Source organism: Nicotiana tomentosiformis, chromosome 1, assembly GCF_000390325.3.
Source record: "Nicotiana tomentosiformis chromosome 1, ASM39032v3, whole genome shotgun sequence".
NCBI classification, from domain to species: domain Eukaryota; kingdom Viridiplantae; phylum Streptophyta; class Magnoliopsida; order Solanales; family Solanaceae; genus Nicotiana; species Nicotiana tomentosiformis.
Window position 1 is genome coordinate 156870995 of NC_090812.1, and position 72089 is coordinate 156943083.

General features: G+C 34.6%; 5 protein-coding genes and 1 long non-coding RNA gene across 9 annotated transcripts; 4 read left to right on the forward strand and 2 right to left on the reverse strand.

Annotated features, from left to right (window-relative positions):
- The first annotated feature begins 2479 nt into the window (after positions 1–2479).
- LOC104115189 (uncharacterized) lies at positions 2480–5520 on the forward strand. Its single transcript, XM_009625774.4, has 4 exons — positions 2480–2823; positions 3352–3563; positions 4414–4675; positions 4759–5520. Exons 1-4 carry the CDS (start codon positions 2656–2658, stop codon positions 5083–5085), a joined length of 969 nt encoding a protein of 322 aa, XP_009624069.1. The 5' UTR covers positions 2480–2655; the 3' UTR covers positions 5086–5520.
- Positions 4951–8730, reverse strand: LOC117281180 (uncharacterized). Its single transcript, XR_004511799.2, has 2 exons — positions 7792–8730; positions 4951–7047 (listed from the first exon to the last, which is right to left on the reverse strand). It is a non-coding gene; the product is annotated as an uncharacterized lncRNA (long non-coding RNA).
- Positions 8731–28004: 19274 nt separating this feature from the next.
- LOC104115188 (protein ADP-ribosyltransferase PARP3-like) lies at positions 28005–35171 on the forward strand. Of its 2 annotated transcripts, XM_009625771.4 has the most exons (18): positions 28005–28202; positions 29456–29739; positions 30453–30648; positions 30732–30848; positions 30926–30983; positions 31064–31133; positions 31669–31843; positions 31918–32051; positions 32137–32374; positions 32481–32608; positions 32696–32772; positions 32847–33007; positions 33101–33310; positions 33398–33500; positions 33596–33678; positions 33767–33910; positions 33995–34177; positions 34849–35171. In XM_009625771.4, exons 1-18 carry the CDS (start codon positions 28197–28199, stop codon positions 34918–34920), a joined length of 2439 nt encoding a protein of 812 aa, XP_009624066.1. In that variant the 5' UTR covers positions 28005–28196; the 3' UTR covers positions 34921–35171. The 2 variants fall into 2 exon arrangements, with proteins under 2 accessions (XP_009624066.1, XP_070048736.1); XM_070192635.1 differs by lacking the exons at positions 28005–28202; positions 30453–30648 and having other exon boundaries at positions 29599–29739.
- Positions 35172–36037: 866 nt separating this feature from the next.
- Positions 36038–38597, forward strand: LOC104115187 (large ribosomal subunit protein P2A-like). The gene is made up of 4 exons (XM_009625770.4): positions 36038–36168; positions 36258–36370; positions 38037–38257; positions 38370–38597. Exons 2-4 carry the CDS (start codon positions 36283–36285, stop codon positions 38394–38396), a joined length of 336 nt encoding a protein of 111 aa, XP_009624065.1. The 5' UTR covers positions 36038–36168; positions 36258–36282; the 3' UTR covers positions 38397–38597.
- Positions 38598–41513: 2916 nt separating this feature from the next.
- On the forward strand, positions 41514–51452 carry LOC104115185 (mitochondrial inner membrane protease ATP23). Of its 3 annotated transcripts, none has more exons than XM_009625768.4 (6): positions 41514–41679; positions 43426–43529; positions 43843–43964; positions 44886–45023; positions 45118–45201; positions 50949–51452. In XM_009625768.4, exons 2-6 carry the CDS (start codon positions 43454–43456, stop codon positions 51081–51083), a joined length of 555 nt encoding a protein of 184 aa, XP_009624063.1. In that variant the 5' UTR covers positions 41514–41679; positions 43426–43453; the 3' UTR covers positions 51084–51452. The 3 variants fall into 3 exon arrangements, with proteins under 3 accessions (XP_009624063.1, XP_009624064.1, XP_009624062.1); XM_009625769.4 differs by having other exon boundaries at positions 41519–41684; XM_009625767.4 differs by having other exon boundaries at positions 41519–41679; positions 43353–43529.
- A 3209-nt stretch (positions 51453–54661) lies between these two features.
- LOC104115184 (dehydration-responsive element-binding protein 1F-like) lies at positions 54662–55773 on the reverse strand. Its single transcript, XM_009625766.4, has one exon. It carries the CDS (start codon positions 55713–55715, stop codon positions 55008–55010), a length of 708 nt encoding a protein of 235 aa, XP_009624061.1. The 5' UTR covers positions 55716–55773; the 3' UTR covers positions 54662–55007.
- Between the last annotated feature and the right edge of the window lie 16316 nt (positions 55774–72089).

Below are 72089 nucleotides of genomic sequence, written 5' to 3' on the forward strand. Positions count from 1 at the left end.
AATGTTCTCGGGTCATCCAAAATCCGATCCGAACATACGCCCAAGTCCGAAATTATCATACGAACCTATTGAAACCATCAAATCCGGATTCTGAGGCCGTTTACTTAAAACGTTGAGTGAAGTCAAACTTAGCCTTTTAAGGCCAACCTAAGGAACCAAGTGTTCCGATTTCAACCTAAACCCTTCCAAATCCCGAACTAACCATCCCCGTAAGTCATAAAATAGTAAGAGAACATACAGGGAGTCTTATTTAGGAGAACGGGATTCTAGAAAGAAAAATAACCGATCGGGTCGTTACAACTTATTCACACCAAATTTACACCAAATCAAATAATTTAAATTTTATAGTTAAAAGTTAATGTAAGAATGCATATCATTTCACTATAATTAAATGATAAATATAAATATAAAGATACATATTGTTTACCTGCAAAACGGTACAGTTGAATTATACGTGGTTTATAGACAAGTGAATCAATTTGATTCTAAAATGATAAATAAATTAGTCAAGAATGTAAGACTTAGCCTTGAAATCGAGATAAAACAGAAGAAATCTTGGTTCCGGGAGCAAAATATCCGGAGGCAATAAGAACAATATTAATGAGCAAGAGGATAAAATAGTATTTTTAGCAGAGTATAGTATTAACTTGTCAGAAAATTCCTCCTCACTATTTATAGTTGCATCTAGGGAACAAGGTCCTAGGATCAAGCCACTCTTTAATGACAATTATGAGGGTCATTGAAGAATGTGTAACGGTGGGCAGTGAATGTCATATACTCTATAACGGACCATGTACTTAATGCTATAGAATATTCTCCATTAAATGCTATCGGGTGAAAGGCATTTATTTCGCCTTTATGAATATTATTCTCTCCGGTAACAAACGAGATCGTTGCCTTCGGACCTGATTGTCTTCTGTCTTTGGCTTCACGTGTCGCTTTATCATGCGATTATTTAATATGAACATATTTTACCATATACACATATCTTATATTTATTAGCTTGATATAAACGCTAAATACAAATAAGTTTTTACCTAAGATCTGCGGGGTTAAAGTAGATTCTGAAAAGTCAACTTAATATCTTCCTTGAAGATTGAGATTCAAGTATGTACAAACTAATATCTTATTAATCGAATTATTAACTTTGATGTTAGGAAAAAACAGAAAAGAAGAATCAGAGCATCTGTTTTCATTCGTTGACCTAAAAATAATTTAATGTGCACAATCAATTGGAATATTCTTTTCCTCTCATCTACCACATTCATGTACACAAGCTCGATAGTAATGAAAGCAGATTGCTCTTGAACGTGGTCATAAAATATTTCATAGTTACAACCATAAAAGTTGTAATATGGCCATTATTTTGTCAAATATAGTCCATCTCACATAAACATAAACATCTTTGCAGAGTGTAGACTTTGTTGGCAATATTCTTTGGGACCCAAAAATATTGTATTGTGTGTTGGATATCATTTGCACAAGTTGTATCTCTTCTTTTACACCTAAGAGGTCAAGACTTTTTTGCCTATAAAAGAAAAGGCCATTAGTTCATTTTAGACACACCAACAAGACTTGTCTTCAATTCTTGTTTCTTCCTTTCTTCCTTTATTAAGAGTGTTTTGTACGAGAGTTAAGTGTTGGGAAGCATTTGTGTGAACCCTTTCTTTGGAGTGATCTTGTGAGGTTATTCTCTTAGGGTATTTGGGATTAATTAGAGTGTTTACTCTAATTTTGTACTCTCTTTTGTACTCTTATTGTTATAGTAAATTGCTCATCTGCGCTTGTGAACGTAGGTCACTTTGATCGAACCATGTTAAATTTGTGTCTTCTTTATCTACTTTAATTATCGTTGTTATCAACTTGCATTGTCTTTGTTATTGTCATTATACCGTTATTTGGCTATATTCCGCACCACCCGGGTTCCCGATCCTAACAAAAGTTTTTTTTAATTACTTAGGTTTCCGTTAGAAATGAATAACCGCTTCATTGTCACAACAAAAAAGATAGAAGAAAGAAGAGAAAGCATTTTACATGACAGCCCTGATATAATAATTTTAAAGAAAAAAAGAGAAGCATATTGCATGACACTTCTTTTTCTTTTTTAATTTTCAAAAAAGAAAAAGTTTTAAAAAGACAGAGAACTTTGGGCAAAGATCATTTTAGCTCGAGGACGAAGCTATTTATGTTCGATAGCAAAGTGTATAAAAAAAATTTTTCTTTTGTATATAACATAAAGAAGTGTTTATATAAGAAAATAATATACAAAAAAATATTTTTTCTATTATTATCTCGGAAAAAACATCTTTCCGCAAAACTAGTGGAGACCCACAAAATCCTTTTACCTGCCTTACTAAAAAAAACAAATAATATGAAAACTTCTTTTCAACGAATCCACCCCAACCCTTCAACCACAAAAATAATATTTTTAGAAAAACGACAACTACAAAAACTTTTCCAGCAGATTTTAATGCCGTCCAAAGAAAATCTTTATCTTTTTGATTTTCACAAAACTACAAAAGGGTGATGACTTTCTTGTTCTACGCAAATGGTTGACCAAAATGAGATCTTTTCATGTATAAAATGTGATCAGATCTCAAGAAAAACAAATCTCACAAATATTTTTATTTTTTATCATAAAAAGTTCATTTCAGAATGGTTTCTGCAGAAACTGATCCTAATAGTTCAGCAAAGATCAAATTAATTGATGGAAGAAACTTGGCTTACAAAGAAAGAGGTGTTCCTAAAGACAAATCAAATTACAGAATTATTATGGTTCATGGCTTTGACAGCTCCAAAGAAAGAGACTTTCTTGCACCTAAGGTAACTATCTAACCATAATTCATTGCCCCTTTGATATATTATGAAAAAATGTGGCAAAAAAAAACGGGTTGGATCAAGACGTGTCAAATAACGAGTCATAACTCTGCCCAACATGACGTGACCCCTCATTTTTCATTTTGCTTTTCGGAAACAGTGTTCCAAAGTCCACTTGTGGGATTACACTGCATTTATTGTCGTCGTTGTTATTGTTGAAACAGCGTCAAAGCTATTATATTTTTCTTAAATTATTAGTTTAAGTTATTGCAATTTTTTTACATTAATCCTAATTTTCAAGTTTGATTTTATATGCTTTGATTTTGATTGCATCTTGACTCGTTGGGTTACACTATTTGATGGGTCATTTCGGGTTCAACCCTTTGGGCCGAGTCATAATCTAATCCGTTTAAACTTGGAGGGGTTGGACGGATTACTAAAAAAAATAGGTTGATTTTGAGACCGCCATATATGTTCTTGAAAGAGCAGTTAGATATATATATAGCTTGTTAAGTTTTTGAGATTTTGTAACAGGAACTTATGAACAAAATGGGAATATATATTGTTCAATTTGATAGAGCTGGATATGGAGAAAGTGATCCAAATCCAAAAAGATCACTAAGAAGTGAAGCATCTGACATTGAGGAATTAGCTGATCACTTGGAATTAGGATCCAAATTCTACATAATTGGTTTTTCAATGGGATCTTACCCAACTTGGAGTTGCATCAAACACATCTCACATAGGTAAAGATCAAACTTCTTGCTCTTATTTCATCGTACCGTCCTTTGTTCCGATCAATATTAGCAATGCAGTTCATTCAACAATAAAAAAGGGGCAGTCTGGTGTAGTAAACTCCCGCTATGTGTGGGGTCTGAGGAAGGACCGGACCGCAAGGGTCTATTGTACGCAGTTTTACCCTGCATTTTTACAAGTGACTATGTCCACATCTCGAACAATTAACTTAATCTAAATTATAGAGCTAAGAGATGCAATGAAACGGGAACAAACAAAATGTCAAATTGAATTGTGTTAGTCTTTATTCTAATCAATATCAGGAATGTTGTTCAATCAACGATAAACTTAATATATATTATATAGCTATGAGATACAAAGAAACCTGAATGAACAAACTTGTCAAAGTGAATTGTACATGTCTCTATTGTGGTCAATGTGTATCCGCGGTGTACTTCACGTTTCTCTTTTTCCCATATCCTTTCTTAAACTTGGTAGAAGGGGAGCCTTAACGTAACTGATAAAGTTAGTGTCATGTGACCAGGAGGTCACGGGTTCAAGCCGTGGAAACAGTCTCTTGCAGAAATATAGGGTAAGGCTGCGTACAATAGACCCTTGTGACCCTTCCCGAACCCCGCGCATAGCGGGAACTTAGTGCAATGGGCTGCCCTTTCTTCAACTTGGTAGATAGCGAGTGTGGCATTTGTTCTTCCCAGTTATATAGCTAAGTGATACCATGAGACCCGAATGAACAAAATGTCAAATTGAATAGAACAACTCTCTGTTGTGGTCAATATTTATATCCAGAATGTGTATTGAGGTCTTCTATTTTTTTCCCTATCGTTTTCTTGAACTTGGTAGGTTAGCAGGGGTAGCATTTGTGGTTCCCATAGTCAATTACCAATGGCCCTCTTTACCAGATTCTCTAACAAAGGACGATGAACGGAAGAGGTGGTACAAAAGGATGACGTTGGTTGCAAGATATGCTCCTAGATTATTGCATTGGTGGTTGATTCGAAAATCATCGCTCTCATCCTCAGCTGATAATTCAAAACCTACATACTTCACTGCCAAGGACTTAGAACTTTTAAAGAACGCACCTGGATTTCAATTTCTTACCTCGGTAAGGTCAATTCGACTTCACCATTTCTGCAACATCCTCTTCCCATGCTAACAAGCTAATACTACATCATATTATTTTGACAGGAAAAGCTAAAGAGCAGAAGTGTTTTCAACAACCTTTGCAGCGACTTCCTTGTGGCTTTTAGTAAATGGGATTTTGATCCTTTGACGCTTAGCAATCCTTTTCCTGAAAAAGATCAAAATTTTGTTCACATATGGCATGGCTGTGAAGACAAATTTATTAATTTGAAACTACAAAGACATGTCTCAGAAAGATTACCTTGGATTCAATATCATGAAGTTCCTGACGGCGGACATTTGTTGATCTATGATACTATAGTCTGTGAAGCCATCTTAAAGTCTCTTTTGCTTGGAGAGGACACACCACTCTATACACCTAATTTTACTTAGCAAGTGTCACACCCCTTTTTCACCAAGCTTTTCTGGTCTTTGAAAAATGGGCAACAGAAAGAGCTTCGCGATAATGTTAGGTGCAAATTCATTGTTAAAAAAAAACTCTTTTCTTACACTTAACCATTCCTGTTTTCCATTTTTCAAAGACCCAACGGAGTTTAGTGAAAAAGAGGTGTGACACTAAGACATTAAGTTCTAGTTCTCAATGACTTTCTGTTATGTCAAGTTCTCCTCACTCGAAAAATCTTTTACCCCATCAGCCTTAAGACGTCGCAGCTGGACATTTTCTTTTTAGAACTTGCAGCTGTAATACATAACTTTCTAGATAGCCTTGTGGCTAGTAATTCATTTGTGTGATCTGTAGAAAATCTGCAGACACCATTCATGTCAAAATACTGAGCTGCCATCAAAGAAAACCAAGTTTCACATGAACTTAATGTTGTTTATTGCATACCTACAACTGCAACAATAAGTAGCAGACCTGCAGTTTGTATGTGGTCTGAGCACGTTTGATGTAGTGCGAAAAGTGAAGAAGGAAGAAATATATGCCAGGCACAATATCGCCTTTTTGGATTGGTTAAGCCATAATACATAAGTGGGGCTATTGGAGAGTGCGTCGATTATTCTGCATTCTGTATAGAAAGGCAGTCTGGTGCATTAAGCTCCCGCTATGCGCGGAGTCCAGGGAAGGGACGGACCACAAGGGTCTATTGTACACAGGCCACAGCCTTACTATACATTTCTGCAAGAGGTTGTTTCTACGATTCGAACTCGTAACCTACTGGTCACGTGGCAGCAACTTTATCAATACGCCAAGGCTCCCCTTATAAACCGGCACTCAGATATAATGCCCACCAAACAGTTATTGATTATTGCATATTAATCATTCCGATTATAATCTTGATCTATAACTATTACTAGCTGTTATATGTTGCATAAAAACTCACCATGTTCTAACTTCTGCAATTTCACAACATAAAGAAACACATTTTTCTAATAACTTCTACAATTACAGGAGTGACTGATCCTTTTTTTATTATCTTAACTAATAAAATAGAGTAAATTCCACAATACTTGTGGACAAAAACTTCATCACAAGTCAAGAATTTAGTGCCGAAAAGTAGGCATTTAAATGTTAGTTTAAAATGGCCATCAAAGGTTGGCCACCTAACATAGAATATTCTGCCAATTAAATGCAACTACTCTAATTTCCTCAACTTTAAGGTCAAGACTAGATCAGGAAAATTTGGCACAAGTTTGAATCAGTTTCTAGGTGATAGAATCAGATTCTCAAAAATCTTTACACTTGCAAAATTAGGGTGTAAGGGAACTTTTTTCTGAGATCAATCATACATACATATCTTGCATCCAGGAGCGAAGCTACAGCCGCCAAAGAGCGGTCAGTTGAACACCTTTTGCCATAAAATTATATTGTATATATAGGTCAAATATTATTTTTCCAAACATATATATTAATTCTTGAACAACAATAACAACATACCCACTGTATACCCATATTTACAGATCGAGGTGCATCCAAATCTAAGACTCCTTCCTCAAGCAGCAACAGTGTTGCATCAGTCAACAACAATCAGGGGAGAAAGCCCCATTCAGAATGCCGTCATTGCGGCGTGGAACATTGGAACAATCAATGCCCCAATACACAAATCAATGCTCAACAAACTGTTGAAGATGAGTCAGACCCTGACGAATCAGACGGCGCAGAGCAAGTAGGTGCCTTCAATGCATTTGTTGGCTCCATTCATAATACCTTGGCGGGAACCAATACTGGTAACCCCAAGAAGAACGCATGCTCAATCGTCAAGAAAGGGAAAGGAAAGGCGGATGAGAGGCCTCCCACAACACAAAAGAGGACCTTAATGTTCGTCGACATGAAAGTAAACGGCAGACCTATTCGGGCACTGCTAGACTAATTTTTGGGCTTTGCCACTGTTACACCTGTATGAAAAGTTCAAACGTGAAAGTAGTTTTATGCCATTGGCAATAGAAGGGAAAAGCAAGATTAAAGAATGAAGTAGAGGTGGCAAAATGGTTAAATGAAAACAGTTATCCACCCATATTATCCATTAAAAAATGAGTTGGATAATGAACTTTTTAAAAACGGGTCGAATATGGATAAGAACCATATTATCCACTTAGAAAGTGGATAACTAATGGGTTTAACTTTTATATTTGTAAAGCCTCAAATTGGAAGTTACTCAAGTTTAGGAGAATAGAAATTCTCTCAAAAGTGATCATATTCAAGAAGTCATGGATAATATGGATATCCATATTATCCGCCGGGTAACCCGTTTTTTATCCTTATTAAATATGAGTCGGGTCGGATAATTTGACAGAATGTTATCTTATTTTTATTTCTCAAGCAGTAAAGCAGGCAACCAAAGATTCAATTTGATATGAGACCAAACGAAAGAGGCATTTTGATCTGACCACAGATTGGAAAAGTTAATTATATGGAGTTTAAGAAAGAAAGACTTTTGGAACATACCAAAAATACTCTTAGAATTGGTGCTCTTAAACATGCCATAGCATTTCTATGATCATAAGAGCACGTCACTAAGGATAAACAAGAAGTTTAAAATTAAAGAGTTCCAAAAAAGGAAAGATTTGTGCAACATAAAATGGAACATAGGTTGTAGTTCTTTTGGATGAATTAAGAAAGAATTTGAGAAAATTGTTTACCTGACCAGGACCGAGGAATTTGACAACTATTTCACAACTTCCAAATCTGAGCTGCTGAAAATGGCCATATTTCCTTCTGTAATACTTACAAGATGAAATCACTTTCTGATTCATCAACCAGTTAACCATTTGCGACATTAGCTGATCTTGCAAAACATTGTCTCCAAAGCTTCTTTTGATATTGAGAAATGGAACCATGGGCGAAGCCACACGCGCAATTGACCACCCTTCGTCGAAATATTTTACTGTGTATATAGGTAAAATATTACTTTTTAGAGGTATATAACACATATTGAACGCCCTTTGTCGGGAATTTTTTTTATTTCTTTCAAATTTGAACACCCTTGGGGAAATTCCTAGTTTCGCCACTGAATGGAACTACGATATTCAGAAATGGAACTACAACTTCAACTCCAGTCGACCTATATAAATACTCAGTGCATCAACACAAGTACATGATAATACAGAACTTATCGGGGTTCATTTTCTATTTTACCAACATGAAAAATGGATAAGGTCATTTCTCTCGTAAGGGAGAAAAGAATCATAAATACACTTGTGTGGTATGTAATTTAGGCAACCCCATAAACGCTAGCTCTCATGGATAAGCCATTCAAGCCAACCACATAAGCTTTAGATTCAGTGGCGAAGCCAGAAATTTCCTTAAGGGTGTTCGGACTTGGCAGAAGTAAAAAGAAAATTCCCGCAAGGGTGTTCAAGATGTTCAATATATGTTATATATATTTAAAATCTAATATTTTACTTATCTACACAGTATAATTTTTCGTAATATCTCGACAAAGGTGGCTTCGCCCATGCTTAGGTTATAGTTGCAAGTTGTTGCTAGCTCTTTAATATCCAATGCTTCACATACGGCTGTGGCAATTCGAAACTCTAGAGTAGTGCAAAACACTAGAAATTGTCCTGAGACAGAATAGTAATACCATATCAAGAGTATGGATAAACAGGAAAAAATGACCTGCTAATTAGAGCATAGCTACAGACTCATTGTAGGAAGTTAATAAGAACAAAAAGAGAAGTCCATAGCAGGTCATGTTTTCCATCGTATGGCATAAAACCAAAGGACAGCCCGGTGCACTAAGCTCCCGCTATGCGCGGGGATCGTATGGCATAAAACATCAACATAATGCTAATCAGAGCATAGCTACAGACTGTGGCAATTCGAAACTCTAGAATAGTGCAACACACTAGAAATTGTCCTGAGATGGAATAGTAATACCATATCAAGAATATGGACAAACAGGAAGAATAATATGCTAATCAGAGCATAGCTACAGACTCATTGTAGGAAGGTACACAACAAGAAGAAAGAGAGAAGTCTATAACAGGTCGTGTTTGCAATCGTATGGCATCAAAGGTCCACATAGTCATATTCAATTTCGGTGACTAATATCATAATATATGCTAATCATGCTTCATGATACAAATGATGTAAATGTATATTGCAGAAAATTCAACATTCTCTGAAATGAGCAGTAATAGGAAGTTGGACTATCAACGAGCTCGAGTTCTAGTAAAAGAACTCTTTATTGAAAAAGAAAGAAGGTTTATATAACAGAAAAAAGTAGTTTCAGAAGTAATTAAAGAGCTGAGAATTCCAAATAAACTTAAAAGCACAACTACATAGGTGACATATCATCGACAAATTTATCACTATTTGAAATAACATATTTGTAACAGGAAGCATTAAGCTGTTCTTGCCTGTTATCTTAAACTTTTAACAGAGAGTAGTGACATATTTTCTAGTTTGTGGATTCAAAGGAGTGAGAAAGTTATTTTTGGGTATAATATATGGCCCAAAACAACAACACAACAACAAACCCAGTGTAATCCCACAAATAGGGGTCTGAGGAGAGTAGTATGTACACAGGCTTATCCCCACCCTATCCAGGTAGAGAGGTTGTTTCCGATAGATCCTCGGTTCCAAGCAAGCATGCAAATTACAACAGTATAGAGAAGAAATATTGTAGTGTAAAAATCAGTAAAAGCATTAACAACAGCAAGGAAGTAAAGCAACCAAAACACAGGCAATACCAAGTAGTAATAGAATTTTAAGCATATGGGCCCAAAACAACTCCATTCTTAATATAACAACCTTCCATGAAGTTAACCCTAATTAAGAAAGTTCCACTGATTTTTTTCCAATAATTGTTTCTAGCATGCCTGTGCATGTTATACCATTAGAACTATGTCAAACACTATTGTCTAGAACGTTGAAACTAAATCTACAACATGGAAGCCCCGTGCACTAAGCTTCCTCTATGCGCGGGTTCCGGGGAAGGGTCGAACCACAAAGGTCTATTATATGCAGTCTTACCCTGCATTTCGGCTGTTTGCACAGCTTGAACCCGTGACATCCTGGTCACGTGACAGCAACTTTACCAGTTACGCCAAATCTGCGACAAATATGCAAAAGGAATAACTTGAGAACTGAATGATGCACGCAAGAAAATGTATGTCATCGATGAAGCATGACAGAAACTTGAGACTAGTATTATGGTTCTCTTGAAAAAATATCAATTAATCTACCCGTTTAATGACTGTAAGACCTGGTTGATTGTTCTCCCACTATTTCAAGAATGCAAGCAATGGAATGCCAATCACAAGCCTTAAATTGTAAGAATAGCAGGAGAACGACGACTTTATCTTACCCAACCAAGGCACTCCCCTCATATGCTCAACATTTACACTAACGCGGACCTTTGAAACTTAGCTATAACTGGATCATCTAAGTTAATTCTACTACCAATTTGATAGCAGGAATCTGCAAAACTTAACACATTTAGAACTGCTACAGCTCACATTGGGATAAATAGGATAGAAATAAACCTAATTACCAAGGAGCATTTAACCACATTAATCTTCTTTATTTTTACTGTTTCTCTTACCACACCACCGAGACATCAACAGTGTTCCTACTTACTGACACAGCCCAAACCTCCACCCAATCAGTTAGCGATGAACGTGCTCTACCACCACAGCATAGAGGCAGATGCAATTTATAAACACTGGGTTTAATTGAACCAGTATTGTTGACACAGAACATATATAATTTATGTTAAAAATTCATAAAACTTTCAATGCATATCAAAATTTGAACCAATGAATTCAAAATTACAATATGTTCAGTGTTAAACACCTTAAATGTTGCACCCGTCAAATTTAAATCATGAATCCGTCTCTGTGTTTTGGTGGTATTTTAGATGCAATCTAGAAACACTAGGTTCAACTGAATCAGTTTTTTTGACACAGAACATAGATAATCTATGCGAAAAAACACTAAAATTTCAAGAAATAACAAATTTTGAACTCATGAAATAAAAAGTGCAAACTCAGTGTTAAACACCTTGAAGGTTTGTATACATCAAGTTTAAATCATGAATCCATCTCTACGTAAACAAGCCTCGGTCGTCCAAATTAACCTTCAATAAAGCATATTCACCATTATTATTTCCTCTAAACAAACTAAGAAATAGATTTATAACATTTCAGCAGAAGTCAGAAATAATGAACAGCATTTTATCACATAGAAACAATTACAATTCATCATATATTATACAGTGCAATTAGACAGTAAACTAGTAGAAGAAAGACTAAAAAAAAGTGATAAGGCGCTATTAGAATGTAACAACGAGCAATCCTATTTATAGTTAGTTTAAGAAAACAACATAAACTGAAAGAATAAGTAGGGAAAAACGACTAACCCTCAAGTACAATATGGTCTTTCTGAAGTTCCGTTTCTGATGTTTACCGTTAATTGCCGAGTTTGTTTGTTTGTTTGTTTATTTCATTTTTCCAGTAAAAATTTAGAAGAAAAATGACTTTTTACCACAAATATTAGTCTCTCTATTTTAATTTATTTATCCTAATTTGACTCGGCACGAAATCTAAAGGAAAAAAAATAAAAGAAATTAAAACTTGTGGACTTAAGCTCGCCAGCATATGTGTGATTGTAATTTTTTTTAAATTAAGATATTAAACATTTTAATAGTACTAGTTTTAGAGTACGCGCATTACACGTATATTTCATACTAATAAGTATAAATTAAAAAATTACACAAAAAATTAAGCTATATAATTGAGTTACAACAACAACAACGACCCAGTAAAATTTCGTTAGTAGGTTTGGGAAGGGTAGTGTGTACGCAGACCTTAAAATATTTTTATTTGCTTAGGTACCTAATATGGATTTCATCTTATTCCTATTATTAACTCAAAGAAAAAAATACAAAAAAATAGAAATATGAAAAACTAAAAATAGACTCCATATTATTAGGTTTAGTCATCACGCAAAAAATTAATTGGATGAGTAGTATTTGAAGTCAACTAAATGCATTTCTAGAGATAAATAAAATGATGGTCATAAAAACCATGGTAGAAATTAATGCTTATTGTTATTTTATCCTACACGAAGTATATTTTAGTCTAAAATGGTTCTCAAAAGTATAAAACTCTAAAATAATGTTGAGGTAATATTTTACTATTAATAACTTAATATACAAAGAAAACACGAAATTGTCATTTGTTGGCCATACATGCTAGTATTCTCTTCGCTCTCCTAGTAATCTTGTCATTAGGACCGTGCATTTACGTCAGATATCCGAGAATTTGAACTGATCCACTCTATTAAGATATTTGGATTTCGAATCTTGGATAGAAGAATTAACCCTAATACCCGTCCGCCCTAGAACTTAAATTAAAAATAGTCAGCAAATGTATATATTATATGTATAATTTATGTATTAAATATGTATAATATGTGTATATGGTTAGAAAAAGTAAACAATTAATATGGCCGACTATTTGTATAAAAATTCCTTTTGGGTATGTGTTAGGTTTTTTAAAAGTTTGGATATTTGGATCGGATTTGGATTGGTATAATTTAATCCAATCAGGCCCGAAATCCGAATTACATGGACATGTATAAATATTATGGTTAATTTCATTAATGGTCATTGAACTATCTTTCAACTTCACTAAAATTATATAATTATTTTTTGTCACTTAAAAGTAATTAAACTTTATCATTGTCACTTAAAAGTCATTTTGCCTCAAACCCCTACCATAAATATGACATGGCATTAAATTTTATGATAAAAATCCCAAAATAAATGCCACATAATTAAGCTAATATGGGTCATACCCATTTTAGATCCATTTATCCTTTAATGTGATTTGATCCATAATCCAAATGAGTTTCGATAAAAAAAATATTAATTTTACATTAGTTTAAAATGATTATCTTAAACTATAAAATTTTGTCTTTTCTGTCACAACACATTCATAATTATTCTATACTAAAATAATCTATGCTAGAAAATTCTTATCTTGTTTGTATGCCCCATTTGAGTCATTTTATAACTCTACTGAAGCTAAAATACTATTGTATAAAATAGTATTTTAAAATGACTCGGATGGGGCATACAAACAAAATAAGAATTTTCTAGCATAGATTATTTTAGTATAGAATAATTATAAATGACTTGGATGAGGCATACAAACAAAATAAGAATTTTCTAGCATAGATTATTTTAGTATAGAATAATTATGAATGTGCTGTGACAGAAAAGGCAAAACTTTGTAGTATAGGATAATCATTTTAAACTAATGTGGAATTAATATTTTTTTTATCGAAACTCATTTGGATTATGGATCAAATCGCATTAAAGGATAAATGGATCTAAAATGGGTATGACCCATATTAGCTTATGTGGCATTTATTTTTGGATTTTTATCATAAAAATTAATGCCATGTCATATTTATGGTAAGGGTTTGAGGCAAAATGACTTTTAAGTGACAATGATAAAGTTTAGTTACTTTTAAGTGATAAAAAATAGCTATATGACTTTAGTAAAATTGAAAGATAATTCAATGACCATCAGTGAAATTAACCCATAAATATTAGACTTGCATTTTAGGTTAAGTCTTCTCATTTCATCTACCGCTCTTTAGACTTATCTTTTCTTAGTTTATCTCGAAGTCTTTCTCTCTAATCTATCTTTAGATTATTCCGTTCGCTTATTTTAAGTCTTATTTTCGTGTCTCTCATTCTCAATATCTCCTTCCTATCGACGGACAACGGCATCTTTCCCTTATTGGATATTTTTTTGGAATTTCAGTTTATTTTATATTACTATAAAACTTTATTTTGTCTATTGCTTTGAAAGATATTTGTTGCCTTTCAATTTAATAGAATGATGAATAGCAGTAGCCTTAAAAAGTATAGTAGCCGATTAGATTGTTAGTAGTCTTAATAAGGCATACAATCCAATCCGAAAATTCGAAATATTTATCCAATTCAAACTTTAAAATCTTATCCGATCCAATTTAATTTGGACTGGATTCGAATTGTATTTTATAAAATCTAATTTTACAATTCAAAATATGCTAAATCCGATCCGATCCAACCAATGCAGAATCTTACTTGTCACTAGCTCCTTGTATTCATTTTAACCCATCCATATGTACTTCAAGATGCCTTCGAGAGGCAGTTTTTTTTTTTTTTTAAGTGGTACCTTCAAGAGGCAGAATCAATGAAAAGAGCTTGACGGGGTTTATCATGTAGGTATAATTCAATGGTCATGAACAAAGGTTTCATCCTGAAAATAAAAGAGAGCATTCACGGAAAAATTGTTGGAACAAGATCTCTCATACAAAAAGACCTGAATGCATACCAAACCAAGACCTTTCTTACAAGGAAAGAATGAACCAACGGCTCCTCTTTTTGAATATCCCTCTCACTCCCTCCGGAGTGAGTTATTTTCCACATAATTTAGAGATTTCGCTCGAGAAGGTCCCTCATTTCCTCGGCATCACCTCGATTGATGTACATCCTAACATATTTGAAAGATTTTAGCATTTATTTTACTAGCTTAAGTAATTATCTTATTTTTGTCATTAGTTAAGATCGTATCAAACATTTACCATCATTTTTTGTTGGATTTGATTTCTTATCTTATTTTTTATTTTACCATGTTCTTAATTAGAGATCATGAAGTTATTTTGTTGTAATTCCAATTTGTGCAACGGTTCCTTTTTATGAATAGTACTCTTCTTGCACTTTTGGGCCAAAAGTAGTTCTTTTTCAAAATTAAAGGTGTTTGACCAAACTTTTAGAAGGGAGAAAGTGTTTTTGAATATTTGCAGATGTAGTTTTGAAAAATAGAAAAAAGTTTTTTTCTAAAAATTATTTTTTTTAAAAGCACTTTTGAGAAAAATACATGAGTTATTTGGATTGACTTAAAAAGTGATTTTTTACCGAAAACAACTTTTAAGCTTAAAAGCAATAAGTTGGGGTTACCCAACTTATTATTTTTGACTTATTTTAAATATTTTTTAACTTTGCTAAACACTGAAAAAAACTAAAAAGAGTTTGGAAGCTGATTTGACCAGCTTAAAAGCCAATCCAAACGCCCTCATAGCTATTTGGCCAAGTTTCTCCAAGACCAAAAACATATTATTATTTTTTCAAAAAAGTGATTTTTTTTAAACGTTGAAGTATTTAGCCAAACTTTTAAAAGAAAAAAGTGCTTTTGAATAGAAGCAGAAGCAATTTTAGAGAAACAGAAAAAATAGTTTTTCTCCAAAAGGACTTTTGAGAAAAATACACTTAAAAATACTTTTTAAAAACTTGGTCAAATACTAATACCTGCTCAGAATTATTTTTTAAATTAATTAGTCAAACAAAAATTGTTTCTCAACAATTTTTTTTTTTAAAAAAAAAACCTCTCCCAAAGTACTTTTGAAAAACACTTTTGAGAAAAAGTATTTTTCAAAATAAGTTGATTTTACAAGTTTGGGCAAACAGACTATTAGAATCATTTTTTAAAAGTTGGGTCAAACACTAATTACTACTCTTCAAAAATATTTTTTAAATTAATTAGTCAAATACAAATTATTTCTTACCAAAAATATCTTTTTTAAAATTATTTTTAAAATAAACTGATTTAAGAAGGTCGGCCAAATACTATTAATGTGGTAGCAAAAAGATAAAAGAAACTAAAATAAGATGAAGCCCTGTCTGCTAAGACGTGCCAAATGTGTAATTCGAGACTGTCCTATCGGAAAGAGCTACAATATGCAAACCAACAATTGATTGATATCTTGGAAACAGAAACAATAGACATTCTCACTAGAAAAAAAAAACTGAAGACGTGGAAACAACAAATAAATAATTACATGTCTTTTGGAACTTCCAAAGCAATGAGTATATGCACAAGTGACCATACTACAAATTGCACGACACGTAATCGGAAATAACTTCTCTATTTCGCATAGCTAGGGATAAATTATATTTACATATTATCCTTCTCATATTTCTTACTTTTGAAATTTTACTGGGTTGTTATTGTTGCATAACACGTAAACAAATATTATGATATTGTAGCAGTAAAGTGTTAACAACAACAACAATCCAATATAATCCCACTAGTGGGGTCTAGGGAGGGTAGTGTGTACGCAGACCTTACCCCAAACCCCTTACTTTTGAAATTTTACTGGGTTGTTATTGTTGCATAACACGTAAATAAATGTTATGATGTTGTAGCAGTGAAGTGTTAACAACAACACAACAACAACAACCCAATATAATTTCACTAGTGGGGTCTGGGGAGGGTAGTGTACGCAGACCTTACCCCTACCCTGGGATAGATATGTTATTTCCGATAGACCCTCAGCTCCCTCCCTCTAAGAACTCTCACCTTGCTTTTGAGGTGACTCGAACTCATAACATGTTCGTTGAAAGTGAAAGATGCTTGCCGACAGAGCAACTCACTCTTGTCAAGCAAAGAAGTGTTAACACGAACAATATATACTTCTTGGAAAGTATGCTGAAGCTCTTCTTGGATAGGGCATCTAGTCAATTTTGGACATTCCAGATTTTAAGTCAGCAAATTTGGACGGTGTCATTTGGTTTAAATTAGAATATTTCAGAATTATAGTTCTGAAATTTTAAATTTTGAAATTACAATCAGAATTATAATTCAAATAATAATGTCACTTTCTAGGTGAGATAAATTATACTATTACATTTTTAGTACAAAAATAATATTTAATTTTAGTCAACCAAGCACGAGATATGTTAATTTTCAAAATTTGTTATGGGATAATCTGCCTAATTTATTGAATGAGTTATTCAGGTATATAATTTAGGGATTAAATTTATCCAGTGTTTAGTTGAGGGCTTCACTTAAAACCATGAGTTTAGAAAATCTTGATTATAATCTCATAATTATAATATTGTTATGATCTCTGAATTATAATCCTAATTATTTCGATAACTTGGTATTGAACCAAATTACCCCTACTATACTCCTTTTGATTCTCATATTGTCACGACCCAAAGTCCAACTAGTCGTGATGTCACCTAAGCTAACCCATTTGATAAGCCAATTAGCAACAATAACTCAATTCATTGAGATTTACTGAGAAATGTAATGATAATATAACTGAACTTCTATACACATAATTCCCAAGAACTGGTAGTACAAATCATGAGCTCCTAAGATTTAGAGTTTACAAAACTAGTATGAAATAAATAATCATCTGTTTGAAATATACAAGAACATGTTAATAATTCTAAAGCTACCAAGAACAAAGAGGCAGATATGACTGGAACGCATGTACATCTTTAATATCAGCTCTCGCCATACACAACAACATCAGCATCCAAAAAACTGCACGCAAGGTGCAAAAGTGTAGTATGAGTACAACCGACCCCATATACTTAATAAGTAATAACCCTAACCTTAGATTGAGAGTAGTGACGAGCTAGGACAAAGGTCAGAATCCAACACCAACAGCGAGTAACAACTCATAACAATATAACTAAAGTAATAACTCGAAATATAATGCTCAACTCGCTCACAGTTCCAAAAATAGGCATGATTTTCAAATATAACAGTAAAATTCAATTATTTTTACCAAACCACCAAACACATATGAGTAAGTCTGAAAACTATGATTGTTTTTCAAAACTTTCAACATGTAAATGTTTCATTATCATATTAATTGAGGAGAGTACATCTCTATGCCTACGTGTCAATGTGTATGTGAAGTCATAAATGACGTAATATCGTACAACGCGATAAAAATACATTTCTATGCATGTATGTCATGTGGGCGTGTCAAATGCAGTGCAACACACTGATAAAACCATATGCATACTCTCAGAGTATCAATTCACTCAGTCCTCACGGTCACTCACAATCACTTAGTCCGCACAGTCACTCAGTCCTCCCAATCACTCGGCACTCGTACTTAGTAGGTATATGCGCTCACTGTGGGTGTGCAAACTCTGGAAAGGCGGATCCAGTCCAAGTGCTATAATCAGCCAATAATGGCATGAATCAATAAAACATGTTGCGGCGTGCAGCCTGATCCCATAAAAATCCTCACAACCAGACCCTCAGTGTCACTCAGTCATCGATCTCTCCAATCTCCATGCCTCACAAATCTCATGCCAATCGACCCAAATAGTGGTAATATGATGTGAGACAAATGATATCAGAGACTGAGATATGATATGCAATGAATGAGTATGTAATTTTAATTTAAACATATAATTCAAGAACATAAATGACTTCAGTGGCTCCCGATAGTACTAACATATGCCTAAGCATGATTTTTAATATTAGTCACAACTCAGTTTCACTAGCACATGGAAAATACAAGGAAAAATAACAAGTATTGATTGCACAGTTCCACATAATCGATTGAGTCACAATTTCTACGATGCACGCCTGTCACCGAGCATGCGCATCACCTTAACACCAAACACATAACACGTATATTTAGGGTTTCTTTACTACTATTTCTCTCTCTTATGTTGCTTCTTGAGTCAATAAAGTTTTGTATTGTCTTTCCTTGCTACTTTTAATCAATCGGAAAAGGAGGATTGAGCAGTGGCTTGGGAAATAAGACAATACTTGATGGGAATTGAGGAGTAGTAAGGAATGATAAAGAGTGAAATTCAGTCACCCTCTCCGCTTTCTTTTCTTTAGAAGAATGCTCTGGTCTAGCATAAATGCCATACCCTCAACACCAAGTTTTGAAGTGTTACTTACCTTGAAAAAGCCGAATCCAATGTTGAGCAAGCTAAACAATACTTAAAAAATTCCATTTCGCGCGTATGAACCTCAGAACGCCTTCTTATCTTCGCAATTCAAATTCAAACGATTCGAAACTAGTCAAAACAACGTGCCAATTAATCAAAATATACTCTAATACTTATAAGTTAACAATTTATAAACAAAATCCAACTTCGTGCAAAAAGTCAACGTGGGACTCATGCCTCGAAATTCGATAAAGTTACAAAATATGAACGCACATTCAACTACGAGTCCAACCTTACTAAATTTACCAAACTTTGACATAAACTCGACCTCCAAATCTTCAATTTAAATTCTAGAAAACTTCTACCATTTTCAACTTAATTCACTAATTTATGGATAAAAACAATAATAGATACGTGTAATTTAACCAAGATCGAGTTAGGAATTCTTACCTTAGTGTTTTTCTTGAAAATCTCCTGAGAAATCGCCTTACACCGAGATCAAAATTCCAAAAATGAAAAAATGAGACATAACTTAAGTTCTGCTACCTAGGGATTTACCTTTCGCAATTGCATAAAATGCTTCGCAATTGCGAAGTACAAAAAATTCCCAGCAAATTTTACTCTATGCGATCGCGGCCATTCCCCCGCGATCGTGATGAACAATTTCTAACAAGCTTGTCCAGCTCTTCCGGATAGCCTTTAGTATAATGGTCATAATTTTTTGTACAAAACTCTAAATGAAATATTGTTTGATTTTCTTAAAACTAGACGCCAAGGGCTACAACTTTTATTTTTAGATCATATTCAAAATATTTATAGATTGCAAGATATGAGCTTTCAAAGTCGGGTTAGTGACATTAGGATTTTCTTCTATGCAATTGCGAAAAGCCTTCCGCGATCGCAATTCACTGGCCCATTTTCCCATTTTTCTCTTCGCGACCATGGACAATTCTACGCGATCGCAATGCACACTGTTATCGCCAAAAACCAGCAACTAAAAATGGCTTAGAAATGGTCTGAAACCGCTCCGAAACTCACCTGAGCCACTCGGGACCCTGTCAGAATATACCAACAAGCCCCATAAAATAATACGGACTTACTCGAGGCCTCAAATAACACATAATAACATCGAATCGATAAATCGCACCTCAATTCAAACTTAGAAAATTTTCGATCTTTCGATTTTCAAAACTCGTGCCGAACCATATCAATTAAACTCGAATGAATTCAAATTTTGCGTACAAGTCCCAAATGACATAACGAAACTACTGAATTTTTCGAAACCACAAACTGAATCTGATATCATAAAAGTTATCTCCCGGTCAAACTTGTGATCACTTCAAACCTCCAAATTTCCAATTTTCACCAATTAGTATCGAGGCCTTCTAGAATTATCCAAATGAAATTCAGGTCATACGCCCTAGTCTAAAATCACCATCCATACCTAACATAATCATCAAAACTCCGTTCCAAAGTCGAATGCTAAAAAGTAAAATTTGCTCAACTCTTCCAACTTAAAGTTTCATGCATGAAATTCATTCTTTTGAACTGTTTCCGAAACACCTGAAAATAAAAACTGACGATTCAAACAAGTCATAATACATTATACGAAGATATTCAACACTTCAAATAGCTAAAAGAAGCGTAAATGCTCAAAACGACCGGTCGTATCTTTATACATATATATTCTCTTTGTGTCCATTTATATGGCACACTTTAGTATATTCAAAAATAATGTTATCTTTTTATATTTAGAAACAATTAGACTTATAAAATTTTAATTTAATCCTTATTTACCACTTATTTTAACCCATAAATTAGGCTTCAAAAATTAACTTAGCCCACTAACTTAAAGCAGCATCCCATTTTTCGTATCGAGATAAGCAATATCTCCATGACTAGCACGATTAGGAGCATTATTATTAAGCTATAACTAGACTGATTAGCTTGTGAAAAACTAGCCACTTACTACCGCCACTAGCTTATTCAGAAAATTTAACGTAAACTCAATATTTCACAAATTGTATAAGGCTAGAACCGAGCTCTATGCTTGATCGAGGCATCTGGAATAATAGGTCAAGGCTCGGCACCTATGTAAGAGATCGAAATTATAGATATAACTGAGCTCGATATCGAGGATCAAAGTTCGAACAAGACAATCAGATTTACCCTCTAGTTTATCGGGGGCACGACCGACCCCGCTTCTAACGACCTCGAAGAAAAGCTTTGCCAACTCACACGACAAGTATCCGAGATTCTCGCCATTGATCAATCATTGTAGCGGAAATTACGGGATTAAGTAAAAAAGGGAGTCAACGGTCTACCTAATTTCCTATAAATTATTGTCTTAAAGGTTTCATCTCGTTGTATATATAAAGGGAATGGAGTAATTCATTGGACACATGGTAACATATTGAAGAGAACAAGATACTATTTTTTCCATCTTTGTTCATATTATTCTGGCTTCAATAATATCACATCTAAATTCGAAAGAAATCAACCTTGTGAGGCTTAAGTTGTTCAATCTGCATGGTTTGCACCCTTTTATCATCTTCATTTCGGGTCGTAATGACTTCTAACTTAGCATCCTCAAACTCCTTGGCCAGATTCTCTTGGCCAGAAACAGCTAAACTGAGTTGAGATTGGAATTCCTCAACCATTTTGGTCTGTGTTGAGTTCTTCTCCTTTGCAGCTCGAAGCTGAACCTCAGCAGAAGCCAATTGTGCCCGGATAGTTTATTTTCCAAGGCCAGACGGTCCATATTTTTCTTTTATTTTTCGGCCTCGGCCTTTACCGCGTCCACCTCTGCCTGAAGTTGCCCGAACTGGTCAAGTCTCTTTTGAGCCTGTAGTTTCGAGTCGTTAGCCAAAGTATCTGAATCATCATCGTTAAGATTGAATTTCATATTACTTACTCGAGCAAATCAGCATGCTCCTTCCGAGCCGCTTCTAACTCGTCCTGAAGCTTCTTACTAAGAAGCTTATAAGTATCTTTCTTCTCGGGAAGCTCCTGAGTCTCGACCTCGTAACGCTTGAACTCCTCCCGGTATCGGATAAAGGCCTAATGATGAAGAACCGAGACCTGCAAACACAAAATGATGATGTTAGGGTTATTCATTATTAACAAAGGGATATGCGAAATTACCCAATTCAGCGCATATTGAGCTTCGTTGAAAAGGCAGGGCGCCTCTACCTCGTTCATTTTGATTTGATCATATTCGGTCACCAAACACCGAAGGTAACTAGAAATTCCTACTGGGACGAATAGAACTCGGGCTTCCTCTCGGATGTATATATAAATAGCTCGCCTCCGAGTAGGATCAACACTCGAAGCAGGAAAGGTATTCACTAATTTGGGGCTCGAAGAGGACCCGCCAGCTCTAGGGGACGGTATCTTCCTTGGTATCGGTAGGTTGCCCAAACCGGTAACATCCTCCGAAGCAATGGAATCTAAGCCGTCGAAAAAATTATGAAAACAATTGGCTACTCCTTGGGCCCCATCGCCGAGGTTACCTTTCAACGCTTGGGCCTCATTTATCATAGAAGTTGTAAACAAAGCTGACCCATAAAGGTCAATCACCTCAAGTGCCTATTTGGATACGTTATCTTCTGACTGGGATGTACCGATCACAATTTCTTTCTCAACCTCACTAACTCAGACCAAATCGGTCTCGACCCTCTCGTAGACTTCAGCCGTTGTTTCTTCTACGACCTCTATGGCTCGAGGCATTTCAAAGATGCTTCTCACGTGGGCCACTAACTCAGTCGTTTTCTCGACCTTTTACTTTCAGGGGCCGAGGGACTCAGAGCTTTTCTTTTCCTTTTCTCTTTGCCCTGTTTCAAAGCAGGGGGATCAATGTGTATATCATCGTGAGCTGATGGAGGCCTCGTTTAGACGTCCTTTCCTAAACCTACAAAATTAAAATATAACGGTTCAGAGATCGATGATGAAAAAATGAGATCAAATGTATTATTAGGGAAAACTCGTACCATTATTACGGGACTCCCATTGGCCCTTCGAGAGCTCACGCCTTAAGCGTTCGAAATAAGGTCTATGTGTTGCAATGACTCCGACCCATTATTTAAGTTCGGGAACAAGGTTCAGCATCTGGGCAACGACTGTATCACATAACATCGATGAGAAACCAAACGGAGCGAAAAATAATAAAAGGAATACCGAATGCAAAGTTAAACTTTCGTTTCGTGTTCCATTTCTCAGGGAACGACATGTCCGCAGCCGGGATTAAGTCCAAGGTTCTCACTCGAACAAATCTACCTAACCAGGCCCGGTCTCGATCCTTGTCGATACTCGAGAACAAGGTCTTGGTGACTCGTCGTGCAAGCTTAATTAACCCTCCTCGGTAAAGTTAAGGTTTGTACAAGCGCATGAGATGGTCGATGATGAATGGACATCCCTCAACCTTGATCACAAAGAATCGAAGAAGAATAAAGATCCTCCAAGATAAATGATGTATCTTCTCGAGCGCCATATCATACCTTTTGCAAAAGGTTATGATAACCGGGTTTAGAGGACGCAACGTGAAAGGGTAAGTGTAAACCTTTAAGAAACTTTCCACGTAGGTGGTAATTAATTCTTCAGGGGTAGGGACCACTACGTTTTTGCCTACCCAGTTGCAATCCTCTTTAACATTATCGATGATGTTGTCCGTGATCGTATATATGTACCTCGAGACCGGTTCGCATCGACCTTGTACCATGGGCGTATTCTCAACCTTGAAATCAGCCACATTATGGCACCTAGTAGGGATGTATCATCTCATAGGGTGTTCCTCAGTAGCAGCGTGAGAAGCGTTTTCAGAAGGTTTTGAAGAAGAATGTGTTTCTTTTTTAGGAACAGACTTTGAAGTTTTTGCCATTTTTATAAAAAAAATTAAGGAAAATGATTATTGATAAGGAGAAGCTTTGAGGTTGGCAATGAGAAAACCACAAGATGAATAATATGAAGTTCTTAAAATGCAAGAATGATATAAGCATAAAAGTTCTAACAAACAGATTAAATGGTATTTATAGGTTCCTCAAGTGATGGTTCATCTCCCGAGGTAGTCGATCATCAACTGATATACATTTAATGCCTTGAAGACCGGACTGACGGGACGTTTCCACTATTCTTATCACCTACGTCATGTACCCATCGTCATGATTTATCGAAGTAAGGACCAAGGGTTCATATCATTTTTAATTGCTTACTATCCGAAAAACGAAGGGACTATATGTATACGAGTGGAACCGAGCTCTATGCTTAATCGAGGCATCTGGAACAATAGGTCAAGGCTCGACACCTACGTAAGAGATCGAAGTTACAGATGTAACTGAGCTCAATATCGAGGATCGAAGTTCGAACAAAACCATCAGATTTGCCCTCGAGTTTATCGGGGGCACGACCGACCATGCTTCTAACGACCTCGAAGAAAAGCTTTGCCAAATTACATGACAAGTATCCGATATTCTCGCCATTGACCAATCATTATGGCAAAAATTACAGGATTAAGTCAAAAAGGAAGCCAACGGTCTACATAATTTCCTATAAAATAATGTCTTAAAGGTTTCATCTCCCTGTATATATAAAAGGGAATAGAGTAATTCACTGGACACATGGTAACATACATTAGAGAACAAGATACTATTTTTTCTAACTTTGTTCATATTATTCTGGCTTCAATAATATCACATATAAATTCGAAGGAAATCAACCTTGTGAGACTTAAGTTGTTCAATCTGCATGGTTTGCATTTATTTTTCTACTTTTTCTTCCATATTAAATCTGATTTCTCACTTTGTATCAAATTAGATCACAAATTCTTAAAAATACGTATAAATTCAATTGTTATCTGATTGTGGGGGTAAACATAAATTATATATCATTATTGGTGATAACAATTAAAGTTAAAATGTGTATCAAATTATTAATTCCGCAAAGGACCAATCCATAGACCTGACAAATTTTATTTAGTTCCCCCTTAAATTTCACGTGGTTTTTAATACCCCTTGAACTTAAAAAATTGATCGTCTTGTCCCCCACAGATGTTATGACAAAGAGCATGAATACACTCCTTTCTAAAAATTAAAAAAATTAGCTTTCAAGTGGGGTATTTTCCAAATATTAATTGTCACATAATCAAATATAATAATATATTTATTCCAACTGTATTTCTCGTTGTTTCTTCTTAATATGCATTGCATATTTTTTCCCAAGTGTAATTTTTTAGATACAATTAATATATGTTTCAATTATGTATATTTTATCTCTTTTTTTTCGGTCCAAATCTACAAGAGTTAGTTGAAACTCCATTTATTTTAGTCAAATAAAAAAAGATTTAGCCAAAGTAATGAAGTTCAAATGGTATATTTTCTAAAAAGGAAAAAATTATTGTGTGTTTTTATTTTTATTTTCATGCAATGACTATTTATTTAAACTATGTTTTTAATCTTTTCGAGTCAAATTCGTAAATATTTGGTCGGAGTTTTATTATTTTAGCTAAAATATTTGTTTAGCCAATATATGGAGTTTCAACAATGCATTTATTTATTTTTTAGATGCAATAATAATATGTTAATTGTGTATTCTTTCTTTTACTATCCGAATATGTAAAAGTAACTTGATCAAAATATCATTATCTTTAGCTAAACAAAAAATTATAATCAAAATATCGTTGTTTCAAGAGTATAAATTTTGGCACGAAAAAAATAATTTCAATAGTAGGTGGACTTAAAAAGATAAAAATATATATTTTATTATAAAAAAATATCACATGAACAAAAATATTCATGTGGCAGCGCATGTGTTACACTCCCACGAATTGTTAGCATTCAGGGGGGTCGAGGCTGAAATTACTAAGTTTAGGAATATTAAAACACACGTAAAATTTAAGAAAAATTAAATAATAATTGTCAATTTAGGAGATCACGAGCTATTCTGCCTATTAGTTTCATAGTAACAATTTATATGAAGCACGGGTTACAATACTATGTTTATTAAGTTGGTATAAACATCATGTATGACTAAGGTTTTCCCTAGCTCATTTGGTGAACCTAATAACTTACTAATTTAAAATAAAATAAAAAAACTTGTACTACATTATATTTTCTCTTCGGGCACGCGCACATAACTAGGGACTAGGGAGTAGTATATATATATATATAATAATATTTTTCACAAGTACACAATTTTGCTAAGTCAAATTTTGACCACCGCTCAACACAAACACAGATAGTCATAGCTGCATCATTCATGGATTAAAGCCAAATTTTTAATAAGGGATCTTTTTTATAAAAAATATTATTTGTAGTGTAGTATCTTATAAAACATACAATATTAATATTTACATTTGTTTTTCTTTCTTTTTGTTTGTAGTGTAGTTATCTTACAACATATAATATGAAGCATTAATATTTATATTGATAAGAAAATTCAAGTTAATAAGATGATACCATATATTTCTAATGTGTTACCTTGGATCTTATTTAAAAAAATATTATTTACCTATATGAAGATTTAAGTAGATTAATTTAAAGTTCTAAAATATTTGTATTATTGAAAAATAGATAGCTTCTTTCAACCTTCATAAGGAGTTTGTATTTCTTTTTCTATAAACTTTAATATTGTATAAAGCGAAAATAAGATAGAAAATTCACAACTAAAAATATTTTTGGGACCCCAAAATTTAGCAGGCCTAAAGCAAAGGCTTTACTAGCCTCCCCCGTGAGTCACCCTTGTTGGAGAGTTGTTATATATCACTTCATAATATATGTATAATATTATATTATATTGTATTGATTAATATAATTTTTTGATAGATTGTATTATACGTCATTGTTTTAAATTGTCAACCACTAACAATATAAAAAATAAACTAACAATAGTACAAAGTAAAAATATAGTACAATGTAAAATTAATATATAAAAAGATAGAATTAAAAAATAAGATTATTGAATAACAAAGAAGGGCAAAATGAGAAAATAAGGTTATAATGACGTGACTACACCAAAATAGTCGTTACATAAGTAATATTTCGTTATTACATAATGATAGATTTAATAATACAATGTAATAAAATTAAAATAATAATTAAAATAAATATTATATTTAAAGTAACAATATAATACAATAGGTAACAAGTTAAACAACCATCCAAACAAGCTATAATAAATATCTTATAAAATTAGTTAAGACATATGTAACCTGAACCGAACACTAAGTTTATTTAAAAAAAATTGCTCCCTAAAGTAAACACCAGGGTGTTCATAAAACTCGAAAAATCGAACCAAACCAAATCGACCAAAAATCGATATTTTTTAGGGTTGGTTTGGTTTATGTTTTAAATTTTAAAAATCGATCAAATTTGGTTTGGTTTTGATTTTAATAAAAAATAACCGAAAAAACCAAATCAAACCTACTATAAAATTAGCTATTTAAATTTATTATTTCACCTATATATATGTATATTTTTATATAAAGTTTCTAAAATTTTATGATACATATTAGTCATTTGTATTTTTAGTCTAGTTCTTTGCTATTATAATAATCTAATTCTTTGCCTTTTAGTTTGATTGGTACTTTTCTTTTGCTAAGTACAAAAATTTATTTCATGTTAAAAATAATTAATTTTTAATTGAGTACTTAAATTATTCATCACTATTTGAGTCAATTATTATCAATATATTTCGATAAATGATAGATTTTTTTAAAGAGCAATTGATTTGATAGTATTATGTTAAAAATATAACTGCCGAAATATGAGTTTGATAATGTATGTCTCATATTTAAGAAAAAATTAATAAATAAGTAAAAAAATAAAAAAAAACTAAAAAAAAAACAAAATCAATAAAAAATTGACTTAATTAATTTAATTTGATTCTAATATTTGAAAAATCAACTTGATTTGATTTCTATATAGCGAAAAACCCAACAAGGAACACCCCTACCTCAAATCGACTTACTTAGATTTGATTTCTATGTTAAAGCATGTCCTTGCATGAAACAGTTATAACATAATGGAGCAAAAACTCTATTGCTCGAGTCGTGTCAAAGCAGTGACTATTTGCTAGTACACTTGTCACCTTATACTAATGACACACAAAACCACGATCCAAAACCCAACACTAGCACGTCTACCCTTTTGTTGGTAATTGTAAAATGAGTTAAAACTTCGAGAGTACCACTCCACTTCTGTTCTGATTCTGTATATCAAGTGGAGTAGTATAAAGAATTTCGAGAAATCTTTGGAATATATATTTCTCTACCCAATTTAGTAGTATTCGTGTTGTTTTGACTCTTTCTTTTTCTAGTGGTGACCAAAGGAAAACACTAAAATGAAGGTTTGTTGTTGTTCTTCTTCTTCTTATATTTGCCTTTTCGAAGTATTTTCTTGGTAATATACTAAATGGTCACTGTAATTTTTAGCTCAATCTTGAAAATGGAAGTTTGCTCTACCTTTGTTTTTAATTAGTTACCAAGTTAATCTTTCGTTGGTTTTTACAAATTCTAATTTGTAGTACAACTAAGAAGTATTCTTGAAATAGAAATAATATGCTTGCACTAAGAACTGTTCTTGAAATTCCTAGTTCTTTTCTTAAATCCTGATAAATATTTAAAGGGTCCTTCGTTTTCACTAAATATTGAGGATTCTCAAAATTGTTGAAGCAAAATGTCATGCATGTGTTTTATATCGTAAGTTTGTGGATGTAGTAATCTTGTTAATTAGTGCATTTTTAGTGGATAGTGAGTTGGTAAAGCTTCTGGTTCAAGTAAAATTTGATGCTCATTAATCATGCAAGTGTTGGTGTTGTGGGTTGAATTAGATAATTTTGAAACCACTAAATGTATGAACATTTTGTAGTATTTGGTTAATGTGTGAGAAAATTGAAACAAACGTTTCTTTTTTAATTTTCTCTATTGGTATATATAAATTTTACAAGAACTATGCAACATTATCTTGAAGTCTTAACTCATACCCTATGTAAAAAGTTGTTACTCTAGCCATGTAGTTTAACCTGTTATAATAGATTGTTATTGGGGAAAATGACATTGTATAGTCGCCGAAAAATGTGTACTTACTCCGTTCCAGTTTATATGAACCTATTTATTTTTTGATCTTTCTAAAAGAGTGACCCCTTTCTAAATTTAGAAACAATTTAGCTTAAACTTAAACTTCCAATTTCACCCTTAATGATAAACTTTTATAACCATACAAATACTCTGAACCATTTATGACTTGTTTACGACCACAAATTCCAAAAGTCTTTCTTTTTTTCTTAAACTACGCGGCCAATCAAACAAGATCATATGAATTGGAACACACTGAGTATTTTTTTTTGTTTACATATACACACATTTCTATATGTTATATACAGAAAATATACAGATTTTATACACTTTTGTGGTTAGCAACTGGAAATACTTCCTGCTGCATGGTTAGAAGTGATCTTTGCCCTTGTTATAGTAGATTGTAGTTGGTAGTTCCACTTATAATGGCTAGGTACGAGTAGGAATTCTTTTACACAGTCAGTATATAGAAGTTGAACTCGAAAATGTGTTAACAAAAGTAGTATTGTACGTTATGCATGTGAAGGTTCACGAGACCCGATCTCAAGCGCACACAGCAAGTGAAGAGAGGAAGATGACAAGGAAGCGGAAGGCAGAAACTAAGAGCCAAGATTCTGCCTCACCAAAGAAGGCAAAAACAGAGGAAGATAATGGCCAAGGAGGTGAAGAATCGATGGTCGATATCAGAGCTGAGTTTGAGAACTTTTGTAAGGCTATAGCTGAGCATCTTTCCATCAAGCAAATGCGCGAAATTCTTGAAGCGAATGGCCAATATTCTTCGTGTGACGATGATGCTGTTGTTCCTAGATGGTAAGTAAATCCAGTTTGTCCAAAATAATTCTTTTAACTTTTCATCCTATCATAATGACCGCATAGGCCACACCAGTTTAGTTGGAACCTGACTAATTCTTAGTCATGTTAGTACATTCACTTTAGGTCTAGTCTGTTAGACTTATTATAAATTCATATATATGCTAGTAGAAAATGTTAGTATTGCTTTTTTGACTTTTTCACTATTGCGTTTCTTTACCTATTCTGTTGTGATTGGTTATGCATGCTTGCTTTGACCAACTCCGAGCAATCTTAGTTATTGGTGGATTTCGACCAAGGGTCTATCGGAAATAGTCTCTTGACCTGCTAAGGTAGGGGTAATGGTGCGTACACACTACCCTCCACAGGCTCCACTTGTGTGATTATACTGGGGTCGTCGTCGTTGTTGTTGTAGAGTCTTCGAGTGCTTCTCTAATTTTATATGATATTGGACGAAGATGGGCTTAAATGGAACAATGTGACTAGTGAGGATTCATATGGCCGGCCCCGACTTGCTTGGATTAAGGTGTAGTGGTAGTAGTAGTAGTAGCTGTTGTTGTATCTAATTATAGTATAAGTGAAGGAAGATTCTGTACTAAAAGCAGACTGATGGATGTAATTTCCATTATATACTGAAATTTTTCTTTAGTAGATGAATATGTGGTTTATTGTGATACTTGTATATGCTCATCCTCTCCCCTTCTCCTGTACAGTCAAGACATAATGTTCTACGGGCCACTGGACAACTGTCCCATTTGTGGTGGCATGTTGGAATGCTCTGGCGACCGTTATCACTGTGTTGGAGATTATAGTGAGTGGTCGAGTTGTATTTACAGCACGAGGGAACCACTTCGAAGAGAAGACTCGCTTAGATTCCCTAAATCTGTTGAAAGTACTCCAGTCTCTGATGTAATGTGCTACTTATCTTTTCTTTTCTTGTTGTAAGACCGGAAAATCGGGCAAAAAATTGACCATCTCTTATATTGTAATAGCTGATCAAGAAATATGGAGACCCGAAGAAGAACCGCCCGCCAAAGAAATATTCTGCCCCAGAGAAACCATTTGATGGGATGATGATATCTCTAGCCGGTCGTCTTACACGAACCCATGTATGTACTTCTGTTCGAATGAATTCAGCCTCATATAGTGTGGTTATTGTGTTGCTAAGAGTTTGTTTTCTGCACAGCAATACTGGAAATCGAAAATTGAGAAATATGGTGGAAAAGTGAACAACTCTGTCATTGGTAACTCTCCAGTGTAATTAATTTTTTTGTGAAATTTACTTATGCAGTTGCTTTGAAACTAAAATTGTTCCTTCTGACAGGGGTGACTTGCTTGGTAGTTTCTCCAGCCGAGCGAGATCGTGGGGGCTCATCTAAAGTAGCTGAAGCTGTGTATGTATATTTGATTGACACTGCATGAATTAGTCTTGGACTAAATTATAGTGCCTTTCTATTTCGTAACGTTAGGTAGAGGTGGATCCAGGATTTTAAGCGGCTTCAACTTTTATGTTTTCGCTGTTGACCCATCACATTATTGCATTTATGGGTTCAAAACTTAATACTCCCTTCATTTTGAAATGAAGGAACCTATTTCTTTTTTAGTTTTTTACAAAAAGAATGATCCTTATATAAATTTGGAAATAATGTAACTTTAAACTTCCCATTTAGAGGATTTATAGTCACACAAATATCTATGGATTGTTTTAGACCACAAGTTTCGAAAGTTTTCCATTGTTTCTTAGAACCCCGTGCAAAGTCAAATAGGCGGTTCATTCGTTTTGAAATTGAGGGAGTAGTACTTATTTGTTAAGTTTTCAGTGATCTGTTTACATATAGTCGTCTATGCTATGTGTAAAAAATTATTGGGTTCGCTCGTAGAGTTTATGCTGCATCCTCCTCTGAATTATGAGGTATTATTGTCCCTCAGGGAGAGGAGTATACCAGTTGTGAGGGAGGCTTGGTTGAGTGACAGTATTGAAAAGGAACAAGCCCAGCCGTTAGATGCATACGACATCGCCAGTGACATTGCTGTAGAAGGTAGAGGTATTCCACTTGATAAGATGGATCCAAGTGAGGAGGCACTCGAAACCATAACAGCTGAGGTATGCTTCCGCCTTTTCATATTTGCTACTTACATTTGAGGTTTGCTTCAACTATTGTCTTTTGTTTATTGTAGCTAAAAGTTTTTGGAAAGAGAGGGGTGCACAAAGACACTAAGATGCAGGATGAAGGCGCAAGAATATTGGAGAAAGATGGATTATTGTATAATTGTGCACTGTCTGTTTGCAACCAAAAGAACCAAATCAATGAGTAATGCACAAAAGTGGTCCAGTTTTTTTAAGTTCCTAATAGTATCGGCAGTAACTGATGAAGTGAATTCTTTAAATTGATGCAGTTTCTGCATTATGCAACTTATCATGTCGCCGGAGAATTGTTTGCACATGTACTGTAAAAAGGGCAGAATTGGTGATAGCATAAGAGCAGATGACAAGCTAGAGGAATGGGAAGATGTCGACGATGCGATTAAGGAGTTTGCTAGGCTCTTCCAAGAGCTAACTGGAAATGAGTTCGAATCCTGGGAAAGGGAAAAAAAGATTCAGAAGAAACATCACAAGTTTTTTCCTATCGATGTCGTATGTCACTCTTTAAATTCATTGTTCTTCAGGAAACAATTACATAGTGTTTGCCAAACGTTAAGGCATATATGCCGTTAATAACTGCCGATTTGGAATTCTTTAGGATGATGGGGTGGAGGTTAGGCATGGAGCGCTCGGGCTAAGGCAACTCGGTTCTTCTGCTGTACATAGTAAGCTTGACCCAATGGTAGCAAATTTCATGAAAGTCCTTTGCAGTCAGGAGATCTACAGGTATTACGCCGTTCAAACTGGTGATGATTTCTCTTTTCCTTGCGCATCTGAAACAAACCTAAAGTGTTGTATATATGGCGGATGAAGGTATGCTTTAATGGAGCTGGGACATGATTCACCCGAAGTTCCCATCGGAATGCTTACTGATCTTCATTTGAAAAGATGTAAGTCTTTCTATGCATAGTGCATTGTTTACAGGTAATAAACGTTTCGAGGTTTATTTACTGTTGCTCTACAGGTGAAGAAACTCTATTGTATTTTGTGGAAAAAGTAAAATCGATGAAGGAAACAGGACAGGAAGCAGAGGGTGTTTGGTATGACTTCAGCCAAAGATGGTTTACTCTCATGCCATCTATAAGGCCTTTTACTTTCAGGGACTACACCGATCTCGCCGAGCATGTAAAAGTCATTTTTCTTTTTCTTTCTTTTTTTCCTTCAAATCTTTAGCATTATATTTTAAAGTGTTTATCTTACTCATTGCAAATTTTCAAGGCTGCATCTGCCTATGAAACTATTCGGGACGTCAATTTTGCGTCGCGCATTATTCAGGACATGTCTGGCTCTACACTCGATGATCCTCTCTTCGAGCGTTACAAGAAACTCGGCTGTATTGTTTCTCCTTTAGAGAAAGAGTCAGATGACTACAAAATGATAGTGAACTACCTCGAGAAAACTTACGAACCGATCAGCGTCGGAGAAATGGTAAGATTTATTCTCCCTTTCCAATCATCTGTTTCAAATCTGGAACTTTCACTATGATCTGAACTTAAGAATTGCGCGTTTCACCAGAGCTATGGGGTATCAGTTGAGAATATATTTGCTGTTGAAGTTAGTTCTTGCCCTTCCCTTGATGACATCAAGAAATTACCAAACAAAGTTCTTCTCTGGTGTGGTAAGTATTTTCTAACAGTATAATCTTATAGTTCTCTGGCATATAATTCTCGGTTGATGGTTGTGTTCACGACGATGAATGTTATCGTCGATCAGGTACAAGGAGTTCAAATCTTTTGAGGTACTTGCAGAAAGGTTTCTTACCTTCAGTTTGTTCACTTCCTGTATCAGGATACATGGTACGAGATTGTCTTCGTAAAAGAAAATGATTTTACAAATGAGCTTTCGTTAGCATGCATTTGCACTCACCGCTATATATGTGTGCAGTTCGGAAGAGCCGTTGTTTGTTCGGATGCTGCAGCAGAAGCTGCCAGATATGGTTTCACAGCTATAGACAGGCCAGAAGGTTTCTTGGTATTAGCTGTTGCTTCACTAGGAGAAGAAGTTAAGGAGTTCTCTAATCCTCCAGAGGTAGGAAAATGAATATTGAAGAAAACGACTCGGAAAAGGTTTATTTTGTACTTAATCTGATTGTGTGATTTGTATTGTAAGCAGGATACTAAAGCATTGGAAGAGAAGAAAATTGGAGTAAAAGGACTTGGAAGGAAGAAAACTGATGAGAAAGAGCATTTTGTTTGGAAGGATGATATTAAAGTACCTTGTGGTAGGCTGATTCCATCAGAACACAAGGATAGTGTCCTCGAGTACAACGAATATGCCGTCTATGATCCACAGCAGGTACTTTGTATATACATTTTTGTGAGTTCAACTTCTATGTACGGTCAGTGTACAATTTTGATTTACATTTTTAAAACCCAAACGAAACAGTCCAACCTAAACGATCTACAGCTGTCCGTAATAATGGGTGTAGTAACTTGAATACTGTGGCATGTAACCTACTACAATAAGTTTAATATGTGGTTTGAAGCATGGGCGGAGCTTTAGGGGGCGGAAGAGGGTCACCGAACACAGAGGAGGACCTATGTTATCAAGTGAGGGGCCATAGGCACCTGGAAAGTTCAAAATTTTCCTGAATACATACATACATACATACATACATATATATATATATATATATATATATATATATATAGAGAGAGAGAGAGAGAGAGACATATACATATATATAGAGATATGGTTCTAGGAAATACTAATAAAGTAGTAGTGGCACCTTCTATACAAAGTAGATTTTGGTCGAAAGCAGTACACCCCCGACCTTACCTTCAAATCTTGGGTCTGCCTCTGACCGAACATGTGTCGGGATTTTTGTTGTGTAAATAAAGTCAAATTTTGTTTCGTTATATATTATGTTAGATGTTGAATACTCTAGACTTCTTGACATGCTTACCTTTTTCATTTTTGGAATCCCCGCGTGATATTGACATATTGCATTGTTCTTGTTTGTCTAGGTGAGCATAAGGTACTTGGTAGCGGTGAAATTCGACGAGCAAGGTGTAGTATATGATACATCTGAAGCATAGCAATGAAGGAAAATGGAGCAGGGAATTGTTGTACATCCATATTTTGCCTATTCTCCTGTATTCGCTGCGGACTTCGGGAGTAGTTTGTTTTGCTGTAGTTAAGAAGACAATCACTGTGTTTTGTGTATGTTGTTCATACTTTTCTTATGTGGTAGATGTTGATCTTCTGCTCTTTTTTGTTACTTCAACCAAGTATGATCTCTGTAGTAATGTTACTATGTCTGAACATTATTTTTCTCCTTTGCTTTGAAGTTTCTGTTCATATGTTATAATCTTGGCTGCTGCTATGTGGATGTGGCTATTTCTCGGTTTAGCTCTTGCATATTTACAATGAAGATCCTTTTGAACACAATCTATAATATTTAAGCCTCATTTTGTAGAGGATTAGATCGTTTATATGTTTATTTTGGATTTGTTATTCTACGCTGAATTAAACATAATACCATAGCTTTAGTTTCTGTTTTGTGCATAAAGGAGTAAATAGTCATACCATCATTTTAAGGTGTAGGTCCAAAGTTCATACTTCTTAAACAAAAAAATAAAATGACAAACCATGCGACAAGTTAGTTTTTACTATCTTCTTTTCATGACTATACTTTTGAATAAAAACGAAAATTATAAAAAAAAATAATGAAGATAAAATACTCCTCTCCGTTTAAAAAATGAATAACTCTATTTGTTTATTAACCGGGTCGAAAAAGAATAACATATTTGTAAACTTAACTTCTTTCTTATTTTATATTTAATAACAGAGTTTTTTTATAGTCACACAAATGCAATAGCTCGGACTCAAAGAGTTAAATATCACTAGGCAAGCCTACGACATCTCATTTGGAGTATCTTCCGCTCAACCAATTATTTTGACTTTTTTAGGATTATAAATTTCAAATTTTATAACTAAACAAATATATTGGTACATTTAAAATAAAAAAATTTAAACAAATTTATTTCTTTTTTTAAATTTGTGCCTGCTCAAATGTCAAATTATGCCAATATCTATTGAAACGCGGGAAATATATAAACTCCTCATGATAATTTTATAAACTTTAAATATCACAACTTTTACCTATAGGTCAATCTAGAAAATCTGAAGAATAAACAAGGGTATTAACGTAACCTCAACACTACCAACGGACCTCCCAAAAACCCTAACCATATATATAAACGCGCATCATTTCACCAGCAAGAAACCCTAGAAGCAGTCCCTAAAACGACCACCGAAGAAGAAGACTTTCATAGTTTTTTCAAGTAATTTCTCTCTTTATATTTCTTCTTCTCTGTTTCTTTTTAAGTGTTTCAATTTTTGTATCTAACAATTTTCTGTTTGGGTTGTGTAGATTATTTGGATACAGAGAGGAAAAAATGAAGGTAATTGCAGCTTACTTGTTGGCCGTTTTGGGTGGCAACGCATCCCCTTCAGCTAAAGACTTGAAAAGCATCCTTGGCTGCGGTAAAAAAAAACTTTGCATTTACTCACTCTGTTTCATTTTATAGATACTGATATTATTTGGAGTGATGTTTTTTTGTCCAAATTTAGATAGTTTAATTATACAGTAAATTGTATGCCCAGGGTTTTGGTTTAGGATTAAGGTAGTACAGCATTGGATGTGTGATACTTGTATTTCACGACTTGGGATCTTCTTTCGTGATATGTGGGTTAGGCGATCACGGATTTGAGATAGACGTATGGTATTTAAGTGGAGAAGGGTAGAGGTGCAGGCCATTTAATCACCGAGTGAAAGTTAAAGAAAGGACCATTTCGGAAACTTGTGGTCTAAAACAATTATGTTGCTATAAATCATCTTATTAATAGAAAAATGAACATCAAAGTTAAATTGTTTTTTAGTGTATTATGACACTCTTTTGGGAATAGATTAAAAAGGAAAGTATGTCATAAATTGACTAAAAGAAAGTATACAATATAAATTGGGACAGAGGGAGTACAATATACTTGGGAAAAGCTCAATATATGACAAGTGAGTATAGGGTTTGGCCATTGGGTGTAACATATAAGTTTTTCTTAAAAGAATTAATGTCCAAATACACATTGTACAACTGAATGGATTTATCTTTTAGACTTGGAAGGTGAGCCTTGACTTTACTGATAAAGTTGCCTCCATGTGACCAGGAGTTTATAAGTTTGAGCAGTGGAAATAACTTCTTGTAGAAATGCAGTCTAAGGCTGCGTCCAATAGGCTCTTGTGGTCCAGCCCTTACTTGGACCTCGCGCATAGCGTGATCGTAGTGCATCGGACTGCCATTTACTTAGAACTAGTTATTCTTGTCAGCAATTAGATCCTTTAAGTATATTGGAGTAAGCTATTTGTTTTATATTTAGGTGCCTAGAACCATCTGACATGGGTAATGAAGTATAATTTCTGGCATTTCTTTAATTTTCGGACTTACAAGACTAGGGATTAAACTTTGTTACATGGGCAGAATATCAGAAGGCCTTGGATAGACTTTGGCTTTATGGAAAGAGTATGCCCTCCATCCCCAAAAGAAAGGGGGATGGGTTCTGGGAGTACGAGGATCAATCCAATACTTTCAAGTCCAACATGTAGGGGCATCTACATGTTATTGTAATAATTACCATCTCATAAACACATCATATTTTTATTGATATTGATTTCTTAATCATTTTGAAATAAATTTGACTTGTTAAAATTTATGAAAAACTAGAATGCTTCGCTATCTGGTTGGCAAAATTCATTAGTTTTTGACTGACTCGTTCCCTTGAAGCAAAAGTGAGTGTGATGCTCTTTGTATATATCTGTCCATATACCCATTTCTCTTTGTTGTCGGAGAACACAGGGGCATCTACATGTTATTGTAATAATTACCATCTAAAAAAAACGAATTATGAAAAAACTAGAAGTCAATTTTTTTTTGTAGTAGAAAGTGATTCAAATTTGCAAGTAATTATGAAGTTGACATTTACTCCATGTTTGCCAGGCTATTAGCGTATGAGATAGACTAGGTTTATTGACTAGAAACTGTGTTGCTAGTTCCCTGTATCATTTCATATATTTCTCTTATCAATAACTATCATATACACATGCGTCTTGTGGCTTGTTTGTTTCACACTCGTGTTTGAGGTTCCACATGCTCTGCAGTTGGTGCTGAGGCTGATGATGACAGAATCAAACTGCTTTTGTCTCAAGTGGAGGGAAAAGACATCACTGAACTGATTGCTGCCGGCAGAGAAAAGCTGGCTTCAGTACCTGCTGGTGGTGGTTCTGTTGCAGTTGCTGCACCTACTGGTGGAGCTGCTGCTGCAGCCCCTGCTGAGGAGAAGAAGGAAGAAAAGAAGGAAGAAAAAGAGGAGTCCGACGATGTACGTCTCCTAACATAGATAAGCCGGCCCTTTTATTGTACATTGTGTTGGCTTCATCTTCTTTAAATGTCCTTATCATCTGTTAACATTGTTTTCTTGTATTCTTTTGCAGGACATGGGCTTCAGTCTTTTCGATTAGAAGAAAATATTGGTCTCTCTGCATAATGTATTCCCTTCACCGGTTTCCCTTGAGCTTATTTTAGGAAGTTTGTTGTCTACTTACGGATTTTGTTGTTAGCACAGTTGAAGAACTTAGATTTTGCTTTAAAAACTTGCTTGAGGCCGACATTGGAAATTATAATGATGTTGATTTCAAAATTACAATTTGTTGTTTGATGCATCATTTCGTTGTCTTTAATAGCTATAATTATTCAGATGTGTTTCCCAAAAGGAGGTTGAAAGCTGTACGGCAAATTCAAGAAACATATACCTGTATTAACTAGGTGTTCTACTAATTAATTATTTTGATATAACATATTCACTTCTCATCTTGAAATAAAAAACATATTTTACTTACCTTTATCAAACATTTCCACTAAATGATCCATTATCTAAGAATATCATGTATTAACTACTAAAATAATAACTATGACATTAGAACTGTCAAAAGACAGGACCAAAAAAGAAGTGAAAATGGCACGGGCTACGGGTTTCACCATTTACCAGGTCTGAGTTGTGTCTTGTCATTTCCTTCACTGATGAATCAATGACAGATCATTTCCCTAACCGCTGATGTACAATCCGTCCCCCGTGAGTGTGAGGAGTAGTAGGAATTCACAATTTCACTTAGCCTTTTACAACTTGGAATTACTATTGTATAGAATAAAAAGTCTTGTGCTGGTAATCACAAAATATCCGATGTTTGCAAACTCTTTGAAAAATAGTTACTATTTTATGTGGAGATAAAACAGCAACAATATACCCAATATTATCCACATCGTGGGATCTGGGATGGTAGTGTGTACGCATGCCTTATCCCTATCTTATGAGGATAGAGACTATGTTCCAATAGACCCCCGGCTCAGGAAAATATAAGCACCATATTAATAAAAATATAGATGTGGGGTCTGGGAGAGTAGTGTGTACGCAGACCTTACCCCTATGTTGTGAGAATAGAGACGATGTTTCCAATAGACTCTCGGCTCAGGAAAATATAAACACCATATTAATAAAAATATAGATAAAGGACAACCCCAAAAATCTATATAAAAGCATAATAAAAACAACAAGATAGTAAGGTGATCAAGAATGAAAGAAAACAACGGTTAGTCATAAAAACTACTACCAACAGAGACATGGAAAATTCTAGCATAATATGCTGGACAAAAATACCCTAGCTAAAATATGGAAAATTCCACCATAATATGCTGGATTATAGAGTTTCTACGCATAAACTTCTACATATTATGTTGGAACACCAGTACATTATGAAATTTCAGCACATTATGTTGGAATCTCAAAAAATTTGAACTCCAACATATTATATTGAATTGTTTTTGGGTTTTTAAAGGTGTTTTTGTTCAAATTTTATGTTTACATAAAAAAATAACTAAAATTTGATTACATTTAAAAATGTCGCCTTTTTTAAATTACTAATTAGACTAATTTGATCCCCCCCACACACACAAAAAAGAGCATTGAACTCTAAGAAAGAGTTCTTGCTGGGTTCTTGCTGAGACAGCACATATATGAATACGAACCAAATAGCAGCAATAGTTCGAGTTCGAATTCTCTATGTAGAAATGGCGTACGATAGTCAATTTTTAACATTGATATTTTTTATCCAATATTTTTAATAGTGAGCAAAAATAGCTACTACTCTATTAAAATTAATACAAAAAAACATTGCTATCCTTTCTTCACGATTGTTGTGTAAATATTAAGGACATGATATCGTTAATATTTACACTGTACACATGAAACTAAGGACGCCACGTCCTTTACATTTACACTGCACATATGAAGTTAAGGACATAATGTCTTAAAGTTTAACAACAGAAGGTACAAGTACAAGACACTTTGTCCTTAATATTTACACAACATTCATGAAGTTAATGACACCATGTCCTTAATATTTACACAACACTCATAAAGTTAAGGACACTATGTCCTTAATATTTACACTGCACACATGAAATTAAGGACACCATGTCTTTAACATTTAAACTGCATATATGAAGTTGAGAACATGAGGTCCTAAAGTTTAACAACAGAAGGTGCAAATACACGTTAAGTACATTATGTCCTTAACATTTACACTGCACATATGAAGTTAAGGACATGATGTCCTAATGTTTAACAACGGAAGGTGCAAATACATGACACATTGTCCTTAATATTTATACAACATTCATGAAGTGAAGGACACCATATCCTTAATATTTACACAACACCCATGTCTAGCACATGAGTATTTTCGTTCGGACGGATAAAAATTTATTAAGCACTCGCTAAAGAGTAAATATATTTTAAATAGTGGCTAAAGAGTAAAACATCTCTAATTAGTGACTAACTGTGCACTTCTCCCCAATTCTATTGGGGTCAAATCTAACCCAAAATCAGATAGGCCCGTTGTATTATTGGGCCAAATGTACAAGCACAATCAGCTATTTTTAGGATAACTATTTAAAAAAAGAAAAAATAACATTGTATAGCCGCCGTAAAAATAATAATCGAAAAAATATTATAAAATTTATATATTATTTTTGTATATATACATTCTATATGTTATATACAAAAATTATATAAATTTTATATATTTTTCGACTATCAAATATAACTAATTTGTGATGCGAGCTAGTAATGATAATACCCCTGTAGCTCTAGAGTCCAGACGTGAGCAACAGACCCAAGGACTGAAAACTTACAAGGCGTGATTAAATAATACTAATTCCGTTTCAAATTAGATGAGTTACTTTACTTTTTAGTTTGTTCAAAATAAATGTCAAATTTTTAAATTTAAAAATAATTAACTTAAAACTCTTCATTTTACTCATTTTACCTTTAATAAGAAGTTTTTATAACCACACAAATGTTATAACCCCACAAAACTTTTATCCCTTAAACTTTTAAGACCACAAGTTTTAATTTTTTTTTTTTTTTTCTTCTTAAACTTCGTGTCGAATCAAACTAATTCATGTAAATCGAAACGGATGGAGTAAAACAATCTGGTTAACTGGACTCAAATGTAACTTCACGGTACAACTTTGCAAACACATTGTACAAGCTCCATAGAAGCTCCAATCTCTTCCATTTTAAATTGAATCAGCAATGCCCAACTTGACCCGTTCCATTTTCGTCGCCCAAATCAGCCCGTTTCCGTCGCATAACCCATGAAATCAGACCTTCATTCTTTGCCCGCTGACAGTCCTGCAAACCTTCGCTAAGATCCTCCTAGCTTCGCGCATTTCTACCATCCGCAGGTGAGGTCAAATAGGTCTCTCTCTCTGTGTTTGTGTGTGTGTGTGTGTTCGCGTCATACACTTCTCCCCTCTATTGTTCCTTTTCACTGTTTTGTTTAGTAAAGCTTCAAACTTGGTGGGTCTTGCAATTTATTTCGATATTTTCCTTCCCTTGTTGATTTTCTTATTTCTTGCATTTAGCATTCTGCAGGTTATGCTGCTACTTTTTTCTGCTAAGTTACATGGTTGTTACATATTACATATAGAATCTGAAAATGTTTGACCGAAAGCTGGTGAAATCTTGTCGATTTTGGTTATTCCGTGTGCTGTGTATTGTCGTGCTGTGTGTTATTATCCTGTATTTGTAAAATAATTCCGGAGAAGATAAAATAACATATAAACAGAAATATAAAAGAAACAGAATTTAATCCGAGCCCACTGAATTCACAGTGTTTCCTTAAGGAATTTAATCTCCTCCTAGTACCCAAGGTTGTGGATTATTTCCTCTCAGGATAGAACGAATTAACACTGGTGTAGCGATACTTCAAACCCCAGTGTTTCAGCGAACACAAAGATCGGTAGCAAATCACACTTACTGTTGCTTTCTTTGTAGTTAAAATAATGAAGAAGAAAGGAGGAGAAGTCAGAAATTCGTATGGAAAATGTGAGAGAATGGACTGGTATTTATAGCCAATGTTGAGCTCAAACTGAAGAGGTATAACTCTTCAAAACTGAAGAGGTGCAACTCTTCAACACTGATTAATTGATTGTTAATAATAAATATTAACAGAAATGTTATTAAATATCCATTTTTTTTAAACGGAAAATTAATGTTAAATCCAACGGAATAGTATATGTCCTTTGTTTTTTGTAAAAGCCATTTAATTTATGGCCGTTTTACACAAACAACCCTTCTGAAGATCCAAATCCGAAGCCTCCCGAAGCCGAAGCCGAGCGAGCGACGACGACAACGGCGCGATGTTTGCCTTCTTCTTATCTCTTTAAGAGCTAGAAGAAGTGCAATTGTATATATACCCATCAAAACCTTTTCCTCTTCCAATATGGGACAATGCCCCTTTGTCAAGGAGGAAAACTCAAATATTTTCAATTTCTCTCCATTTCCCATTCACCCTCTTTTAAGCTACATATAAGCTTAAAAACCCAACACTGTGCTGGAAGTATCTTTTGTACATGTGTTGTGCTCATCTGATGTTGCCAATAAATCTTTTTAATCTTGTGTTGGTCGGTGAGTTTCTTGTGTATACACATTACACATAGTATCATAATGATTTAAGAACACATATGGTTCTGATTAACTCTAAAATCTTCTCCTTTGTATCTTTGTTTTGATCTTTTCAAGGGTTCTCTTTAATGGATAAAAAATGATGGGTCATTGTGAGCAGGTTGGGCTATGACCATTGGTTAGCCAATCTTGACACACCCATCATAGCCCAAATAAACTTAGACCGGGTCACTAACCTGCCAATTTATTGATGGAAAAACTACATAGTGTAGCCACTCCAAAAAACAAATAGCCGACAAAATGTATATTTTTTTGTATATTAATGTATAATATAAATATTTTATACATATATTTTGGCTAGCGGATGTAATTATTTTTGCCGACCGGCCAAATGTGTAACTTGCCCTTTATTCATTCAACTCATTTTAATCCGCCCATTTGCCACCCCTAGGCACATCTAATAGAGGTCCAAAGAAAGCACGCCCGTCAGTTGGCCCATGAACTTGGTACCGTCTCTTTTGCAGTGAGTAGCCGGTGAAAAGAACCAACCAAATGGCGGAGACAACCGCTGTCAAAGGTGGAAGTACGGTGGAGGAATGCCAAGACATGATCCGAAGAAGTCTTAGAAGTACGTTCTTCACATCTCTTCTTAAATTCTTAACTTTTGTTGTTACACTTATTGTACGTCGCCTTTGGGTGGTTGTGCTATTTGTGAACCTCTAGTTTTAAATTTACCTTAAACAGATTGGTAGGAGGATATCAGAAAGCTGACACGAACATCACCATTATAGAAAATGCCTTAAAAGATAAATTTATTTAGTATTGTTAAAAGTGGACTTGAATAGAGCATATTGATTTAGATAATTTATATAGTTGATTCAAACTAGTTTAAGATTGAGGTGTGATTGAATGAAGTTGATTGATATGCATTTTTATTGCAGCTCCCATGGTCAAGTTTTTGAAGGAGCACTTGGAGAAATCTGGTTGTCGTATTGGCGATAACTTCATAAAAGCTATCCATTGCGACAAGAAGGTCAGCGGCGGCTATGTTCGCGGACAAGGGGTAATCAACCATAATTTTTTATTCCTTGACTGTCCACAACCTATTAGAGGTTGATGCTGTCGATTTAAGTTATCTGCATTCTGCAATTGTGAATTTGAAGAATTTCTTGTAGTGTTAAAAAATATAGTTTTGCTAAATTTGTGTGCTTGGAGTTGACAAACTCAATTGAAACCCTGTGGGACAGTGGGGGGAACAAATCTTTTTATTTGAGAGCAGATAGAGAGTGAACGACAAATTTGGGATTTTAACTCAGTGGGTGTCAATTACCGCTGCACTATCTACTCCTTGACTATGGGTGCAGAGTTAGTATAAGTATTTATTAAAGAAATTTTTAACTGTATATATACTTTGGTGCAAATGGAAAGGATGCGCCCCGCTGTCCGTAAGCTACATCCACTCATGCTGTCCGTAATCTTTTTATTTGAGAGCAGATAGAGAGTGAACGACAACTTTGGGATTTTAACTCAGTGGGTGTCAATTACCGCTGCACTATCTACTCCTTGACTATGGGTGCAGAGTTAGTATAAGTATTTATTAAAGAAATTTTTAACTGTATATATACTTTGGTGCAAATGGAAAGGACGCGCCCCGCTGTCCGTAAGCTACATCCACTCATGTATAGTGTGAATGTCATGAATGCCTAGTAATGCGATGTTAGAATTTTCATGTGCTATATTCTTAAATATTTTCATTTTCCCTATCATTGTTGACATTTGGTAATCGTCCTCTATGTCAAGTTTAATCATAATAATACTCTTGTGTTATGGATCTTTTTAATGTCATTTTTAGCACTAATAATTTTTCCTCTTATTTTCTTCTTGTCTTCCATTATGTGCGTTTGGTTATCTTTGTTTTCTTCATTGTTTTGGTTGTCTTGCATCCCGGAGTGCTTACTAATCTTGTTTCTTTTTGGCTATTAAGATAATTGTGTGCAGTAACTACATGAACATTCAAGATGAGGTGAATCAAGTTGTCATCCATGAGCTAATTCATGCATATGATGACTGCCGTGCTGCAAACTTGGAATGGTCTGATTGTGCTCATCATGCTTGTAGTGAAGTTTGTGCTCTAAAAACCTCTCTTTCATGCTAAATCATGTACGTTTGAGTTTATCATTGACTATAGAACATAAATTCGTTCTAACTGATTGCAGATTAGAGCTGGCCATCTTAGTGGTGATTGTCATTACAAACGAGAACTACTGAGAGGTTATCTTAAGATACGGGGCCACGAACAAGTGAGTTCTCTTGATTATTAATGTTGCTTTAGAACTATCAGTGTAGAGTTCTATTTAGCTTCACCTTGTTGTGGTGTCTTCTTTCCTGTAACTAGCGATAATTATGTAAATCATAAACAACATATTAACTCTCCAGTAGTTTAGAGAAGGAAATAACATCAAAAAGGAACCATTTCAGATGATTTCTATAGATATTGGAATCATTAGATTAGATATTTGTCAAAAGGAAAAAAACAAGGTGGAAGAAAAATGTAGCATGGAGGAAGAAAACGTTTAGACTGGAGAGTTTGAACCCCAAGCTGCATCTGCAAGTCCATTGGAACACCCCTGCCACTGGTTGAATTGTTTTGTGTGCTGAAGCGAAGTATGTAGCAATTTTGTACTTGTCTCGTTAACTTTTGGCATAAGCTGTCTTCTTTCTTATTGGCACATTGAGTCAATGACTTATTAGGAAAGTGGCTGACGTAAGTTATCAAAATTAAAACTCCGTGTACATGGTAGAATATTTAATTATTTAATCAAAGCTCAATGTACATGACAAATTAGATGATTTGAGTATCTTAAACAAAAATGTTAACATTCCTGTGGTCTGAAGTTTGAATAGACACCATCTCTTGTTTAAGACTAGCGAAATGAGAAATCAAAAGAAATGTTGTTGCTGTGAGTCAAGATGGCCTGCTTGTGGGCAGCACAAGTTCTTCAGTTACCTTTATGTTGTGATACATGCTTCATGATAAATAAATAGTAAGGGGAACCTTGACTCACCTAGAACCATAATTTATTTCAAGCTTTTACCAGCTACCTGGTATTTGGACCTTTTCTTTGATCAGGTAAAAGAATAACTTCAATTAAATCAATCATCCAGTAGATGCAATTTATTACAAAAAACATAGCATTACTCCTGCAGAGCAAATCACTCCTAGTTGCTCAATGAGCTAACAAAGTCTAAAGATCTAATGGGATATTTACATCAGAAAAGTTACTTCAAAGCAATTAGGGTTAGTAAGCATCTAGATTTTGTGTGTATGGGAGTTGAAATTCCTTCAAAGCATCTCTGATTTCCTTCCTTCCATATGCTCCAAATAGCACACTGGGGTATCATCTTCCCGATGCATCTGATGGATTTCCCAACTCTGAAGCCATTCCAAATTACAAAACCCATTAATATATCTCCACAATCACTTCATCAGTAATCTATTATTGTGCAATGTTAGATCCCTGATCCCAATTCCTCAGTCCCCTTTCCTTAGGCAAAATAATCCTTTCCCATTTCACCAAATGAAACTTATGCTGAGAACTATTGTCCTCCCACAGAAACCTTCTTCTTATTCTGTCCAGCTGAGTATGTATGTATCTTTCGTGGAATACGGTAAGAGGCGCATAAAGTGGGATTGTATGCTATCCAACACACTATTGATCAAAGTAACTCTCCCACCCAAGGATAAGTACTGTGATAGCCGAGTAGCCAGTTTCTACTCAAACTTCTCAACAACTCCAGCCACACTGATGTGTTTTTGTATCTGGCTCCTAGTGGCAGTCCAAGATATGTTGTAGGAAAAGTACCAATGTTCCATCCCAATGTTTCTGCCAGTCTTTGCACATTTTCCACTGCATTTACTGGACAGATGACTGATTTTTGAAAATTAATATGTAATCCAGATATTATTTCAAATATAATGAGTATCAGCTTCAGGTATCTTATCTGATCTTGTTCAGCACCACAGAATATCAATGTATCATCAGCCAAAAGGAGGTGTGAAACAATGATTCCTATTCTGATCCCTACCTTAAAACCCTTAATCCGCTGATTTTGGACTGCTTTCTCTATCATTCTACTGATTGCTTGCGTTACCAGGATGAATAGAATTGGTGATATAGGATTCCCTCGTCTCAATCCCCTTTGTGGAGGAAAAAAATCCCACTGGTTCTCCATTAACTAGAATGGAATATCTGACTGTCGTGACACAGAATTTTATCCAGCTCAGACACCTTTCTCCAAACCCCAACTGCTGCAGTGTGTTAAATAAAAATTGCCAGTTGACATGGTCGTATGCCTTCTCCACGTCTAATTTACATAGGACACCTGGTTCCCCTTTCTTCAGCCTCCAGTCCAGTACCTCATTAGCTATGAGTGATGCATCTGTAGTTTGCCTCCCTTTTAAAAATTCACTTTGCTGGCCGGAAACCAATTTTCCCATCACTCTTTTCAACCTTTCAGCTAGCAGTTTGGCCGTAATTTTGGACACACTTCCGATGAGGCTTATTGGTCTAAAGTCTTTTAGTTCTTCAGCACCTTTCTTTTTTGGGAATAAGGCTATGAAAGAAGCAGTGCAAGCTTTTGCAAACTTGCAAGATTGCAAGATTGCTGAAAGTGGTTCATAGCTCTTATTAAATCCTCTCTGATTATGCTCCAGCCTCCAAGCTTTTTGGTAAAATGACATAGCGAAGCCATTGCTTATATCTGGGGCGCGCACACTGGTTTATTGGACCTTATGGCTTTCAATTAGCAAATGGATGATATTGGCTAGTTTGCTAGCCTGTTGCATCACAATGTTGACTTTGGCTGCTGTGCTATGTACGTATTTTCAAACTGTGGACTTCCTTGGCGTCCTGATTTTAACTTGTACATAATTCTTTTTAGAAGGTTATGCGGGGTACAATTTAGTGGGAATTGAGCAGTTCTATTTAGCTGATTGGCATTATTCAGAGTACATATCCTTATATGGATGAACAGCTATAAAAGGGTTAAAGGCCCTAATTGTCACACCATTGATTTCCACCAACAGAAACTAAAGCATAGGTGTTTGAGCTGTAAATTTGACCAGTGGCATTGATTGATATGTGTTCCTTTTTTGCTTTCTTTTGAATTATTTTATAGTTTATCTTACTTTTTTAAGTTGCCCTTATGGTACCAAGGGCATTGCTCTTTTAAACCTTAATGTCTACATCAGACATGTTAACAATAATCTTTAGTAATAGTTAATGGGTTCCGGGCTGTTTTTTAACATTCTTGTCATGGATCAACTCCTTTTACTGCAAGTCTCAAGTTCTTTTCTTAGCGATCATACTTGTCACTTGTAATTCTGTTCATGCATATGCCTTAACTAGGTCGCCTTCGGCCCGTGCTAGCACGAGCCCAACAATTTAGGTTCAAATGTGATTTTATTTGTAGTTCCTTTATTGATAGATTTCCTGATATGTTTTACTATTATCTTCGACAAATAGAAATAGTTTCATTTTTTTGTTCCAACAAACTTTAATATTGCTAATATTTATTAGGAAGTTGAATACCTAGTTCTACAACAATAAAATAAAAGTAATCATAAAAGCAACTTTGTTTCTACAGATAACAATTATCTTAATGTTAAGTTCTAGATGATACTATTCAAAATTTTTTGTAGCAAACTCCAAATCATATACCACAAAATAATTTATATGTCTGCTCCCTTTTTTTTTCAGGTTGTTCCTCCCTTGTTTTATTTTGTTCTTACTCTATTTGTTTTTTCAATATGTCCTAGTCTCTTTTTTAACGTTTTCTCGTACTTTTCTTCTTAACTTCTCTTTTTTTGAAAAAAATACCAAATGCACCCTCGGAATTGTACTTGGAAATTTTTAAAATTTGTAATATTGTTCATTTATGGTTAAAACGTATGTTCCTTAATTCGATCTTTTTCCGGAGAAATCATATCTTAGAATATAGAAGATAAAAAATGTTTAAATATTTATCTTAAGATTGAAATAAAAAAATTACCTTACAGTTAATTTATATAGTTTCTACAACATCAAAATCTAAATTGATTAATTATCCCTCAAAAATAAGATGCAATGTAAACATCTATAATTTTCAATGTAATAATATATCTTTATATTCTTTAATATTTTAATCATTTTTAATATTTCTTAGAATTTGAATATATTTTATTTGATTTTTTCTAAATTTTTCCCTGGTAAATGGTTTATAGTCTTTGATGTTAGAAAGTACCAAACATAGAAAATGACAGTCCATATAATAAGTTACAATAATTTTATATTATCTAATTAATAAACAAAATTAGCACATAAGTAAATTAAAAATTAAATAAATAATATTAAAATAGTAGTACAGTGAAACAAATGTTAGATAAATAAAGAATGCTAATATAGGTAATGATTTGTTAAAAGTAATACCGAGGGAAGAAAGGATGAGTTAGGCTGCACGTGTGGGCTGGGGATCTGCTTGGTAGGAAAGAGTGTGATGATGGATAATGACATAAGCTAGGGGTAATTTAGTCAAAGCGTTCAAAAGTTTATGTATAAGCTACATCAAGATTTCTTTTTAGCCAGTTATATTACTCTACTTGAACTGAAATGACCAAATTGCCCTTTACTTCCCAAGCAGGCATGTTGACCTGCTTACTGCTTATTCCCCCTTATTAATACAGAGAAAATTACTTTGTCTTTAATTGGCTGACGATATCACATCAATGAGTGCATTTTTGTTATGTTCTCACTCAATCTTGACTGTTTGACCTACATTGTATCTCGGTCCGCAATATCTTAGTTTATTTTTTGGGTCCATAGTTTTGGCTAACTAAAATGCACTATGGTGTTGATTTTAGAAACCACTCAATAGGATAATTTCTAGCCAAACTAATTCTTTGGAAACCCTGCCCCCCTCTTTTTGCCTTTTCCCAATTGTTAGAGGTACATTGTTTGAAGGTACCCTAATGAGAGAGATTTTAGATTGAGTTAGGTCTACTGCCCTTTTCTCTTGGCTTGCTCTCAAGCCAGACCCACCTCCGATGCTTGATTACTCGATATTGGTTACCTTTGTTATGTTATTCACGCTCCAGATTTCCTACATTGGGCGTGCTGGGAGTCTTAGAGAGTCCTACATTGGTTGAAGGTATGTGCCGTTGGCTCTTTATATGGTCTCGGACAAACCTCACCTGTATGAGCTAGCTTTTGAGTTTGAGTAAGGTCCATTGTTTAATTTTTAGACACCAACTCAGGTCCCTGAATATCTAAACTGATTTTCTTTTCTTTTTGCTTATGGATGGTTTGTGCTTTACAGCCAGACAGCCCTTCCTCCCTCCCCCTTTTCCTAACCAATTTAGATTTGTTCTATCGGATTAAATTGGTACTTTTTTTTCCTCTGTTGTTCAGAGATAAATTTAGTAGCAGTAAAAGAATGTATAGTCGATTTTTCTCTTTAAGTTTAACCATATAAAAGCATCTAGACAATCTTAAGACTTTAGTGATATTTTGCGAAAGTTGGATTCTATAAACTCCGAATATAAGAACTTTTCTATTTTTCTAAAACAGATTCTCTTAGAAAGATTAAACACAAAGTTTTCCGAAAACCAAACCTAAAACTGATTTGTCCAGGAACTTTTTAAGAAAGTAATCCGAATGCTCGTACTTTGTACTGGATTCACTTTTAACAAAAGATTCATGACATATGAGAAAGTACCTATCTTTCTCAACCTTCGATACCATGTACCATAAGAATACTGTATATGTTGAAAAGGGAAAGAACTTGACAATCTTGTGAAGTCTCAAGATATTCTTCTTCTTCATGGAAGACAAAATTGAATTGGAAAGCGGAATTGTTAGGATTGCCCCTCAATATGTCACCTTATGTTGATCTTTCAATGGATGAGTTGTCTGCATATATCATTATCACTTTATACTTCTCTGTGTATGAGACAGTTGCTTGATAGTTGATTAGTTTCTAACTTTTCCCTTCTGCACTTGGCCCTATGAAGGAATGTGTGAGGCGAAGAGTTATGAAATCGATGGCGGGTAACCCATATTGTTCGGAGTCAGCCAGTAGGGATGCCATGGAAGCTGTCTGGGATGTTTGTTATAATGACACTAAGCCATTTGACAGAGCCCCTTGAAACACGATGATAACCGGTAGCTTCTCAGAGATAATCTAGTCGGTCTTTTGGCAACCTGGATATAGTGATAACACAATAACTGCGTTATCACCACCTGAAGAAGATTGAAGACATTGCTGTGTTCTTTCAATTATGGTTGATAGTTTACCATAAAAAGAAGGGTGCATATTTATCAGACATCTTAGCATTTTTGGGGCTTATTGACTGCCCCGTGATGTAACAAGCATAAAAGCACATGGTCTTGCCAATTATGGTGTATAAAGTAAAATATTCTTGTGCCGTATCTGGTTTTGTAAAAAATCCAGGGATTTTCTCCTATTCTAGCAATTTTTCATAATAAATGATTATTTTCTTATTTTCCAATATAAATTATTCTTGTGTTAAAACTGTATATTGTTGTCCAATGCTAGGGATATAGTAATGGTATACTACGGTAACCACTAGGGGTGTCAATGGTTCGGTTCGGCCGGTTATTTTATAAAATTTGTACCATACTAATTTTTTGGTTATTTTATTATATATAACCAAAATTAGACTTTTCGAAACCGTCCAAATTATGTCGGTTTGTCTTCGATGTCGGTACGGTTCGGTTAATTTTCAGTTATTTTTTTAAATGTCATGTAAAAATTACTAGTAGAAGTATAATGCAATAACATATGTATTTTTATAAGACTTCGCAAAATTCTATAGACATTTTTACAGTTTAAAAGGTGATAAATTAAGAAAACATAGAAGATGACTAGAGTATAGATTCATCAACTATTCTAAAATAACGTAAAAGAAATTAAGCAAATACGAAAGATATTAATCAAGTTGGGACTCAAGAATAAAGCTTATAGAAGATTAAATATTCTAAAAGATAAATCTAAATCATACGAAGGGAAACATATTCAATACATTGTAATTTGCTACTCATAATCGCTACAATATCTTGTGTCTTGCTGGTGAATATGCTGGAAATAATTTAGTATCAATCCGAGTAGCATAATAGGATTGAGAATTAAGATTTTGAGTTTAATTATTTGTTGGCTCGTAAATGTTTCATAATTCCAAGGCCCAAGAAAATATTTAATGCTTTAATATTTTTAAACTTAATATATAAATATATTTTATATATTATAAATTTATTCGGTACGGTTGGGTATTTTTTCGGTTTATTTTCATAAAAAAAAAAACCTACCCTTATTATCGGTATAGTTATAGATTTATATAAAAATTTACGATTTTATTAAAAGAAACCTAAAATCGATTCGGTACGGTACGATTCGGTCGGTTTAGTCGGTTTTTAAATATCCATTGACACCCCTAATAACCACCTAATATTGCTTATTATGTTGCTTGGCATATTTATTCACTTCTGGTAAATGGTTTCTGTTGTTAATTTTAGAAACTAATTAAGGAGAAGCATAAGGAAAATGTACACGTGTTATCCGGAGAGTAATTAGGATTTGCAAGTCGTGTTTCTCTATTTCTTTCCCTGATAATTATGCGTATACGAGCTATTCACCGGATACCTGCTACCTCCACCGACATAATTACCGGACAAAGGCAAAACAAAGGGTAAAGTGCTACCATCCCATTGTTGTTATGCTGGTTATTTGTTCCCATGGTTCAAAAAGGTACAGTAAATTTTTATGATAAAGGATCATTTCTACACCAGCATAATTAAACATGGAAAAGGAAATAATCCCAAACAGATAACAAAGCAATAAGCTGCCAATCACATAGCAGCATAGGCAAGCAATTATTAGTTTCAAAAAATTGTAAAATGCTATAAAAAAAAAGGGGTCCAAAAATATCTCTTGTAAATCCAAAGTAGAGCAGAAATAACTACTAGTTATTCCTTTTTCCCAATGCCATAGAGACATGTTGTAAATCCCTCTAGCAAACATCATACAACAAACTTATTTGAGTTGATTCAAGACAAAAATGATATACCAATCTAGAAACTTCTTTTTTAATAATCGAGAGCACATGAGTGTGGATATTAGGTTCGCCTCTCTACCCTTTCTTCGCTTAAATATCAAGCTTTTGTTTGCAGTAAAGTGTGAACCTAACCCATACATGACGCGCTGTGCACCATTCAATATTTTGTAAATAGTGAAAATTATCAGTGGTTAGATTAGACAATGCATTAATCAAATTTGCGATAGAAATTTGGGATTATTTTATTCTGCGTTTATTCTATGATTTTTGTCTATGAACACTCCATTATTCCTTTTTTTGGGCACGTGTAACAAACTAAATTTCATTGTGTTCCACTAGGTATATAGGGGTATTTTATTTTCCTTATTGAATATATGTCGATTTTTTAATAAAGATTTTATTCGATCTCGTAACTCATTATATTCAGTATCTCTGCTACAGTATTTCTGGTTTGCTTCTACCTCAAGTTACTCGCGTTATGACTGAAAAATAAAATATCGACTAGCGTGTAGATGATGATGTGGTACTAATTAAAAAAACATTCTGTTCTTTGTTTTTCTTTTTTTAATTACAAAAATCACATGTTTTAGCAAGAACAAAGGAGAAAGCCAAGTTAGAACTTTAGGCTTAATCAAATAATTAAAATTGAAGCCTTGCCTTTCACACACACATATATATATATATATATATATATATATATATATATATATATATATATATATATATACACGTACACCATATCATAATAAAAAGTGCTTATTCAAATATAATAGAGATACCAAGGTAGAGGAAAATAATCTTGGGGCACAACTGTTTTTTGATTAGTTTTGTATAGATTCTTTTGGGAAAAATGTATTTGAATTAGAAAGGTTTTCAAATGTAGAGATTATAATTACCTTATTTTGCCTGTTGTTGTTACTGCATGTGTTACTGTTTCCTTTTGCATCTTTCCTTATGTCGAGGGTCTATCGAAAATAGTGTCTCTATCCTCATAAAGTAGGGGTAAAATCTACGTACACACCACTCTCCCCAATTCCTACTTGTGAGATTTCACTGGATATGTTTGTTGTTGTTATTTGTACAACTACATTTAACAACTATATATACCTAGCTCAATCTTAATAAATTGGGGTTGTCCATATGAATCGTACGTATTCATCTCTAGTATAAATAAACTCCTAGAAAAAATTAGACCTAACGTAAAATATACAACAATATGACTAAAAGATTTAATTCCAACTAGTAATTAGTATCATTTATATAGATTCTTTTCTTATATTGTACTACATCCGTTGTTAGATCTGCCTGAATTCAAAGAGATTGTAGGTTTTCTGAAACAACTTCCGTCTATATAATTTACTAAATCATCTTTCAAACTGTTAAATATGTAATACATATTATCTACGATATTATGTAAAAAATGAGAATTAATGCATGATTCCAAAAAAAAAAAGGTGGAAACCAACAACTAGCACTCAAAATAAGGCAACTCGCGTGCTAGCCGTTGGTTTCCATCATTTTGGAAGCCAAGGTTTGGCATGGACTCCTACTTTGTCTATTAAACACGAAAATTTAGTACAACGGGTGAACGGGGAAGAAACATAAAATCAAGACCTTCGGATTTGAAACAAAATCAAAGAAGAAAAATAATGTATACCACAAAAGGGGTTTTATTAATGCACAATTTTGGGCATGATCCTTCTATGTCTCCTAGAGCCCTATGGTATGATATATCTAAGTCAACCTTAGGTTCCTCCAAAACACTACATATGAAGAAATGCAAGAAAAGCTAAATATCCTTTTAGTATTAAGTAGGTTTTACATTACCGCAGATATATGTTAACTTCTTTCAAAATTTGAAGTCCTAAATTAAATACAAATATCCAAGCTGTTGATACATTTGGTTTTTATCAAATTATATCTGTTGAAGCGTGTGACCTTCTCATCTAAAAGCTTAAGCTGATAGAGAGAATACATTTTAGTTATTTGTCGAGTGGATCAATCTTTCCATAAAGTGAACTCGACGTTTTCCTCAACATCACCCCAATTAAAGCCTCTTTTCATAGCGGGTGGAGTCATAAGCATTCCTTCCGCCATACTATCAATCAATATTGGCATGTTAAACATAGCCTCCTCATCCACAAACTCCATTAATTCACAAGAATCATTATAACCCTTTAAAGAATTCTCTTGATCATCTTTTGGGCTTTTAAAACAAGAAGACTCTTCTAACTTCAAATATGACATAGAGGGTTTCAAGGGAGATGACACAACTTTATTGGAAACTTGAAGAGCCGCGATTTGAATGTCGTGAGGGGAAGAAGATTGGGCTTTAGGGAGAGACCAAGACGATTCGGGGAAGTTAAGGGAAGCTTTTGTCCCTCGGAGAGCTAGGGCAGCAACATCATGTGCCCTAGCTGCTATTTCAGGAGTGGAGAAGGTACCTAACCAGATTCTTGACTTTTTATTCGGCTCGCGTATTTCACACACCCATTTGTCCCCGTTCCTTCTCCTTACTCCTCTATAAAAGGGGTGTCGCGTTTCCTTGAATTTCTTCCTTCCTGCCCTCCTCTTGTTATGTAACGACGGTTTAATTATAACATTCATAGAATATGAAGACAGATTAAAATTCTTTTCTTTATCAAGAATATCATGATCAGAGGAAGAACATGAAGAATTAGAAGTTTGATCATCTTCAAAATTCATTGGAAGAGAGAAAAATAGTTCAAGAAATATGAGATGAAGTAGGAGTATAGTAGTGTGGTACTAAAGTTAATGTAGAGACAAAAGGTGGTGAAGGATAAATATATTATGGGAAGAAAGCTGAAAAAAACACGTGGGAAGGTAAGGTGAACTTAAACACGTGGGGTGATTTTCTTTTTATTTTTTAATATACACGTTGGGTATTTCTTTTTAAAAATTATTTCCAATAAAAAAGCACGTGTAAAATGTTTTTGTGTATGGACTATATATGGAGGGCCGTATGGCCATGTCCAATTCAGACGGTGAATTACGGCTGAGAGAGAAAGGGTGGGGTGGGGGGTGGGGGGAGCAAGAGCTAGTGGATGTGGTCCCCACATATATTTATGGTGTCTCGCTCGGTGTTCGGTATTCCATTCCGACTAAATTCGGAATATGAAATTTTGTTTTGTGGAGTAAAGTGCTTCTAATAAAGACGATTTCGTAGTCAAGGCCTAAACCCGAAACGTCTAATTAAAGATGAATGAATACATAATACTCCATTACCATTCTTGTTGGTCGGTCCCTATAGTGTATGCATTATAAAGTTTATGAAAATTATAAGTATTGTTAATTATATATATATATATATATATATATATATATATATATATATATATATATATATATATTAATAAGATTGATATAATATAATGTCTAAGCATTTGTTTGAAAAATAAAATTATTATGAGTTGAAATAGCTGTACAAGAAAACGACTTTCTCTAATAAGTGGCTGAATTTACTACTCCCTTTTTCATGGAAATTAGAGAATGTCGTCTTTAAAAAAGATTTTCTCGTAACAAACACTAGATGACTTTACTAGAAAACAAAAAATTCCTACCATACCAAACAGATTTATTGTCTTAAAGAAGTAATACATGCAGTGGTAGTCCACAGCAATTGACTTTAATTTTTTTATTTTCTTTGGTTTAGTACATTAAAATTGATTTGATTAACTTTAGCTCAAATTGAGAAACATATGAAGACGTCGAAAACAAATCCAAAGTAAAATAATATCATACTTTAATTATTTTAATTTCCTGATGATAGTGATTGCCATTTTGTAAGGAGAAAACTACCTGATTTGGAAATCTAGAGAAAACATTTACCAATATTAATTCACTTATAAAATGTTATCAGATTTAGGCCTAAATCTTATTTTTATTGCAAAGTGTCTACTGTAGATTTTTATTGAAGAGACGAAGATTTGACCACGGTAGATTTAGATTTTTATTTCTTAGAGGTTGAACTTTTACATATCTTTCAAGTTGAAAAGAATGTTGATATGCTATGGAAAATTCTACAAAAGATTCTAGATATAGAGAATTACCCAATAAAAATTAAGAGAAAACCTAACAGAGTAATTATCGGAGAAGGAGGGAGAGATTTGGGGGATTGAAAAATATGGAGTAAAATTTGGGGAAGAAAGAGAACAAGAACATTAAAGAGGGAGAGAGAGGAGCGTGCTGTATGTTTCTTTTGATGTTGCATAAAAATAATTTTGGCTATAAAATACCAATTAAATATAAAAAAATCTTAATGTTGGGATATAGGATGCCAATATCTAAAATTAGAACTTTCTTTTATACCAATTCTCTTCATAGATTGTTATACCATGCCATTTACCTGATCCAATGGGCATAATTATTTTTAAAGCGGGATTTTTGCCCATTTCTCTCATTTCCTCTCTTGCTTGGGCGATTTTGGGGCGATTTGGAGGCACCATTTTCATCATCAATCTTGAGGTAAGAGATTTCTATACATTGTGAGTTAAATACATGATTTATATACGGATTTAAGCATAAAAATTAGTAAAAATTGTGAAATTTTGGTAGAAAACCTAGAAATCGTATTTTGGATTTTGACCACGAAATTGGACATGGAATTTGAAATAAATCATATATTTGAGTTCGTGTCGTCATGGGTAAAGTTTATCTTCAAAATTTCACGCGATCCGGGCACGTGGGGCCGAAAATCGATTTTGTTGACTTTTCGAACGAAGTTGAGAATTTGTTATAAATTGATTAATAATTATGAGTATTAGAGTTTACTATTATTGGTTTGCACACTGTTTGACTAGTTTCGGGTTAAAGGGCTTTGATTGAAGAGTTAGAGAGGCATGGTAGCCGGTTATGGAACTTCGGGGCGAGGTAGGTCTCCTGTCTAACCTAGTGAGGGGGAAACTACCCATAGGTGATGTAATTGTTATGTGCTGCTACTTGTGGGTGCTACGTACGCACGAGGTGATGAGAGTCCGTACGAAGCTAAAGCGTGTTTATGTCTGAGTAGACTTAGGATTTTATCATATAATATTTGAATTGTTTGGACTCATTTTGTTAGCTTAATTAATTAAAATTACAATTAAAATTGATTTAAAACACACACACACACACACACACACACACACACATACACACACACACACATATATTAGGTCAAGCTTTACCACCTTGAGTTGTTGCCAAGATATTTGATAAACGTAAAGGGGTATATTCACTATTATGCACCTGTATATGTGTTGTAAGCATGTGCCTCGTGATTCGATAAGTTTCTTCCTTTCTTGTGAAGCGGGCCAAACGCCTTGGCAGTATAATAGATGCATCTATTATTCGTGTTGCTCGACCCTCTACAATGTACACATTATTCTAGATCGGGCCGTACGGCCTCAACATAGTCGTGCATTACATCGCTAGCAGTCCGAATATTTACGAGATTATCCTCCCACTATTGTTTGGCATTTCACATGGTATTCCTTATTCATTTGATATTGGCACTTGATATTTTCCGAGCCGTTGAGATAGAATACGAGATTGAGAAATTTATATCGTTAAAAGAGATTTTGAAAGATTATGTTGGTTATCGTTTTATCCCACAATTATCGTCGTGCTTCATATCTGTGTAGGATTTATCATACTGCTTTATTGGACCTCTAGTAAGTGTCGATGTCGCCCCCCGTCACTACTTATCTGGGTTTAGGCTAGATACTTACTGGGTACGCGTTGATTTACGTATTCACGCTACACTTCTGCACTAAATGTGCAGGATTAGACATGTTTATTTGGTGGACATCTGGGCGCGTCGGTGCAGCTACTGAGGATTCTTTATGGTGAGTTGCATTCTAGTCTACGTATCGTAACCCACAAATTCTCTGTCGTACTATTGTCTTTATCCTGTCTTATTAATATTTCGAACATATGTTATATTATTGTTGTACTCCTTAGTAAATGCTCATGCATTTATGATACTAGGTTTTGGGGATATTCTAGTTGATGCTTACAGATTTGCATATTATTATCACCTTTTATTTTATGCAATACTAATTATGTATGTACCTGTGAACTTCAAAGGTGTAAATTTCCTTATTTAATAAAAGTTTATGATTTCGAAAGTAATAAAATGAACAATCTACGTGATAGTTCACTGTTGGCTTGCCTAACAACGATGTTGGGCGCCATCGCGGCCAATAATGAGTTATGGGTCGTGATAGCTTGATTCACTTGGGTCTCACGAGTCATGAGCAAGTATATTAGAGTCTTGCCGGAGATACCTGTACTTATCTTCGAGAGGCTAGAGGGCTGTTAGGAGCACTTCCCTTCTTGATTCTTCATCATGCAATTTGATTCCATTGAAGCTTATGCCTTCATTTCCTTCCTACTCAATCTTATGTGACGTGGAGATTTTGTTACCAATTAGGCATCGAGGAGTTGTAATGGTACTGCAGATGTGGTGCATGATATTTTTCCAGGCTCCTTTGATTGGGCTATTGTCATCGCCTCATGGAGGGATGTTGTCATTTCAGCGCAATGTTAGTGTTGCCTACGGTTTCGCGGCTACGCATGGTGCATTATGATGTTCATGAGTGGTTAGCATGCAATGTTGGTGTAAATGGTAAGGTGCTTATTTATGTGTTACAACAATGAATGATTCAAAATGAGGACTACTCGATTCATGTTTTAAAGGTTCAACATTTAATTCTAGTGGATGAGAGGCAATTGGACTATGGATGTACAAGCCTCGGTTGACGGAGTAGCGAGATCGAATATTTTTGAACTTGGTGGAAACTATCATTTGTGATGTGGTGTCCTCGTCCTTGTTTGAACGCATTAAGGCTCGTCGGTGTTATGGTCTTCTTTGATTTTTCTTCGGGGTAGGGTATTATGAAATGGTGCTGGAGAAACGGTTGTCAGAGATGGTGTGTAGCAGATTCAGAATCGAATCGGTGTTTCTAATATTGATGGATCGAGAAATATGATCCTCTAAGAGGCTTCGAGTTGGTAGTAATTTGTTAGTTTAGTTGCTACATAGATGGATTTTGATTTGAGGCAGTATTTGGGGAACGAAGGGCGAGGAAGGACATGGTGGGAGGTGTCTCGCGGTGGTTGAATTGCTAGCATGCCAAGTATGAACAACAAAGGTTGAGAAGTTTCCTTAAGGAGAAGGGTTTATCGAAGTGGGAGTGGCAGAGTAGCGTATGAATTCCGTGGTAGGATAGCCACATACTTGGAGGAAGTTTAGAGTGATTTAAGGTTCATGGTGGTCAATGACTAAGTTTATAAATTTCATTTGGGACGGTGGCTACTGTGCTGAGGAAGATTGAATATGACAAAGAGGAGTTTGATTGAAAGGAAGAGGGGTGTGAAATGCTTGATTACCATTTTTGGGTGCAACATGACTTCGAGTTTGGAACGTATGGCTGGACTTTCAGTGGATGCTAATGGGGAATGAACAGACTATTACAGTTGGTGGACGAGCATAGGATCAGGAGGGTTTGCTGATTTTGTGGTAGTTGTAACTAGGGCAGTGTCATTGAAAGATGTCGAAATGGAATTCCACGGGTAGGCTATCTCTTGCGTGCAGGTTAGCTGTTGCGTAATTCTTGATGACATTCTATGAAGAGTTATACTTTCTAAACAACGGGAGGCATGTACTGGGATGCGAGCTTGGATCGCTTGAAGAATATGGTGCGACTGTTAGGAGGTTGAATGTGCGATTATGGTTGATAATTCAGAATATTTCATGAAAAGTATAACACGAGATTGTGAGATTTTGGCAGGTTAACGGTGTGAGATCATGGTAATTGAGAAAGAGAAGTCTTTGTGGGTTCTAGATTTATGTGATTATAGCTTAAAGTTAAGCGGGGGAGCCCACCGTCCACGATTGGATCGCGTGGTTGTCTGCTTGTGCAGTTTCTGGTTATCGGTGCATTGGTGGATTATTTATGACTAAAGAAAGAAAATATCATGGGTAATTCGAGCAAAGAACTTGATAAATGTGTGCTATATTTCTCCTTATCGATTCGTTTAGTTTTGGGAACACTTAGAGTTTATGCTTCTTGAGGATGTGATGTACAAGGAAAAGAATTCATCTGGTTGCTTATTTCGGAGTGTTCATGTGCTAACAGAGCGTTGGATTTTAATTAAATTTAGGACCAGGTCAGAGTGGGTGACTCTCAATAGTAGTTCTAATGGGTTCAAGGATGTAAGCGCGGTGTCTAAGGATTTTGGGTTCGTTGCGTGGCTGAAGACCGGGATTTTGCAGCAGAGTGTGAAGAGTACTTAGGGAATTTTCTATGTTATCATCGGGTCTGTGGGGTAGTATTGGAGGAATAGGAGAAATAGCTTCATATTCGAGGGGGGTCTTGCAAAATGGTTGTACCAGTTGGTGATGTTATTGTGCACTTGATGAGGGTATTAGATGGTTTATGGGTATTGAGACGACGTAGTCTCGTAATTCGGGTCACTAGGGATGAGTGCTGATTGAGTTTGTTATGTTTTTTTGAATGGAGCTATTATTATTTCTAAGGCAGGTCAAGAGTAAATTGAAAAAAGTTGGGTTGGTTAGTAATGTTTTGAATCAACATAATTATGACAATGATCAGTTACTTCGGTGCATTAAGTTATACACGTTGTTTGTGGTGGAACGTGCAGGCTTGACAACCACCATAATTTGGTTGATTGGAGGTATTTGATTATGATGGCCATGCTATGCATAAATGGATCCCGGAATAGTTATGGCGACTTATACCACGACTTGAGTTCTGTGTCTTTCACGGTTATGAGAAGTTGGTTGTGTGTTGCGATTCGTCTTCTGAAATGAGTTAAGTGAAAGGTTTCTAGTCAATGAATTGTTTATTCTACTAGTAATTCAGGGGTTACGATGCATTCTTGTACTCTCGCGTAACGATATGATAGGTGCAGTGAGTGGCATGATAGGTGCAGTGATCGGTATGGGAATTGGAAGTTGAGGATCGAGGTTGCGTCTTGGTGTTGATAAGAATGTCACGAGCTTGGATGAGCAGGGGCGAATTTAGATGTTTAGAGCAAGCTGTCATTTTCTTTAGTGTCACTTGAGAACGTTGTCCTGTGTAAGGGGCATTGTGTAGTGATTTGAGGATTCTTGATTTGTTTTACAGAATTAGTACGGTTGGTGGTATGGAGATGCAGACTTTGCTATCTGGTGCGGAAGGACGTGAGAGTGTATCCCACGGAGAATTTATGCTTGAAAGACGCTCTATTCATTTCATTGTGGACTGTGGGAGTTTGGTCCGGATTGGACGTCGCTTGTGTGTGTCATAAATAAGGCCATTGTGGATCCTTGAGAGGTTGTTGGCCCAATATGGTATCAAGATCGGCTTGAGGTTCGTTGGTGGGTATAATGTGAATATGTGTTCTACGTCAAGTCGGATGTGTTCATTCGGCATAGCATTGCTTACGTTGGATGTTATCCCCGATGTCAGCTATTCCATGTAATACTTTATTGTGCCACGTGGGTTATGAGACAACTTGATTATTGCACATATGTTGTGATCCCGTATAGCTTGTGGTGTTATATGAGCAAGATGGCTCTCGAAATGCAAGTCATTTATTGCACCTTAGTTATGCTTGGGTTTTGTAGCGTATGATGTTATTCGTCTCCCCATGGATTGTATTATGCACTTGGCGTGCTTGTGGTCGATATTTGGGCATTTCGTAATGTTGGCCCAAGTGAAGTCTATTTTGATGATTGACAAAGGAACTCAAGCATGAACCGGGTCCATACACAATGTACACAGACACGGGCGGATTCAAGCACAATTAATTCACGTGAAAGAGATAAGCTTAAGTGGTTATAGCTCGTATCTCCTAAACGAAAATGTTGCATAATTGATAAGGTGAATGACTCCTTACTCGAGAGAACACTATCCTATATAAGGGAGGAGTTAGAAGTTGAAGATAACTAGAACTCTTCCACCATGAAAGAGTATAACATTAGAACTCTAGTTTTTTCCTATTCTACTAACTCTATAAATTGCAGGATGTTCTCAATTTACATGTATGCACAAACGTTGAAGTTAAATGTGAGTTGAGAGCAAATTAGAAAGGCATTTTGCAAACAATTCTTGGGTGATTCAAGTGTGCGAACCTGAAGCTACATGAACCAGATAGAAGAACCAGTTCCAAGTGTCTGTATTTTACTCTAGTTTCATTGTAGTAGGCATTTCGAATTGTACCTTTCAGCTTTATCTAAAAGCAATTATATTAGGTACTCTAAGTGCTGAATTCAAGTTAGAGTTGACTTGAAGTTGTCACAACAACTAGAGGTTGGTTGCCACAAAGGGATTAGAGGTAATCCTTAGGTTTACAAAGAGTTTTGTAAATGCTGTTTTGGCACAGTGATTTAGTGAAGTGTTGGGGAAAATCCTACTGAGTAGTAGGTCATGATTTTTTACCTTTTGAGCTAGGTTTTTTCCACGTAAAATATTTTTGTTCTTTACTTTCTACATTTATTACTCCGCAGCAATAGTATAAGGAACACATAGAAGAACCATATCTTTTTATAATTTGTGCATGCGAAAAATTAGACACCACACAAATCACCCCTTCTTGTGTGGTATTGAAGTACAAAACAACACGTAAGTATAAGCAATTTTGGCTTGATGGGGGATTCCTTATTGATTGTTATGTATGGATCGGGTGGCACGCTGCCACGAATACATTGTTTGGACCGGGTGGTACGCCGCCACAGGTATATTGTTTGTGATCGGGTGGCATGCTGCCACAGGTATGTTGTGTGGATCGGGTTGCACGTCGCAACGATATAATATTTGGATCGGGTTGCACGCCGCAACAATATCATATTTAGATCGTGTTGCATGCTGCAACAGTGATATATTAAGTACAGTTCTTTATACTTATTTTATGTACCTTGTTTCTCATCTTTGAGATAGATCCAAAACATCGGTTTGGCTGTTTTATTCATTACGTAGGCTGGGTAATTTCCTGGCAGAGTTCGTTCTTCCTTATGAGTCATATTCAACTTGTAGCTTGTTGGCGTTACATAAGATCTCAGACGGTGTTTGAGGTGGCTTATTACCCGAGAAACTTGTACTGGGTGAGACGAGGTTATTGGACCTGAGATCAGTGCGATCGGATTTAAGTAGGCTATATTAAAGAGAAATATCATTATTCAGTTCAGAATGAGGTAATGGTTCTTGTCAGGTGAAGAGACCCCATGATATATTGTTTTGGTAGGTGGTTATGAGTTTTTACACATCTATTTTGTCGTGGCAGTATTGCGAGAGTTGGAACAAGGCTTACATGTGTTATGAGGCGTCTTTGGGCATCAGATTCGTGAAATTGCAGTTATTGTGGTCGGAGGATGTTATTATGGGAAAATAACTTATGTGGTGCTTGGTGTGATTTTAGAATAGGTGCATGATCATGTTCTGGTACAGTGTGTAGAGATTGATGCGGTGTTCGTATGTTAGAATCGGGCCTTGTGGAGAATTCTCGATGTTGGAATCTGGTTCTAAGGCTTGTTGGCTAAGAATAAGGAAGGACATTCAGTCTTTCTCGGGCTAATGGGCTCACGTGGGTTTTGGTGGAATGAATAGGTGCACAAGGTGTTGAACAGTGATTTTGGACGACTCCGGAACGGTTCTTGGCACGTTCGAGGACGAACGTATGTTTAAAGGGGTATATTCACTATTATGCACCTCTATATGTGTTGTAAGCACGTGCCTCGTGATTCGATGGGTTTCTTCCTTTATTGTGGAGCGGGCCGAACGCCTCAACAGTATAATAGATGCATATATTATTCGTGTCGCTCGACCCTCAGCATTGTACATATTATTCTAGATCGGGTCGTACTACTTCGGCATAGTCGTGTGTTATATCGCTAGCAGTCCGAATATTCATGAGATTATCCTTCCACTGATGTCTGGCATTTCATATGGTATTCCTTATTCATTTGATATTGGCACTTGATATTTTTCGAGTTGTTGAAATAGGATACGAGATTGAGAAATTTATATCATTAAAAGAAATTTTGAAAGATTATGCTAGTTACCCTTTTATCCCACAATTAGTGTTGTGCTTCATATCTGTTTAGGATTTAGCATACTGCTTTATTGGACCTCTAGTAAGTGTCGATGTCGGCCTTTCGTCACTACTTCTCCGGGATTAGGCTAGATACTTACTGGGTACGCGTTGATTTACGTACTCATGCTATACTTCTGGACTAAATGTGCAAGATCTGACATGTTCATTTGGTGGACATCTGGGCGCGTAGACGCAGCTGCTGAGGAGATTTTATGGTGAGCTGCATTTCAGTCTACGTATCGCAGCCTACAGAGTCTCCGTTGTACTATTTACTTTATCCTGTCTTATTTATATTACAGACATATATTGTATTATTGTTGTACTCCTTAGTAAATACTCATGCACTTGTGGCACCGGGTTATGAGAATATTATAGTTGGTGCTTACAGATTTTCATATTATTATCACCTTTTAGTTTATGCAATACTAATTATGTATGTACCCATGAACTTCAAATGTGTAAATTTTCTTACTTAATAAAAGTTTATGATTTCGAAAGTAATAAAATGAACAATCTATGTGATAGTTCACCGTTGGCTTGCCTAACAACAACGTTGGGCACCTTCAGGGCTTATAATGAATTTTGTGTCGTGACAATACTAGACCAAAACCTTTACAAAATACAATTTGAAAGAACGAGTGGGTACTGTCAAATCTCTTAAGTTCAAAATGTGCGCTGCACACTAGTTAGCAGGGTGGGAGCTAGAAGAAAAGCTAAACGATTTGTTTGAATCTAGTAGCTTTTGTGAGGTTTAAAGGCATCTCCAGCCCTCCCCCATTTCTGCATAATGGGGGAAATATTTGCCATAACGGGGCTCCAATGCTCCCCCATTTTTGCTCCAAAAATGGAGGATGAATAGTGTTACTTCAAATATGGAGTGACACTATTCATCTCTTCCATTACTATTCACCTTTCTTTTATTATTATTTTTATTATTTAACTCATTTAATTTATCTCTTTATATATACCTAATTATGTTTATGTAATATCTTTATAATATTAATTTTACATCTTAACTTTGGCGTATAATTTTGATAAATTAATTTTCGTGCATTTATTATTTTTATGTAAAATTGTAAGTTAATTTTTTAATAAGTTATAATTGTATCTCAAAAAATGAATGGTGCAAATATAAAATTATGTCGAAAAGATGTTGAACGTGCATTCAAAGTTTTCCAAGTTCGTTTCGCAATTGTTGCAGGACCATCACGTTTTTGGAGAAAAGAAGTGTTACATGATATAATAACTACATGTATTGTACTGCACAACATGATAATAGAGGATGAACGTGATCTTAATGCACCAATTCAAGATGATTGAGAATGTCCACCTCCAATGGTAGAAATGGTAATAGATGAAAATCACCGATTTGAGCAATTTTTAGCTCGACACAAAAATATTAAGGACAAAGATGCTCATTTTGCACTTCGTAATGCATTAATAGATCATTTATGGGAGCATACTAGAGGTGTAAGTTGAATATTTATGTAATATCTAATATTAATTTTACCATAATGTAATATGTATTTAATTATATTGTATCTCAATGATTTTACTTTTATTTGAATTATCTGTTAATATATATAATCTATAATATTTGCTTACAAATTATATTATTTAAAAATTTATGATATAAAATAATTTTCTATTAAATTATATGCGATGAATATGTAAAAAAGAAAAAAAGATAATTTATTTTAATAGAAATAAGAAAATAAAATTTAAATAAAAGATAATAATATAATATTGAAGAGAGAGAAGAATATAAAATGGATTATTCTTTTTTGGAATAAAAATGGAGTAATGATTAGAGTAACTTTACTCCATTTTGGAGTTTACTTCACTTTAAGGAGAAAATGAAGGTAAGCGTTAAAATGGCCAAACAAAAATATTTTTTACATTCTGTAAGAATTTTAAATGTATATCTGCAAAATTTGACCAACCAGCCAATAATCTCTTCACATTGTAATTGTTGGCATTGCTATATCATTTGCCTATGTCACTAATGTCATTGACATTCTATCTTTATAAATAGAGAAGTTCTTCTGCATTTGTAGCACACCGAATACAAGAGAAAAAACCAGTGAGCATTTCACAGGCAGTGGAATAAAAAATAGTATGTGATATTGCAGTGCGGTAAAAAAATTAAAGAGTTGTTTTTTTTGAGTGTATAGTAATCTTTGAAGTATTTTATTCATACCTATAAAATGTAAAATTTCTTGTTATAGTGATATTAGTTACTCCTCTCATAGTCATGCTTTTCCCTTATTTAGTTGCTACTTTTTTTCTAATTCTTATTGATTATCGTGGAGCACCCTCTACTTCCAACCAAGAAGTTGTGAGTTCGAGTCACCCCAAGAGCAAAGTGGGGAGTTCTTGGAGGGAGGGAGCCGAGAGTCTATCGGAAACAACCTCTCTACCTTAAGGTAGATGTAAAGTCTGCGTACAAACTACCCTCCTCAGACCCCACTAATAAGATTATACTGGGTTGTTGTTATTGTTGTTGTTATTGATTATCGTATCTCGTTGTTACGTGATTATATATCTTGCTAATATTGTGAATATTATTTCTGGGATATATTTATTCTCAACAACTTTAATTCAAATCTTATATTTGTATTAAAAATATTCATTAAATTTGTATTAAAAGTAATTCCAAAACTTGTTTGTAATATTGATGTTGTTCCCCTAGAATTTAAAACATAAAATTTAAATGCTAGCTCCGTCTCTACTAGTTAGTACCGCTCGAAAAGATAATATCAAGAGCTCTTAATTCTTTGTTTAGGCCTTGTTTGAAAAGAGACCATAAGCCAAGTTTCATTTGTTTTTAAAATTTTTTAATATCTGGTTGTACAGTCTCTTAAGAATAATCATTGTCCAAAATAACATTAAACACTGAGGAATCAAAATTGAGCTGTACGATAATTTCATTTTCATCACGTTGTCTTCTCTGCTAGCACGCCAATCGTCATCTCTTATTCTTGTGGCTGTAAGTCAGGAAATACTCCTTACATTTAAAGAGCCTCCACTTGCTATCATATGAGAGTGAGTGATTTCACCGTTCAGTCGCGATTTAGTCGAACCTAATAGTTTTGATTCGAATAATTTATTTGTTTTTAAAAATTCATGAGAATATATATAAATTATTCATTTAAAACCCAGTGACTTAAAACGATTAGAATCCCGAATTCATAAACTTGAAATTCTGGATCCGCCTCTGCGCTGAGGAGTCTTAATACGATAAATAAGATTTTTCCACTCTTGATTAGAGATTTCAGGTTCGAGTTTCATAAATACAAAAAACTGTGTGGAAAAGCTTCCCCTTTTTATGAACCTCACTAGTAACGCGAAAATAAATTAGTCAAACCAGTAAATTTCAGATATTTAATGATTATTAAAATAAAAATAAAAAGAATGGTTACGCCAGTACTATAATAATTCACATAACTATGAGTAGATAGGGAAGGAGAGGCTCTTAATGTAGACTAGACTACAACTTCAACTTCGACATGAGCCACTTGCACTTTAACTTCTTGACTTTCTTTCATTTTTGTTTGTTTGTCTAGGTCTAAGTTATATATACCAATAGTAAAGAATTTTAAAAAAATTTAATATCGTTCAATTAATTATAGTAAGTTATTTCTTTATTTATAGATTATTATATTAGGTTTATTATGAAAATTATCTGATATTATATGTCAACTTGACATGATGACATTTGTAGAAGATAAGTGGTCACTTTAATTTTGTGGACCTTTCCATTTAGGCCCTAAAAAATTTATGAGTTTGCTCGCTGTACAAACTGTTAATTAGTTGGGTTTGGTCTTCTTGACCCGGTTCATTCTAAATCGCTGTTCAATGCATAAAGTATTTTACGTTCAACCGGTTTGGGAAAAGGCCGCACTTAAATGGGTGTGATATAGACAATTTATCCCAATACAAGTATTAATAGTTGATTTCACAACTCGAATCTCTGACTTATAGGTCACAAAGAGACAAAATTTATATTTGCTCTAATAGCCTGTTTGGCCAAGCTTTCTCCCAGAAAAGATTTTTTTTTTTTAAAGTTGAAGTGTTTGGGCAAACTTTTAAAAGGAAAAAAAAAATGCTTTTGAGTAAAAGCATAAGCATTTTTTGAGAAGCAAAAAAAGTAATTTTTCCCCAAAAGTACTTTTTTTATAAACAATTTTGAGAAAAATACACTTAAAATATTTTGTAAAAGCTTGGTCAAACACTAACTGTTGCTCAGAAGTACTTTTCTAATTAATTAGTCAAACACAAACTGCTTATCACCGAAAAAGTACTTATAAGAAAAAATATTTCTCAAAATAAACTGATTTTAGAAGTTTGACCAAACGAACTATAAGGCTCCCCTTCGACCTGGTTCAGTTTGACCTCAATTATTGGCATTTGTCAAGTGGAACATATTTTTTGGCATTTAACAGATTACGTTCTTCTAAAATGAATATAAGAAATTGTGTCCCACAATGTTGAATTTTAGATCGATTGGAAAATACTATTAGGGGTGCTAGTTAATTGTATTAGGGGTGCTAGTTAATTGTATATATTCATCAGTCTAGCAATTTATAGGATAATTAGGATCTGCGAAAATGACCACCAGTTGTCTGAATTTGTTTTATTTACGTAATGATAATCATATGATTAAGACAATTTCAGATTTATACTCTATTTTTTTTTTTAATCTACTATTTTCAATTAATTATCAAAGGTCGAATGCTAAATGCTAAATGCTAAATGCTAAATGCTAATGAAGATATTAATTAACTGGTTCCAAGTTTTCCCACGTGATGTGTTTGATTTCAATCAAAGTTTGAAAATGGGGACATGCAGAAGACAAAGCATGTGTACAAGTCTCAGTCAAAATAATTCTAATTTCAAGTGATCATTGTGGAGAGGGAAAATACACTCTGAAATGCATTGTATATGGAATTGATGGCTTTAATAACTATAATAATCCGAGTGGTCTCAAATTTTAAGAAAAATTATATTGTATAGCTGCTTCCAAAAATAATAGTCGGTAATTATATATATTTTTTTATAATTAATGTATAATAAATATATATTATATATAATTAATGTATATGTTTTATAAATTTGGTTAGCGAATGCAATTATTTTTGACCAATCGACCAAATATGTTACTTGCCCAATTGTTTACATGGATTTATGGGACATCAATAGTACGCCAAACTTATTAGGACCATATTAAGAAACAACTTCACCATGCGTCTTCACGTTCTAGTTAAATACTTTCTTTTTGATAGAAAATTTCATAAACTTTAATGATGAAAAAAATAATATATTCATGTAATTTAACCAAAATTGAGTTAGAATCACTTATTCCAATCCATATGGTGAAAATCGCCTAAAAAATCCCTTCAATCCGAATTTCATAGCTCCAAATATGTTAAAATGACTGAAACTCAAAATATAGCTTCTGTCCAGACATTTACTTTTTGCGAGCGCGAAATATATACATATATATATATATATATATATATATATATATATAGAGAGAGAGAGAGAGAGAGAGAGAGAGAGAGAGAGATTGTGTGTGTGTGTGTAAAATTAAGAGGAGGTACCAACACGAGAGCTTGGTGGATTCGGGTTCGACCCAAAGTAGAGTCATTATAGAAAGGAACTATATAACATAGCAAAGATCTATCTATGCATCTAGAAGTTTTTTAGTTATAGACAAAAGAAATTCATCTGCTTCGTGACGATTTTCGACGATCGGTGACACAATTCATAATTGCCAATATCCACTTTTGCAAAGGAGAAACTCGTAACTCTCCAAACTAGTAATTACTATTAAATACTTCAACTAAAATGGATGTACATTAGATAAATGAAAATGTGGCATTATTGACAAATACAAACATTTTATTTTCCTAAAATTTAGTTGTCACGATCCAGTTTTCCCTCCGTTTGACGTCGTGACGGCACCTAATCTCTACAACTAGGTAAGCCTAACATTTACGGAATAATGAAATGATAACATAAATTTAACCACTAACTGTAGCAATAACAACATAACTAGGTACCATGCCGCTTGACATGTACAATAACCAACTATTCAAAAATACACAACAATCCCAAAACTCGGAACATCATGAATCACAAACTACAGAAGGAAGTCTAATGTCTCTATACATCAGAGTCTAACAAAAGAAAAATACATAAGATAATGGACATGAGGAAGAGTAGAAGGGGACTCCGAGGTCTGCGGACGCGACAGATATACCTTGAAGTCTCCAAAGCCATCCCGACTCACTGATAGTGCGGCTGATAAGGAGCATCTGGATCTGCACACAAAAAATATGTGCAGAGAGTAGTATGAGTACACCACAATCGGTACCCAATAAGTGCCAAGTCTAACCTCGGTCGAGTAGTGACGAGGTCAGGTCAGGGCCCTACTGGTATATATAATAACAAAGCAAGGCAAGAATGAAATATCATAGTAAAATAAAGACTGAAATTTAACAAGAAAGAATTCATATAAGGTAATAAGTACACAGAAATACAACAGAGGATCTCCCGAGATACCGTCTCGTAATCCCAAACGTAAATGTACAGGGGGATCTTCCGGAATACCGTTATGTAGTCCTAAAGTAAATATGCAAGACATGGGGATCTCCCGGAATACCGTTCCGTAGTCCCAAAGTAAATATACAAGACAGGGGGATCTCCCGGAATACCGTTCCGTAGTCCCAAAGTAAATATGTAGGGGGATCTCCCGAAATTTTATTTCGTAGTCCCAAAAGTAAATACACGGCTCAACAATAGAATTAATAGCTACAACATGAAATCCTACAATTTAGACTAAGTACAAGTCAAGGAAAAACATGAAATCAACTAGGCATGCTTCACAAAGTTCAATTAAGCAGCTAAAGCACGTAGCCATGCGATATTAGACTAAACATGATAACTACACATATTGGGATAACTCAATTAATAATG

Coding starts and splice junctions, on each gene's coding strand:
- LOC104115189 (XM_009625774.4), top strand. CDS start 2,656: ATGGTTTCTGCAGAAACTGATCCTAATAGTTCAGCAAAGATCAAATTA. Junction 2,824..3,351: donor GAGACTTTCTTGCACCTAAG/GTAACTATCTAA, acceptor ATTTTGTAACAG/GAACTTATGAACAAAATGGG. Junction 3,564..4,413: donor ATCAAACACATCTCACATAG/GTAAAGATCAAA, acceptor TGAACTTGGTAG/GTTAGCAGGGGTAGCATTTG.
- LOC104115188 (XM_009625771.4), top strand. Junction 30,649..30,731: donor AAAGTACTCCAGTCTCTGAT/GTAATGTGCTAC, acceptor ATATTGTAATAG/CTGATCAAGAAATATGGAGA. Junction 32,609..32,695: donor TGCAGTCAGGAGATCTACAG/GTATTACGCCGT, acceptor TGGCGGATGAAG/GTATGCTTTAATGGAGCTGG.
- LOC104115187 (XM_009625770.4), top strand. CDS start 36,283: ATGAAGGTAATTGCAGCTTACTTGTTGGCCGTTTTGGGTGGCAACGCA. Junction 36,371..38,036: donor GAAAAGCATCCTTGGCTGCG/GTAAAAAAAAAC, acceptor CATGCTCTGCAG/TTGGTGCTGAGGCTGATGAT. Junction 38,258..38,369: donor AAAAAGAGGAGTCCGACGAT/GTACGTCTCCTA, acceptor ATTCTTTTGCAG/GACATGGGCTTCAGTCTTTT.
- LOC104115185 (XM_009625768.4), top strand. CDS start 43,454: ATGGCGGAGACAACCGCTGTCAAAGGTGGAAGTACGGTGGAGGAATGC. Junction 43,530..43,842: donor GATCCGAAGAAGTCTTAGAA/GTACGTTCTTCA, acceptor TTTTTATTGCAG/CTCCCATGGTCAAGTTTTTG. Junction 45,024..45,117: donor CTCATCATGCTTGTAGTGAA/GTTTGTGCTCTA, acceptor AACTGATTGCAG/ATTAGAGCTGGCCATCTTAG.
- LOC104115184 (XM_009625766.4), bottom strand. CDS start 55,715: ATGAATTTTGAAGATGATCAAACTTCTAATTCTTCATGTTCTTCCTCT.